Consider the following 50,731-nt stretch of genomic DNA (forward strand, 5'->3'; position numbering starts at 1 on the left):
TTTCTCCTAACAAGTCTGTATGTAGGTCAAAAAGCAGCAGTTAGACACGGAACAACTGAAAGATTTAAAATTGGGAAAGGAGCATGACAAGGTATTCATTGCTACTCTGGTTATTTAACTTATATGTAGGATACATCATTCTATATGCTGGTTTGGATAAATTCCAAGCTGGAATCAAGATTGCTGGGAGAAATATCAACATCCACAGATATGAAAATGACACTACCCTAATAGCAGAAGGCAAAGAAGAACTAAAGAGCCTCTCAATGAGGAGAGGAGCTGAAAAAACTAGCTTAAACTCAACGTTCAAAAAACTATTCATAAAAAAGATGCTCAACATTCATGGCATCCAGTCCCACCACTTCATGGCCCATAGGTGAGGGAAAAGTGGAAACAGTGGCAGATTTTATTTTCTTGGGCTACAAAATCACTATGGACCTTGATTGCAGCCACAAAAGTAAAAGACTCTTGCTCTTTGGAAGGAAGAAATGCTATGACAAACCTGGACAGTGTATTAAACACCAGAGATTCACTTTGCTACAGAGGTCTGTAGTGTCAAAGCTATGGTTTTTCCAGTGATCATGTACAGATGTGCAATCTGGACCATAAGAAATGGTGAACGCCAAAGAATTGAACTATGGTGCTTGAGAAGATTCTTGAGAGTCCCTAATACAACAAGGAGATCAAACCAGTCAACCTGAAAAGAAATCAACCTCTGACCTCTGCTGTCTCAGCTGAGGCATCTACTGAGGGCCTCCTGGTGGAAAGAACTCCACTGCAAAAATGCCTAACCACGGCAGCTCCAAGCAAACAGTTTGTAGCCCCACCCATGGAGAAGCTCAGAAAGGCTGATGGCTTTGTGTACCCTGGGTCTCCTGATACATGCGTTGCATTCTCCCCAGCAGCGTTGGAAGCCAATGAAGGGGCATTCTGGGCCCTGGAGGAGGTGGATGGCTCAGCGATCCACTGGGGCCATCACTTACCAAGTAAGACCGGAAAGGACAGAGCAGGCATATGTGGCAGAGACCTGGTGACTGGGTGTGGGACAAAAGGGAACCAGCTCTCCATAAAGTACCTGACTCAAACTCCCTTGGAGGAGAAGCCCAGTGATAAGTTCATCTGAGATGGGGTGAAGAGAGTCTATTTCATTACCCCTTATAATTCCTCCGAGTGAGGAGGTGGTGGAGTTGGTGGGTCATCATAAACTCTTCCATGGCCTAGACTATCTCCCAGTGGCTTTCTTCGGGGCTGCCTCTGCCCAGCTTCAGCCATCTAGTTCTGGAAGAAATTGACAATCATGTGTGCTGCTGGGTCAGGGTCAATGACCACGTAAAGCCAATCATAGGACCCCATGGCCCTGCCAGGATGGCTGATCTAGGACTGTATATGCAATCTGAGGTGGGTCATTCAGAGAACACCCTTGAACTCTGATGTCTTCAGTATTTTTTCTTTCCTTTTTTAAGATGCATTTGGGATTTAAAACCCTAGAGCAGGTAGCTTGGACTCCCTCACTAGGTGTAGAAGCGTTAAGGAAGAAAGTTTTCAGGGTAAGACCATCAAAGAAGGAATGAAAGAGTGAGGGTGTGAAATAGAGAACTGATGACTTGATTTCTTGGGTCCAGTCACTGAGATCTTTGTATTTGCTCTGAGTCTTGTGTCCTGGATTTCCAGAATCATTTCAGCGAGTCTCCCCTTTCCTTGAAGCCAGTGGGAGGCGGGCTCCTCTCAACTGTGATTCAGACTTTGATCTAGATCCTTCCCGATCATTGAACACCTCCCAGACACAAACAGAGGCACCTGTTTGTTTCAGCACCATTACGAGTGAAACCCTTTATTTTTTAATGAGAAAAGGGTGTGCAGACCACCAAATACAGTTCACCAGCATCCTGGGCAGGAGAACCCTAAGTGTGATTTAGTGTTTGCTAAGAGCGGCCTTACTGATTTCTGAACCACTCCAAGAAATTATACTGCCTGTGCCAGGCCAGTCCTGTCATTTCCTCAATCAAAGATCGAGAAATACTGACTCAGAAAGATGTCACCCAGAATCCAGTTCTCTCTAGATGTCCTCACTGTGTTCTCTTCAAAAGTGGTAGAGCAGTGGCCTCCAGAATCCAGGGGGAGTCAGAGACACACACCAATTAGCCTTAGCCCTTAATTCGACTCCAGCAAATATCAACACCCAGCACAGTTCTTGGTTTTATTTCCCTCTTTTGGTAAGTATCAAGGAATTTTCTCATTAGCAGTATATATGAGAGTTCATCCACAACCAAAAGGGCCAAACATGATGTAGGCATGAGGAAGGGTATGGGGGATGGGAGGACTGGGAGTTGGGGATACAGAGGAATGATAAACAAACTCCTAGTGTAGAGCATAAGGAAATATATTAAATATCCAGTCATAAACCATATGAAAAAGAATATATATTTCTGTATGTGTATAACTGAGTCACATTGCTCTGTAGTAGAACATAATGCAACACTGAAGATCAGCTATACTTCAATAAAATTTTAAGAAATAAAAAAAGTGTCCACAGTTCTCCTCTCACCCTATCTCTTTCCTTCTGTCTCCTGCTCTTTGTTTTCTCTGAAGAGAATGCTGGTTCTCATCCCGCATCCCCGCAATCCGTACTTTATTTAAGAATAAAACTGTATTTTGTATGAGAGTATAGCTGATTAACAATATTCTGAGTTTCAGGTGGACAGTAAAGGGACTCAACCATATGTATTTATGTATCCTGGTCCCAGAAATACCCCTCCCATCCAGCTGGTCATATAAGTAACTGAAGTTCCCCATGCTACACAATAATTCGTTGTTGGTTATCCATCTTTAATAGAGCAGTGCCCACAACACGTTCTTGAAGATTTAACTTAGGAACTCTGGGAAGCCTCCTTCAGCCCACACCCACCATCTTTGGCCACTTGAGGCTTGGTTGGGTAACGTATTCTGGTTCCCCATCCCCACCGGTCAATCTGTAGCCCTCATCACCCCAAGTAAGTCCCCAGTGCCCCAGTGCAGAGCACCTTGGGATGCCATTTGCATGGAATCCAGTGCAGTTTTGCCTAGAACCAAGCCACCTTCCATATGGCTCCATGCGTTTACAGTTTTAGAATTCCTGAAATTCCCTCCCTTCCTCAAACTCTTCTTTGAGCCCATCAGCCAGCTCTAAACTCCCCTAGGGAGCTGACATGAAGCATATACCCTGTGTCAGGGCTGAGCAGTCACTGTGCGCCCTTTATTTACATTAGCATCCAGCCTCCCCACAGAGGGGTCGGGTAGCCTGACTCAAAAGGGGGCACCCGGCCAGAGTTAGGGGAAGATGCATCCGAGAACTTGGGTGAGCATGTAATTTATCATCCAAACCAGGAAAACTGCGAAAACTGAAGGAAGACTGTTAATCCTTACGGTGGGACAGCACACTGGGACTGTCCCCAGCTATTCTCCTTGTCACATGACTTATTTCAAGGACTGCTAGAGCTGACTTTCCATGTTCATCCATCTGAGGGTTCAGATTGAACTACAGCTCTTTGAACACTGAGGACCCGAGTGTTCCTCTCTCCTTGCGGCTCCCACCATGCCAGAATGGCGTGGTGTCTCCACATTTATTTCAGGATGATCAGTGTCCCAGATGGCCCTTTACTCTCACGTGGTTCATCTTGTGGGAGGCTCTGGCCAGCCCCAGGCCTCAGCAGCATGTGCAATAGTGTGAGTTGGCCTGCAGAGGGCGTCCTCCTCCCAGCCACAGCCCAAGGGTTCCTGCAAGTTACTATTTGAGAACCACCCTTCAGGCTTCTCTCCTCAACTTGAGAATGTAGGCTTGAGCTGGGACTGGGTAGTTGACACCATTGATGGTGAACATAATAGAGGACAGTGTATTGACTGCAAAACAAGAAATGCAGTGCTATTAGAGAGAGAAGGAGAGAGGTTGGCCCTGGAGATCCTTGTCGTGTGTGGAGACTGAGAGTGACCCTGGTGCATGACCCTTCACCTTGGAACTCTGTGGCGTGGAACCGATGAGCTTCTGGATGTTATTGACCAGTCTTCTTGGGCCAAGGATCAGTGATGTCCTGGTATCCACAAGGGCCTCACAACCGCCGAACAAGCAATAACCTTTCTTTTCATGTAGATGCTGAGAGACAATGTGACAAAGCAAGCATCAAGGTCACTCTGAGTCTCCCCAGAGCTGCCCCATTCCTGACTGTCTTCTAAACAGCCCTTTGTCTCCTGCCCTCTTTTCCTTTGCTCCTGACAGGGCATCATCCTTGACATTCTTGAATACAGTACTTGAATACACCAGGCTGTTTTTCACCTTGACACAAGCTGGTCTTCCTTTCTAGAGGAGCCCCCTCCCCTTTGACTAGCAAATTTCTTCTCATCTTCCAGATTCCAGCTTAATTGTCATGGTTTCAGGGAAGTCTTTCCCCCAGTGTTTATCAGTCTCCTTTGACAGTCTCTGTAGACACTTCCTCATGTCTAGCATGTACCAAAATCATAATTCACCATGTGTGTGTCTCATTTCCTGTGCATCTGCCTTCTTAGATGTGACAGCAAGTTTTATTCTCCCTGCCTCCCGAAAGTGCCTGGCACACAGTGGATGCCCAAGGCTTGTCTGTTTAGTGAGTGAAAGAAGACTGTGAAAATCAGTTCAGTTCATTCGCTCAGTCGTGTCTGACTCTTTGCGACCCCATGATTCTCAGCACGCCAGGCCTCCCTGTTCATCACCATCTCCTGGAGTTCACTCAGACTCATGTCCATCGAATCCGTGATGCCATCCAGCCATCTCATCCTCGGTCATCCCTTTCTCCTACTTCCCCAAATCCCTCCCCACCATCAGAGTCTTTTCCAATGAGTCAACTCTTCACATGAGGTGGCCAAAGTACTGGAGTTTCAGCTTTAGCATCATTCCCTCCAAAGAAATCCCAGGGTTGATCTCCTTCAGATTGGACTGGTTGGATCTCCTTGCAGTCCAGGGGACTCTCAAGAGTCTTCTCCAATACCACAGTTCAAAAGCATCAATTCTTTGGCGCTCAGCCTTCTTCACAGTCCAAATCTCACATCCATACATGACCACAGGAAAAACCATAGCCTTGACTAGACGGAACTTAGTCGGCAAAGTAATGTCTCTGCTTTTGAACATGCTATCTAGGTTGGTCATAACTTTTCTTCCAAGGGGTAAGTGTCTTTTAATTTCATGCTGCAGTCACCATCTGCAGTGATTTTGGAGCCCCCCCCCCCCCAAAATAAAGTCTGACACTGTTTCCACTGTTTCCCCATCATTTCCCATGAAGTGATGGGACCAGATGCCATGATCTTCGTTTTCTGAATGTTGAGCTTTAGGCCAACTTTTCACTCTCCTCTTTCACTTTCATTAAGAGGCTTTTTAGCTCCTCTTCACTTTCTGACATAAAGGTGGTGTCATCTGCATATCTGAGATTATTGATATTTCTCCCGGCAATCTTGATTCCAGCTTGTGTTTCTTCCAGTCCAGCGTTTCTCATGATGTACAATGCATATAAGTTAAATAAGCAGGATGATAATATACTGCCTTGACTTACACCTTTTCCTATTTGGAACCAGTCTGTTGTTCCATGTCCAGTTCTAATTGTGCTTCCTGACCTGCACACAGGTTTCTCAAGAGGCAGGTCAGGTGGTCTGATATTCCCATCTCTCTCAGAATTTTCCACAGTTTATTGTGATCCACACAGTCAAAGGCTTTGGCATAGTCAATAAAGCAGAAATATATGTTTTTCTGGAACTCTCTTGCTTTTTCCATGATCCATCGGATGTTGGCAATTTGATCTCTGGTTCCTCTGCCTTTTCTAAAACTAGCTTGAACATCAGGGAGTTCACGGTTCACGTATTGCTGAAGTCTGGCTTGGAGAACTTTGAGCATTACTTTACTAGCATGTGAGATGACTGCAATTGTGCGGTAGTTTGAGCATTCTTTGGCATTGCCTTTCTTTGGGATTGGAATGAAAACTGACCTTTTCCAGTCTTGTGGCCACTGCTGAGTTTTCCAAATTTGCTGGCATATTCAGTACAGCACTTTCACAGCATCATCTTTCAGGATTTGAAATAGCTTTACTGGAAGTCCATCACCTCCACTACCTTTGTTCGTAGTGATGCTTTCTAAGGCCCACTTGACTTCACATTCCAGGATGTCTGGCTCTAGATTAGTGATCACATCATCATGATTATCTGGGTCGTGAAGATCTTTTTTGTACAGTTCTTCCGTGTATTCTTGCCACCTCTTTTTAATATCTTCTGCTTCTGTTAGGTCCATACCATTTCTGTCCTTTATTGAGCCCATCTTTGCATAAAATGTTCCCTTGCTATCTCCAATTTTCTTGAAGAGATCTCCAGTCTTTTCCATTCTGTTCTTTTCCTTGATTTCTTTGCATTGATCACTGAAGAAGGCTTTCTTATCTCTTCTTGCTATTCTTTGGAACTCTGCATTCAGATGCTTATATCTTTCCTTTTCTCCTTTGCTTTTTGCCTCTCTCCTTTTCACAGCTATTTGTAAGGCCTCCCCAGACAGCCATTTTGCTTTTCTGCATTTCTTTTCCATGGGGATATTCTTGATCCCTGTCTCCTGTACAATGTCACGAACCTCTATCCATAGTTTATCAGGCACTCTATCTATCAGATCTAGACCCTTAAATATATTTCTCACTTCCACTGTATAACCATAAGGGATTTGATTTAGGTCATACCTGAATGGCCTAGCAGTTTTCCCTACTTTCTTCAATTTCAATCTGAATTTGGCAATAAGGAGTTCATGATCTAAGCCACAGCCAGCTCCTGGTCTTCTTTTTGTTGACTGTATAAAGCTTCTCCATCTTTGGCTGCAAAGAATATAATCAATCTGATTTCGGTGTTGATCATCTGGTGAGGTCCATGTGTAGAGTCTTCTCTTGTGTTGTTGGAAGAGGGTGTTTGCTATGACCAGTGCATTTTCTTGGCAAAACTCTATTAGTCTTTGCCCTGCTTCATTCTGCATTCCAAGGCCAAATTTGCCTGTTACTCCAGGTGTTTCTTGACTTCCTGCTTTTGCATTCCAGTCCCCTATAATGAAAAAGACATCTGTTTTGGGTGTTAGTTCTAAAAGGTCTTGTAGGTCTTCATAAAACCGTTCAACTTCAGCTTCTTCAGCATTCCTGGTTGGGGCATAGATTTGGATAACTGTGATATTGAATGGTTCTCCTTGGAGACGAACAGAGATCATTCTGTCATTTTTGAGATTGCATCCAAGTACTGCATTTTGGACTCTTTTGTTGACCATGATGGCTACTCCATTTCTTCTGAGGGATTCCTGCCCACAGTAGTAGATGTAATGGTCATCTGAGTTAAATTCACCCATTCCAGTCCATTTTAGTTCGCTGATTCCTAGAATGTCGACGTTCACTCTTGCCATCTCTTGTTTGACCACTTCCAATTTGCCTTGATTCATGGACCTGACATTCCAGGTTCCTAGGCAATATTGCTCTTTACAGCATCGGATCTTGCTTCTGTCACCAGTCACATGCACAACTGGGTATTTTTATGCTTTGGCTCCATCCCTTCATTCTTTCTGGAGTTATTTCTCCACTGATCTCCAGTAGCATATTGGGCACCTAATGACCTGGGTAGTTCCTCTTTTGGTATCCTATCATTTTGCCTTTTCCTACTGTTCATGGGGTTCTCAAGGCAAGAATACTGAAGTGGCTTGCCATTCTCTTCTCCAGTGTACCACAGTCTGTCATGCCTCTCCACCATGACCCACCTGTCTTGGGTTGCCCCACAGGCATGGCTTGGTTTCATTGAGTTAGACAAGGTTGTGGTCCTAGTGTGATTAGATTGACTAGTTTTCTGTGAGTATGGTTTCAGTGTGTCTGCCCTCTGATGCCCTCTTGCAACACTTACCATCGTACTTGGGTTTCCCTTACCTTGGTGTGGGGTATCTCTTCACGGCTGCTCCAGCAAAGCACAGCCACTGTTCCTTACCTTGGATGAGGGGTATCTCCTTACCACCCCCGTTCCTGACCTTCAACGTGGGATAGCTCCTCTAGGCCCTCCTGTGCAGGCACAGCCACCACTCCTCTGGTTGCTCCTCCCGGCCACCTACGACCTGGCTCACTAAGCACAGGAGGCTGTGAGCCAGCTCACTAAGTGCAGGAGCCAGCCAAGAGTAGCTACCCCACGTCCGAGGTCAGGGGCAGTCGCCTAGAGTGCTGGGCTGCGACAGTGCAGGGATGGCCGAGAGAAGCTCCCCTGCATCCAAGGTCAGTGGCAGTGGCTGGGAGGAGCTACCCCGCATCTGAGGTCAGGGGCGGCAGCCTGGAGGAGACACCCCACGTCCAAGGTCAGGGGTGGTGGCCGAGAGGAGCTACCCCACGTCCGAGGTCAGGGTTGGTGGCTGAGAGGAGCTACCCTGTGTCTGAGGCCAGTGGCGGCCGGGAGGAGACACCCCGCGTCCGAGATCAGGGGCGGCCAGGAGAAGCCACCTCGTGCCCGAGGCCAGGGGCTGTGACGTTGAGGAGCCACCCCGAGCCCGAGGCCAGGGCCAGCGACGGCGGGAGGAACATTATCTCTCAAAATTCTTCTTTATCAAGTGTTCTATAATTTTCTAAAACTGAAAGCATCTTAAGCTAATTTGGAGAAAGGGATTGTCCATCTCAGACTTACTTGCTCAAGTAGAAGGCAAAAACAGGCTCAGAAATGGCACCTTGATTCTTCAGCTTGTCAAAGATGGGGATGGCTCCAGAGAAGGATTCGTTGGGGTAGTTCAAGCCCAAGATGCCATCATAAGCTCTGCCCTCAAACCCGTATTCCACCACGCTTAAACCCAATAATTGGTCAGTACTTACAAGGTCCCCAGTCTGTGGGAGAGAAGAGTGTTCCCACTTACAGATATGTGAAGTGGGGCTAGGACTGGACTGGGGTGTATTGCCATTAGGTCCTCAAAGAGGAATTGAGGCTGGGCTGTGTCTTTGATGGACCTCAGATGGTTAGACTCAACTGGAAGGGGAATTTGGGTTCCATTTGTGAGAGGCTGTGAATTTTAAAACATCTGCCCCTCTGAAAAACACCACCTGAGTGAGTCAAATTGGCCTTGTGTCTTCTGTACAGGTGGGGCAACCAAGTCAGGTCAGGACCCATTGCTGCCCCTTTTTGGACAAAATAAGTCGAGAGCAAGGTATCCTTCGCTGGCATCACTGTGACCTAATGACAGGAATGGACTGCATTCTCTGTAAAGTACTGTGGATTCTGCATCTGTCCAGGAAGACAGAAGCCAAAAACAGTCTTGCTTGCAGGGATCTATGAAACTACTGCCTGAGTAATTCACTTTTTGGGATATGTGTGTATTTGTGTGAGTGTGTATGAGAGAGAAAGAGAGAGAGGGGAACTACTCAGGTACTTTGGAGAGGCAGGTCATAGGTTTTATTAGACTCTCAAAGTTCCCCTAGAGTGAGAACTCATTTATCAGGCCCCTTGACATCTCTGGCCTCCAGTGTCCCACTATGGGTACCTGAAGCCCTTGACTGCCCCCAGGGTCCCCAGATCAGATTTCTCCTGTCGCTAGACACCTTACAGCAACTTCAGTCCTGAAAAGCCAACCCAGCTCCACCGTTTACCACATGTGTGACCTCAGCAACGCCCTTGCTGTCTGCACCTCTGTTTCCTCATATGTCTCATGAGCTAACCAGACCACCTGCTGTGTGGGGTTGTTGCAGGATTAAACCAATTATTACCTGAAAGTGCCTGGAACAGTCTGTGAATATAAAAGTGGTTTCTTTTTCCCCCTCTTCTCACTCCCAGCAAAATGAGCCTTGAACTGCTCATGGGCAGAGGAACTGTAAGTCCACATCTTAAGCCACCCTCTCGGTTAGCTAATCTGTTTGCTCATGTGTCACTATGGGCACTGCCTCCCCAGGGACAGGATCCTGTGTGTAAGATGGCCAATATCTATGGGAATTAGGCTTGGAAGGGTCCTGACAGATGGCCCTGCATCTGTTTTGCAAGCAAGGGTCACTCCATAACCAGTCCTGACTCAGCTTCTCTTTAAAAGTTACCTGCACGGTGTCATAAGCAAGAAATCCCTTTATGCTTCCAGATCCATAGGCGATGCTGCAGGTCTTTTGGGTAGGCCAGATGGTGGGAGACTTGTAATGTCTGAAGCTAACTTGTGTAGCTGCAGACAAAAGAGATGAGTGTCATCAGGGGCCAAGGGTGGAAACAGGGTGGCAGGGCAAGTGAAGGATGGTCCAGGTATGGGGTCTATGCTCACAACAGACTGGACTGGGGCAAAAGAGGGAGGGCACCCACAAGTCAGATGAGCCTGTGTCAAAGATAACCTGGAATTCCTGACTGGGTGCTCCAATGGTGACTTTACCGATGTAGAGAATCTACACGGAGAAGGAGGGAGTGGATTAGTGCAGAACTGGCTATCCTCTGTTCCCACACTGCTGCCTCCCATTGGGTGTCACATATTTCTTGGGATCACTTTCTAACCACTGTGCAGCTCACAGCCTTTGAACACAGAGGTGCTTGCATTTGATATTTTTTTTTCCTGTGCAACACTGTATGCAGGATATCGATTCTATGACCAGGCGTTGAAGTGGTACAACCTGCATTCAAAGCACAGAGGCATAACCACTGTAACTCTAGCCCTGTTGGACACCCAGGGAAGTCCTGGGTCATTTATTTGAGAAACTCTGTAGTCTCTTCAAACCCAGCCTTAGCACCGCCTTTTCCAGGAGGTCCTTCTTGATCAACCCCAGCCACTACCTCTAAACTCAGACCACACCCAATGAACACCACACAAGTGACCCTTTCATTTTACATGTATTTACTCTTTCCCTATCTCTCAGCTTGGCATGGGCGTTCTTGAAGACAAAATAAGTCCTTTTCTAATCTAAAAATGTAAGCACTGTGTTAGATTCTGATGACCTTACATGGAATATGGATTCAGTAACTTTTTACTGCTATGGTTCTTGCATCTGTGGAAACTGAATTCGTCTGCCTGGTTATTCACAATTGCGTTGCAGTTGGTTCTACCTTCTGATCAGAGATGGTTCACTCTTCATCTGTAACTAGTTGACTGCCTTATTCAGAAGGAAATGCTGCTGTTGCTGCAGCTGCTGCTGCTAAGTCGCTTCAGTGGTGTCCCATTCTGTGTAACCCCATAGACAACAGCCCACCAGACTCCACCATCCCTGGGATTATCCAGGCAAGAACACTGGATTGGGTTGCAATTTCCTTCTCCAATTCAGGAAAGTAAAAAGTGAAAATGAAGTAGCTCAGTTGTGTCAACTCTTAGCGATCCCATGGACTGCAGCCTACCAGGCCTCTCCGACCTTGGGTTTTTCCAGGCAAGAGGACTGAAGTGGGTTGCCATTGCCTTCTGCTCAGAAGGAACAATCTCCCTCAAACTAATGACACATCTTTGGCAAAGAAATGGATGTTTACCTGCCACCTGGTAATTTCTGGGCCCAGTCACCAAGACAAGATTTGAGGCTGATAGTGTCTTCTCCTCTGCGCGGGGCCCCTTTGGCCCAGTGTTTCTGCCTCCTGCAGGAGCCCCAGCTCCAACATCCCACGTGGCATCTCCAGATGAGCCCCAGTGCTAGGCTAGAGCACCAGGGGACGCTGTGGAGCACCATCCTCCCAAAACATTCACATCCATGATGTTCTTCAGGGGGTGAATAGTTATATTTGAGCCACAAGAAGAAATCTGAGACAGTCTGTAAGCGTGTTCCTTGAGGAAATTGTACAGCATTTTTTTTTTCACTGAAGGAATTTCTCATGGTCTTCACTGTCCTTAGAAGTATTCTTTTACCAAACATTTGACAAAGAAAACAAAGAAAATACTACATTTAGCTGTCAATGTAAAGATATAACTGTCATTGTAATGGCACTGTGTTTTTTCTAATCATTTTTATGAGTCACCTTATTATAAGAATTTTATGCATATTCCATGGCAAAGAAATAGGTTTGAATAAAGACTCTATTCTGTAATGTTGGGTAAGCCATATAAGCATGTGGGGTTTCAGTCTCCCCTTCAGTAAAATGGTGGAATGTAATGATGCAAACCCTCCAAATAGAATATCTTGGGGATAAGTGAAGTGATGGATATGAGGTACCTGATAAATAGGAAGTCTCAACAATGACAGTCATTAGCATTGCTGTTGCCATGCCACTGTATCCTTTTCATAGAAGCTCAGGGAAAGAGGTAGAAGGGGAATTCCTATCCTCTTTTACAAAGGAGGAATTTGAAATGCAACAGGTTTGTGAATTGGCTGTGGTCACACTGCTCGTCAGATATAAAACAGTGAATAAATAGCTCTCCCAATTTTTCTCCTAGTTAAAAGAGAAGAGAGAGTTGAAAGAAGAATCCAGGAGATAGGGAACAAGTTCAGGAAATGTAGAAAATGAAAAGAAAAGTTAAAAGAAAACACCACAGAGAGAAATCCATTCACAGAGACTTCCAAAGGGATGGAGAGATAAATGATAGTGATACAGAGATGCAGACATAGACATATACACACTGAAGTAGAGAGGGAACAAAGAGGACATGCTAAATAAAAGGTAGAAAAGTGCTATTCCACAGGACCACACCTACATCTGCATTGACTGTGCACTGAACAATTGCAAGGAGTTCCAATTTCAATAGGTCATGACATGACTGGCCCCCAGAGTTGTGCAACTATGCAAATCTACACCAAGACCCTTGGGACCCACAGTTCCTATATCAAGATACTTATCAAGAAGTAAGGGTTGAACTTTAAAATTGTCAGGGAAATATTCCATTCTGTTCTAAACCTGATGAGTAGAAGAATAATCAGATGAAAAGAAAAATCACAGAAAGGAAGATGATGTGGCTTACAGTCTCCATAATTAAATGATTCTGCAATCTGAGAAGCCCACCAGCCCGAGGAGCACAAGCCACTTCATGTTTCTTTCCTGGCTCAACTACTCAGGAAAGTTCAGGTTCTTAGCATGTATTGGTGACCAGGATCTTAGTTATACATGCTCTGGCTTGCCCTAGTTTAGCTCTTTAGGCCAATAATAGGTCTGAAAAAAACATGAAGATCTCGATAAAATCTTTATCGTCATCGGTGTCTGTGGCAAGTGGACTTTGAAGCTTCTCAGAATACAGAGAATTGAACTGTAACCTCTTTCTTGAAGCTTGGCTGGAAAATCAAGCTGATCTGCATGGACACCTAAGAAGATGGAGAACCTTGCCTACTTGGAGGGGAGGAAAAAAAAAAACAAAAAAACTACTACTAAGTACATCATAAAAATAGATACTAAGGGCCATGCTTGACATTCGTCATTTCATGTCATCTTCCTAGCCACTTCATGGGATATGCATTGCTGTCTTCACTGGATAGGAGATAATAGGAGGATAAGTTGTCAAATGGCAAAGTGAAGACTTCAGGGACAGCCCAGGGACATACAACTGGCTTTAGGTAGTGGGTTTAATGGCAGACATCAGGGACACCTATGATGCAAGCCTGTATCAAAGATTAGGGCAGAGCAGTACTTCAACTGCATGGTTTCAGTATTGGAAGAAATGCCATATGTATCCACAAGATATTTTATACCATCCAACAAACATACAAGGAAGAACTGTGTGCTAGGTAGGTTCTGGGTTAAAGGCTTCAAAGTCAAAGTTGATGAAGACAAAAGTAGTCTTTATCTTAAGAGAGCTAGCAGGTTAGTTCTCACAAAGGCATGGCCCCTGGAGGCAAGAGATATGATACTAGGACGAGGTGGCCATGTTGAACCCTGGGCCTTACCACTGGGAGCAGCCTGTCCTCCACTTCACCCATGCTGGAAAGCAGGCCAATTGGCCATGCTTTCAAGAGAATAGGAAGTCTGGATATTTATGTTCAATCTATTGATTTCAGTGTTAGCAACTCCCCCCCCCCCCCGCCCCCACCAGGAAAACATGGGAACAAAATCTCCACAGCAATATGCTGGAATCAGCCTTCAGTCTCTGCAGGTTTTTATTTCTCGCCTAGAGTTGGGAGTGTAGTGGGGACAGGGAGGAATTTAATTCATGTCGGTTGCTTTAAAAAGAGAATTCACACTGAAAATGTGTGTTTCCTTTCTATTTATAAAGAAAGGTCATCAGGGACATACAAACCAACAAAATTTAACTGCTGAAGATAAATGGATATATTTCTGATATAATTTCCCCATAGGGTCTATGTCATGAAAAATTTTTTCTGCAAACCAAACATTAAAAAAAAAAAAAAAGTTTGAAATGTCTTCCCAGTCAAAGAAGACAAAAATACTGTGGCAGCCAAATTAAACACAATCATGTTTAATGACTCATCCAGTACTCCCAGGGCCTATTTCTGCATGAGATCTATCCATGCCTGTCTCTTGAATACAATAGGAGCCTCTCCTGTTGCCAGGTGTGTTTAGATGGGGCACTGTGACTTAATCCTCATTTTTGCATGTTGTTTAAATTCAATTATGGTGGTTATATCTCAACAGGGGGAACATGACATCACTGACAAGTGGCACACATATATGCCCTTTAAACTATGGTGTTGAAAAAGACTGTTAAGAGTCCCTTTGACTGCGATGAGATCAAACCAGTCCATCCTAAATAAAATCAGTCTTGAATATTCACTGGCAGGATTGATGTTGAAGCTGAAGCTCCAATTATTTGCCCACCTGATGGGAAGAACTGACACATTGGAAAACACCCTGATGTTAGGAAAGAAGGAAGGCAGAAAGAGAAGGGGAAGACAGGATGAGATGGTTGGGTGGCATTACCAAATCGATGGTATGAGCTTCAGTAAGCTCTGGGAGTTGGTGATGGATAGGGAAGCCTGGCATGCTGGAGTCCATGGCGTTGCAAAGAGACCGACATTACTGAAGGACTGAACTGAACTGAACAAATTGAGAACAAAGAGACTGATAAACCTAATTGCATCAAGTTGGTGACTAGCTGTCCATAACAACACATTACTTAAGAGGCTTTAAAATTTAGAATTATGACTACATTCAGAGTGGAATATCTACTAACAAAAAACAAAAATACTGCCCATCTAAAACAAAACAAAGAAAAACAGAAAAGAAATCTGAAACCATATTCAACAACTTATTGTTCCTCATAACTTCTGTTATTGTGACACAGAATCATATGCATGTTAACAGGCAAAAGCAAGACAATAATTAAAACTAATGTTCTGAAGTAAGCCTTTCAGTGGCTAGAAGAAGACGTTCACACATAACATAAAGAAGTTTAATTCAAATCATGCTGTCTTAAATCTTCAACTTAAAGCATAAGTTTGTACCAACTAATTATGTTCATTTTTATTTTGTTTTTAAGGAAAATATTTACTTCCCCCTTTAACAACTGTAAAGCCTAGAAGGAGTGACAACTTAATAACAGTGACTATTCGTAGCTTCTAAATACATTTTCCATCAGACAATGCATGGATTCTTAAAGAGATGGCTGACTTCAGGACTGGGTAAAGAAATGCACAAAGTAATCTTGAGAATCATGATCGACCAGAAACCTAAGGCATTTTGAAGCCCAGTGGGGACTGAACAGAAAGTTTAGGAATCCAAATGAAAAGGCCAAACATCTACCGGTTTGTTGGGCAGAATGATGTTTCTGCTTCTCAACACACATTACTATTTTTCTCATAGCTTTCCTGCCAAGAAGAAAACATCCTCTGATTTCGTGGCTGTAGGCAGCATCCACAGTGGTTTTAGAGGCTAAGATGAAGAAATCTGTCACTGCTTCCACCTTTTCTCCTGTTTGCCATGAAGGATGGGGCTGGATCCCATGATCTTAGTTTTTTTTAAATATTTAATTTTAAGCTGGCTTAATGTGTCCGAATGTTAATAGGCAACATCTAATTTTCACTGTGATAGATTATTAAGGCACCAACTAACCATTCTGAGCACTGAGAAAGGAAAATAATCATCAATATTTATGCTATTTTTAAAAAAGTTTACCTGTTTATTAGATCACATCATCCATGTTTTTTTTAATATAAATTTATTTATTTTAATTCAAGGTTAATTACTTTAAATATTGTATTGGTGTTGCCATACATCAACATGAATCTGCCACAGGTAAACAACATTCCCAATCCTGAATCTCCCTCCCTCCCCCCTCCCCGTATCATCCCTCTGGGTGGTCCCAGTGCACCAGCCCCAAGCATCCAGTATCATTCATCAAACCTGGATTAATGATTCATTTCATATATGATATTACACATGTTTCAATTCCATTCTCCCAAGTCATCCCACCCACTCCCTCTCCCACCGAGTCCAAAAGACTGTTCTATACATCTGTGTCTCTTTTGCTGTCTCACATACAGCGTTAGCGTTACAATCTTTCTAAATTCCATATATATGCGTTAGTATACTGTATTGTTGTTTTTCTTTCTGGCTTACTTCACTCTTTATAATAGGCTCCAGTTTCATCAACCTCATTAGAACTGATTCAAATGTATTCTTTTTAATGGCTGAATAATACTTCATTGTGTATATGTACCACAGCTTTCTTATCCATTTGTCTGCTGATGGACATCTAGGTTGCTTCCATGTCCTGGCTATTATAAACAGTGCTGCGATGGACATTGTGGTACACGTGACTTTTTCAGTTCTGGTTTCCTTGCTGTGTATGCCCAGCAGTGGGATTGCTGGGTCATAAGGCAGTTCTAGTTCCAGGTTTTTAAGGAATCTCCACACTGTTCTCCACAGTGGCTGTACTAGATTGCATTGCCACCAACAGTGTAAGAGGGTTCCCTTTTCTCTACACACTCTCCAGCATTTATTGCTTGTAGACATTTGGATCACAGCCATTCTGACTGGTGTGAAATGGTACCTCATTGTGTTTTTGATTTGCATTTCTCTGATAAGGAGTGATGTTGAGCATCTTTTCATGTGTTTGTTAGCCATCTGTATGTCTTCTTTGGAGAAATGTCTATTTAGTTCTTTGGCCCATTTTTGATTGGGTCGTTTATTTTTCTGGAATTGAGCTACAGGATTTGCTTGCATATTTTTGAGATTAGTTGTTTGTCAGTTGCTTCATTTGCTATTATTTTCTCCCAAACTGAAGGCTGTCTTTTCACCTTGCTTATAATTTCCTTTGTTGTGCAGAAGCTTTTAAGTTTAATTAGGTCCCATTTGTTTATTTTTGTTTTATTTCCAATATTCTGGGGGGTTGTGTTTTAGAGGATCTTGCTGTGATGTATGTCGAAGAGTGTTTTGCCTGTTCTCCTCTAGGAGTTTAATACTTTCTGGTCTTATGTTTAGATCTTTAATTAGTTTTGAGTTTATTTTTGTATGTGGTGTTATACAGAGTTCTAGTTTCATTCTTTTACAAGTGGTTGACCACTTTTCCCAGCACCACTTGTTAAAGAGACTGTCTTTAATCCGTTGTATATTCTTGCTTCCTTTGTCCAAGATAAGGTGTCCATAGGTGTGTGGATTTATCTCTGTGCCTTCTATTTTGTTCCATTAATCTATATTTCTGTCTTTGTGCCAGTACCATACTGTCTTGATGACTGTGGCTTCGTAGCAGAGCCTGAAGTCAGGCAGGTTGATTCCTCCAGTTCCATTCTTCTTTCTCAAGATTGCTTTGGCTATTTGAGGTTTTCTGAATTTGAGAAATGAGAAAGGAAATAATCATCAATATTTATGCTATTTTTGTTTCTATTATCATATGTTATGTAACTACAAACAGTTCCAGGAGAACAAGCTAGAATGTCCCTTCTTGGGGTGATGAGAGAGTGTAGGGGAGCAGCTATAATACAGATGAAGCCTCACTCACTGGCCTGCAGCTCATCTCCTGCTGTAGAGGTCTGGTTCTAATAGACGAAGGACTGGTACTGGTCCTGACCCACTGTGCTGGTATCGTGGACACCTGCTCTAAACCCAATAGTGGGACATCTGTAAGACAAGCCGCCCTGCTTCCACCCTGTTTCTGAACAAATAAATGGCATTAAAATTTAGAAAGGAACAGCTATTTAGTTTTAAAGGAGGACAACCAAGTGCAACATATGACTACATTATTTCAATAAAATCTGAAAACTGCTTTTTGAGAATCAGGGAAATTTTTACATGGACTGGATATTAGATGTTAATTTTATTGGGAACAAATGAGCTTTTTTTTTTTTTTTTCACATCCTATCATTTTAACCCATATACTCATTATGTATATTTTGTGAAATGTTCATCTTGTCCCTAAAACACTTCAGGAAAAATGAATAAGGAGTAAAAGAGACAATGAAATAAGGGTCTGTCTTCATTTAAAAACAGAATGCATAGCTGCTATGGATTGAATTGTGTCCACCCTTGATTCCCAATGTGATGGTATTAGGAAGTAGGGCCTTTGAAATGTTCGCAAGTTGACATGGGGTTTTGATGGTGGTCCCTGGTGACAGGAGTATCCTCTCCCTCTTTTTCTCTCTTATTCTCCCTTTTCCTCCTTCCCTTCCCACACTACAAATGAGAACATAGCAAGAAGAGAAAGACCTGATGCAAGTCAAGAATGTCTTCAGTGGGAACTCAATTTTCCACCACCTTGATATTGCAGAGTTGCTGGTCTATGACAACCTGTGGGACTAAGAGATTAGTTTTGTAGTTATTGATGCTTAATGACGAAATATAGGGTTCATGACACTTTTCTTTTTTATATTTGTAATGTTTGAAATAGTTCTGTAGTAAAAAGTTTATAGAATGAAGTTTCTGTTTTAGCGATACCCCGAGGGGCCCAAGATAGCAGAATCAGGCAGGTCCCCGATGAGTGAGTGTTTGGAGGACCACATGCTCCTTACTCCAACTCTTCCCTTGTCATCTGAAAACCATCCCCCTCCATACCTGAAAACCTTGCCTCCAACCCTATCTGCATCTCCACACCCCTGCTAAGCTACTGAGTCATCTAGTTGGAGAGCTAGATGATTCAGGACAGGGTCTGGAAGGAGAAGGAATGCAGGCATCTTTAGAAAGAAGGATCTGGGCAGAACCCCCCTTGGTTTTACCTTCTTTATTGCCATCTGCAGGTGAGGGATAGGGCCTGGGTAGAGAGGAAGCCACAAGTGAGACTGCATGGATGTTTGCAAGAGAAAAGAGGAGGAATTCACAACCCAATAACCAGGAGGTGGACATCTTGCACAGGACCCAGGAGGGAAGGAAGAAGCACTGGGAAAAGAATAGTGCCTACCTGAGGATCAGACCTCCCTGAGTCTTCCTGTTAAACTTGGAGGTTGTGTCCTTCCTACTTTAATTTCTTCTCCAGATGTGGAGGGGCTAGAGCTGTACTCACTGATAATGAGTCACAGGGAGAGGGACAGCCTCCCACAGGAGACCATGGATTCCACTCTAACTGTGGGCATCATCCCAAGCCAGAGAGCAAATGGAAGGTCATCCAAAAGATGACCAACTTTAAATAGTATTTAAAATACTGGAGAATTTTTCTAAGAGTCCTGGCATATCTTGTTCCCAGTGTTTTTTAGGAGAGATGATTCGTTAGCCTAATTTGGGTTCTACTGAGGATTCTACAAGCTTCCACATTGGTAACTTCTGACTTATAACTACCTGATCTCATCCCACAGAACCCAAATGATTTTAAGTTCCAGTGGGCAATGCCTCTAAGGTCCTCTGTGTCACAGCAGCTGTGTGCCAAGTGGTCTACCACTCTCAGTCCTAAGCCAAGAACCCATGAATATTACCAAACAGTTACAGCCCCCTGTCCACCAGAAGCAGCCTCAGCATCCTCACTGACACCCACCTCTGAGCCTCTTGTCCACTGATTGGCACTGAGCTTCAGTGTGGAACAAGTATTCTTGAGCAAGTCCAGTCTCTCTCATCCAAGAGATGGGAAACTGAACCCTGTGGTGTATGATTCACCTTAAGGCTGCAGGTACATTAGTGAAGACTTGGGATCCAGGAACTCTGGTTCCCAGGCTAGGACCCTTCCAGGAAGGGAAAGATGAGAGAAAGCTCAATTACATCCACTGCTGGGTAGCTCTCAGATGTCTACAAGCACCAGAGTGGAAATTTCTTTCCAGTTGCCCCTGAAGTCTTGTTCCCATTTTATCAGCAGACCTGCCTCCATGTAGCAGCAGGAAAGCAATATTCAGGGCTGTTTCTTTTGGGTTCCAGGCACAGTGGGGGAGCCCCAGCTGTGGTGACCCCCAGGAGGCAGTCCTGCAGGTGGTGACTGACTCGTTCCCAACTCAGAATCCAAAGAGCTCCCATTCCTCATTCACACAACATAGACCTTGGGTGACTGGATAACATGAACCTGCATTCAAGTGAGAAGCATTCCTTTCTCAGGCTTCTGGTAACATAGATAAGTGTCTTATGTTTCCTCAGGGAATCCCTGGCTGGGCGAGGCTGTGGTCTGAGACTAGCCTGGATAAAACGGATATGTTCCTGCTTTGATGCTCAAAATAAACCTTGGAGAGTCAAAGTCTTTAAGAGGGTTGCAATCACACTTATGTTTTTTCAGGACTTTGCTTTATGAATCTGGTTGGAGAAAAAGGACAGAAACTCAGGAGAAGGCTGGACATCTCTGGGTCCCAGCTGATTGTGAGTTGAGTTCCAGCCACCAGGCTTCAAAGTCAGGTGCTGATGTAATTCACAAGCCACCTTTGAGGAAGCAAAAGACGAAAGAGTTTTGGAGAAGAGACCAGTGTGGTCAAAGGGCCATGGGAATCACACGGGACAAGATGAAATGAGTCATTACTTGTTTCTTAGCTCTGTCAGTTCCTTGGCCTTTCTTCTCTTAAGAACAAGTACATGGAAATAGAGTCATTGGTGGTGCTCCTGGTACCTGATGCTCTTGGTGATAACCAGTTTTTGGACACTTCCCTGAGTCCAGAGCATATTCAGCCTCGTGATAGCCCCAGGTTCTCTCTTCTTGGGAAGGCTGATACGCCTCATTGCTGCTAACTCACAACTGAAGCATAGGATGAGGTCATGGTGGTTACCTGTAAGCCAAGTTCCAAGCATGGAAGGAAGGTTGGCAGTGGAAAGGTAGCCATTTATTAAGCTTGGTTAATCTTGGTCCTTAGCAGGGTCTACTTCCCACATCTAGAATGTTTTTCTCCCAGCTTTTTCATGGTCAGGTCCTTCTCAACATTTAGCATCATCTCAAATGAGTCTCTCTCAGGCTTGCTTTCCCTGGCCACTCCACTCTCACAAGCAGAGACCATGATCGAAAAAGTGCCTATAGACACTTCCCTCCATGAAAAAATAATTATAGTTACCAAAGTGGAAATGTGGGAGAGAGATAAATTGAGAGTTTGAGATTAATATATGAATACTATTTTATTTAATAGATAATCAACAAACAACTACTGTAAAATGCAGGAATTATGCCCAATTGTCTTTAATAACCTATATGGGAAAGTAATCTAAGAAAGAATGGATACATGTGTCTGTATAAGGGAATTAATTTGTCATACAACTAATATGAATACAATACTGTAAATTAACTCTACTCCTATATAAATTAAATGCTGAATTTTGAAAAATGCTTATGTCTAGAAACTCATGGAGTTCTTTAAACTCACAGGATTCCAGATATGATGCTGGAGATAGCAGAGAGGGTGCATAAATCGAGACATTGTCTGAGGTTGCATTTTCCTGAGCTTTGGTGTCATTTTGCTTCTAGTGTCGCCTTTGATTTGTCTTTGGAGGATCTAATACAAAGGCTCTGAGACAAAAGTTCAGTGTTAGTTAAAGGATGAGAGGGAGGTGCTAGTGGGAGAGTGAAATCCCAGCTCCCTAGTCTTGGTTTGGGGTACGTTTGAGGCACATCTTATGTCCCAAGTTCCCTATGAAAACAGGCTGTAGCGTCCCTCTCCACGACTTGCATGATATCAGACCCAGACTGGTTCATCCTTTTTCATGTCCTGCTTCCCCTGAGACCTAACCGATTCCCTATGAGAACATTTTTAAATATAAATTGATTTAATTTAATTGGAGGCTACTTTACAATATGTTAGTGTTATTGCCTTCAATTCAGTTCAGTTCAGTCGCTCAGTCATGTCCGACTCTTTGCGACCCCATGAATTGCAGCAAGCCAGGCCTCCCTGTCCATCACCAACTCCCAGAGTTCACTCAGACCCACGTCCATCGAGTCCGTGATGCCATCCAGCTACCTCATCCTGGGTCGTCCCCTTCTCCTCCTGCCCCTAATCCCTCCCAGCATCAGCGTCTTTTCCAATGAGTCAACTCTTCGCATGAGGTGGCCAAAGCACTGGAGTTTCAGCTTTAGCATCATTCCTTCCAAAGAAATCCCAGGGCTAATCTCCTTCGGAATGGGCTGATTGGATCTCCATGCAGTCCAAGGGACTCTCAAGAGTCTTCTCCAACACCACAGTTCAAAAACATTAATTTTTCAGTGCTCAGCCTTCTTCACAGTCCAACTCTCACATCCATACATGACCACTAGAAAAACCGTAGCCTTGACTAGACGGACCTTTGTTGGCAAAGAAATACATTGACATGAATCTGCCACAAGGATACATGTGTTCTCCATCTTTAAACCCCCTCCCACCCCTCTTCCCATTACATCTCTCTGGGTCATCCCAGTACACCATCCCCAAGCACCCTGTCTCATTCAGCAAACCTGGACTGGCGATTCATTTCACATATGATAATACACACGTTTCAGTGCTATTCTGTGAAATCATCACACCCTCGCCCTCTCCAACAGAGTCCAAAAGACTGTTCTATACATCTGTGTCTCTTTTGCTATCTTGCATATAGGGTTATCGTTACCATCTTTCTAAATTCCATATATATGTGTTAATATACTCTATTGGTATATCTGGCTTACTTCACTCTGTGTAATAGGCTGCATTTCACCCACCTCATTAGAACTGATTCAAATGTATTATTTTCAATGGCTGTGTAATATTCCATTGTGTATATGTACCACAGCTTTCTTATCCATTCTTCTGCTGATGGACATGTAGGTTGCTTCCATGACCTGGCTATTATAAACAGTGATGTGATGAACACTGGGGTATACGTGTCTCTTTCAATTGTGGTTTCCTCAATGTGTATGCCCAGCAGTGGGATTGCTGGGTCTTATGGCAGTTCTAGTTCCAGTTTTTTTAAGGAATCTCCACACTGTTCTCCACAGTGGCTGTACTAGTGTGCATTCCCACCAACAGTGTAAGAGAGTTCCTTTTTCTCCACACCCTCTCCAGCATTTACTGCTTTTAGACTTTTGGATCACAACCATTCTGACTGGCATGAAATGGTATCTCATTGTGGTTCTGATTTGCATTTCTCTCTTAATGAGCAATGTTGAGCAACTTTTCATGTGTTTGTTAGCCATCTGTATGTCTTCTTTGGAGAAATGTCTGTTTAGTTCTTTGGCCCATTTTTTCATTGGGTTCTTTATTTTTCAGGAATTGAGCTGCAGGAGTTGCTTGCAAATTTTTTAGATTAATTTTTTGTCCATTGCTTCATTTGCTATTATTTTCTCCCAAACTGAAGGCTCTCTTTTCACCTTAATTATAGATTCCTTCATTGTGCAAAGGCTTTTAAGTTTAATTAGGTCCCATTTGTTTCTTTTTGCTTTTATGTCCAATACTCAGGGAGTGGGGTTATAGAGGATCCTGCTGTGATTTGTATTGGAGACTGTTTTGCCTATGTTTTCCTCTAGGAATTTTACAGTTTCTCATCTTATGTTTAGATATTTAATCCATTTTGAGTTTATTTTCGTGTATGGTGTTAGAAAGTGTTCTAGTCTCATTCTTTTACAAATGGTTGACCAGTTTTCCCAGAAACACTTGTTAAAGAGATTGTCTTTTCTCCATTGGGTATTTTTGCCTCCTTTTTCAAAGATAAGGTGTCCATAAGTGCGTGGACTTATCTCTGGGCTTTCTATTTTGTTTCACTCATGTATATTTCTGTTTTTGTGCCAGTACCATACTGTCTTGATGACTGTGCCTTTGTAGTAGAGACTGAAGTCAGGCAGATTGATTCTTCCAGTTCCATTCTTCTTTCTCAAGATTGCCTTGGCTATTTCAGGTTTTTTGGATTTCCATACAAATTGTGAAATTATTTTTCTAGTTCTGTGAAAAATATTGTTGGTAGCTTGCTAGGGATTGCATTGAATCTATAGATTGCTTTGTGTTGTACACTCATTTTCACTATATTGATTCTTCTGATCCATGAACAAGGCATATTTCTCCATCTATTAGTGTCCTCTTTGATTTCTTTCACCAGTGTTTTATAGTTTTCTATATATAAGTCTTTTGTTTCTTTTGGTAAATATATTCCTATGTATTTTATTCTTTTCATTGTAATGGTGAATGGAATTGTTTCCTTAAATTCTTTTCTATTTTCTCATTATTACTGTATAGGAATGAAAGGGATTTCTGTGTGTTGATTTATATGCTGCAACATTACTAGATGCATTGATTAGCTCTACTAATTTTCTGGTGCAAACTTTAGGGTTTTCTATGTAGAGGATCATGTCATCTGCACACAGTGAGAGTGTTACTTCTTCTTTTCGAGCCTGGATTCCTATTATTTATTTTTCTGCTCTGATTGCTGTGGCCAAAACTTCCAAATCTATGTTGAATAGTAATGATGAGAATCGGGACCCTTGTCTTGTTCCTGACTTTAGGAGAAATGCTTTCAAATTTTCACCATTGAGGATAATGTTTGCTGTGGGATTGTCATATATAGCTTTTATTATGTTGAGGTATGTTTCTTCTATTCCTGCTTTCTGGAGGGTTTATCATAAATAGATGTTGAATTTTTTTAAAAGGCTTTCTCTGCATTTATTGAGATAATCATACAGTTCTTATCTTTCAATTTTTTCATGTGGTGTATTATGTTGACTAATTTGGGGATATTGAAGAATCCTTGCATCCCTCAGAGAAAGTCCACTTGGTCATGATGTGTGACCTTTTTAATATGTTGTTGGATTCTGATTGCTAGAATTTTGTTAAGGATTTTTGCATCTAAGTGAAAGGTTGTTGTTGAATCACAATGCCAGGATTCTTGGCCCCCGGAGGAGAAGAATTCAATCTGGGGCCAGAGACGAGGCTTGATCACTCAGAGCTTTTGTGTAATAAAGTTTTATTAAAGTATAAAGGAGATAGAGAAAGCTTTTGACATAGGCATCAGAAGGGGGCAGAAAGAGTACCCCCCTGCTAGTCTTTAGCTGGAGGTTATATAGTCACCAGAAGTCTGTTAATGAAAGAAAGGAATGTCTCAAAACTTAGAATGGAACCAGGCCCCCCACCCATAAGATGTATTTTGGGATAATCTTGGCACCAAATGGTTTATCTTGGGCCATAAAATGATTAACTTCAATCTTGAAGAAGGGCAGATCACCATGCAAATAATTTCATTTACATAGATTAGAGGAACAATATCAGAGTATAACATACTGGTGTATCAAGTAGATTCTGAGCCCAAAAGGCAGAACGGACTTGAAGACAGAGTTTGGGGTAAATGCATAGTACATTAGCATAGCTTAAGATAAACATTTTCAAAAGAAAAAGGCATTGGTTAACTTCAGGTGATACCAGCTATCATTATGGCAACACAGAATTTTAAGAGAAACATCCTTTTAAATTTGTATATAGAAGGAAAAAAAAAATATCGCTAGTTTGTTTCCTCCTGCCACTTAAGAGAGATAAAAATGTCTGACACTTGCAGGCTACTTCCTCCATTTGGAGACCCCTGGCCTTCTTGCCTGTTATCCTTTCATTCCCCCATCTTCTTTTAGGAGAATTATGTTGCCTAGGGAAAAGGGTCGTCGTTTTCGTTCCATAACTGCTGCTGAGCTGAGAAGGGGCATTGTCCCTAAATTGGTGAGGGACCATATTCTCCTAATCCTCATGTTGAGGATATCTGATCCAGAGGCCCCAAACAGTAGTTGGAGGCAGCTGCAGCAGTAGCAGGAGTTTGAGCAACCATTTGTAACTTGAAAGCTTTCATGCTGCTAGAAACAAATCCAGTTATACAGTTACAGATGCAGGGAGCAAACAGTAGAAACAAAACAGTTAGAATTATTGTAATTAAGATAGTTGTCTACCATGGGGAACTAGTTAACGTCTCCCAAAGTGAGGCAATTGAGGCTTCAGGACTATCCATGGCCCCAATCATCTTGTTTATGTGTTTAGTAAAATGAGTAACATTCGTGCTTATATCAGGTATCTATGTACAGCATTGGGTATGAATAATAGCACACTTTCCTCCTTGCACAGCTGTCAGAATATCTAAAGCCAATCTGTTTTGTAAAACCACCTTTCTAATTTGTGCTTGTTCAGCATTAAGAGCTGAAATAGCCTTTGGAGAATCTTATGCCTATTGAGTAAAATTAGTCAAAGCATCCACTCATAGCATAACATCTGTAGTTCCCAAAGAGGGAACAAAGACTGCAGCCAAATAATCATACCAGTGAAATACAGACCTTGCCCACCGAGTTTTAAGGTGGGGTAAATGAGCAGGCTTTTCCGGGAGCTCTGAAAATAAAAAGCCGTGAGTAAAGGCTAGACCCAGGGTGCATCTCCCTATCCAACAAGGGGGAAGCCATGCCCATATGTAAGAGCCACATATCCACTAAGTCCCATTTGTAACAAGCCAGCGTAACTGATATATCCAGTCCCAATTAGTACCTGGCCACACAAAGGGAGGACCTGAACTGGGGTTGGAAAACAGGGGAATGATTATGTTGCATATTCCCTGAGGCAAAAATCCCAATTGTTTTCAATCATTGTAATTAAGTTGTTAGCTAACTTTTGGGGATGGCTCTGTTCCCAGCACATAGGGGAAGTAGATATTAAACGTCTTTTTTCAGGAGTTAGCCATATAACCTCATCTCATATTTGATAAACGTCAGGTAAAAAACCACTAGATCTAGACCTATTTGCCTTATGTGTAGCAAAATAGTCATTGAACCAAGACAATGTATAATCAAAATTAAAAGTCACATTATGTCCATAGTAAAAGTGCAAAGTGTTGCACCAGTCTATTTTAGGGTTGGTAGATGTCATCAGATGAAGAAGAGGCATCGCATGTAACTGTTGTTGAAGGTATTCACACACTTGGAGAAAGTCTTTTCCTTGAAGTGGAGATGTCCACCGTGGGAAGCCTTCCACTGATGAAGAGGGGCATGCTCCACTGACCCCACAGTTAGAGCCATTGTGGAATGAAGCGTAGGAGTGAGCCCAAGACAGGAAGGCATTGTCTTGAGGATCAAACGGCAGACTAGGATATTTGGAGTCAGTAGAAGTAAGCTCACATAGGTTATCAGGCCCGTCTGAAAAGTACAAAGTCAGAGCATAGAAAATAAAGACATAAAAAGATGTCACTTAGCTTTGGTCAGGGTGCCACCTCTTAACTCGAGTGTGATATACCCATGAATCAATTCCTGGCACTTTGACAGCTGTGGGAGAAGAAAGAATAACTTGGTAAGGGCCTTCCCAGAGGGGCTCGACAACTACAGGAATAGCATTTTGTGCTCTACCCAGATGTTCCATCAGCCCATACTCTAGGATTTACATTTTGTTCAACTAGAGGGAGAGAAAACATAAAACAGAGGCATGGACCTTGCTCAGTATATCCCTCCCCAAAAGGGGCGAGGGAGATTCTGGCACGATCAGAAACTCTTGTGAAAATAACACATAATCCAAGTTGCAAGAAAAAGAATAACTGAAAGAATACGTTTTGGATCGTCCAGACAATCCCATTATGGAAGCGGATTGGGAAGAAAGTGGGCCAGGCGCTTCAGTAAGCACAGAGTAAGTTGCCCCAGTATCTAAAAGGAAATTGATGGATTGGCCCCCCCACAATTATTAATACCCGGGGTTTCTCAGATGTAATTAGGACAGAAACTTGTATGGGGATCCCCAGGCACCTTCAGTCCTGATTGTCTTGAGAGTCTGACCCCGGAGACCTACACGTCTGAGGGCAGTCTCTCTTGCAGTGTCGCCCCTTGCAGACCGGACATGGAACCAGGGGTGGCTTAGATGCCTGAGGGCAATCCCACTTGAGGTGGCCCTCCTTTCCACAGTAATAGCAAGCCCATCCCTTTTCCCCTGGGTCCCTCTGGGCATTTTTCTTCAGCTGTTTAAGAAAGTTTTTCATAGCCATTACGAAGGCTTCTCCCTTTTCCTTTGTCTTTCTTTGCCTTTCTTTCTTTTTCTCATATTCTCTACCATAATAGACCGTCTGAACCAGTTGTAACAGAGTATCTAAAGACTGATTTGGTCCATACGCCCGTTTTTGTAGCTTATGGCGGATATCTGGAGCCGACTGAGTGAGAAATCTATCTTTTAAGATCACTTTTCCTTCTTCACTTTTGGGATCAATCTCAGTGAATCTGCGAAGAGCTTCTCTTAGTCTGTCTAGGAATTTACCAGGAGCTTCCTTCTCCTCCTGTTCTATTTCAGCCAATTTGCTATAGTTTAAAGGCTTAGAATGTTCCTGCCTGAGTCCTTCAAAAATATATCTGACAAAATGACTCTGATCCCATCTTCCTTTAGCTGTGTTGTAGTCCCAGTCTGCTTCTATAGTTGGGACCACTTGATTCCCAGTGGGGAGGGCCGCTATCTCGTCCTCCGTCTTCACTGCTGATTCATTACCAAGCCACTCATCTCCATAAGCAACCACTTTTCCCAAAACTCGAGTCTTTGAGTCAGGAGTCAGCGTTTGTCCCAAGATATACATCACATCCTTCCAAGTAAGGTCATAAAGCAGGGTAACACCTTTAAAACTTTAATATATTTTTTCTGGGTCCTCTAGTCTCCCAGATCCTCCTTGATTTTTTGTATTTTTTTGATAAGAAAAAGGCGTATTAACTCTCATAGACTGATTATTTCTTCTGGTGGGTGTGTTTCATAAAGAGTCAACAGCTTGTGTGGCTGTTCCTTAGTCTCTCTGACTGCTCTACACATATGATCCCAGGAATGGACTGGAGAAACCTGTTATTCTTTTTCTCTTTGTCTCCTGTCATCCATCTCATCTCTTACTTCGATGGTCTGAGTTTCTACTGAAACCAGAGTAGTCTGAGGTCATATGGAGACAGGAGTTGTTTGGACCTCCACGTCGGCAGTTTGAATCTCAGTTTGGATTTCCACTGAGACCACAGCAGTTTGAATCTCAGTTTGGGTTTCCACTGAGACCAAGGCAGCCATTCTGAGGGGGGTTCTCTGGCTTTCAGTTTGTTCAGGTTGAAGCCCTGGGTATGGGGGCAAAGTAGGAGGACAGCAGGGAGCTCAAGGTTTCACGCCCAAATCTATACCCTTAGGACATAAGTCTGGCATATTTTGCAGAGAGAAAAAGGGCAACACATATGTTACTTCTACCCATTTCCCTTATTCCTTACAGAACTGGTCTAATTGTAAAACAGTATTATAGTTAAGAGACCCTTCAACTAACCACCATTTGCCGTCCTCCAGTGGAAACTGTGGTCATGCAGTATTGCATAGGAAGACCAGGTGTGTCTTCTTTAAGCCCTGGGGATCAAATCTATCCCAGTTTTTCAAGATACAGTTCAAAGGAGTGAGGCTGGAATTGTTAGCTTCCATCTGTAAGAGAGAAATAAAGCGACCAGTGCCATTTTTCTACCAAAGGCATCCCTCCCTGCTCTAGATGGGAGTGTAGACAGACTTTACACCAAAAGCTTTTCCTTCCTGGTCAGACTTAGTCTGTCCCTTACTGACGCTGGCGCTGTCCTCGACCCTCCCAGTTCTACCACCGAGATGGTGTGGGGATGTACCAGGGGTAGACCTGATAGCATCTCTACCTGATATCCAGCTCTTCACCTTTAAGCTTGTCTGTCTGATTCCACCTGGGTGCAATCAGAGTAACCTTTCGATTGCCTCCCAAGCTAAGACCGCTGGGGGAAACATTCATCACCTGAGTGCCTGTGCACGACCCTGAGTATATTTCTGACCACAATAAGACCAATACGAACATAAAGTTGGGATATTCTTTTCAAGCATTACCACATCAGTATAAGAGCCTCCTCTGGCCCACTATGAGCCTGTGTTACCAAAGGAAAAAATACCCACTGCAGTCCCAATCTGAGTAACCTTTAACCTCAGAGATGTCCTTGGTGCTAGAGCTCCATCTAGCTTCTGAGCTTTTGATTCCTAGTGAGGCTAGGCACTTTCTTGACTACCAATCCAAGTTTGGGACCTAAGCCACAGTACACAGTAACAGTATAGATCATAAGTCCCTTGAAAGTCTATGATCCAATAGATTAGGTTAGTACTTCTAATTCCCAAGGAGTTATGAAATGGTCAGAGAGACCAAAAAGTTTGACCAAGAAAGGAGAGTTTGGTCCACACGCTTTGCCCATTTCTGGTCAGTTCCCAAAGGAGACATTGGGTGCCTCTTGGCATTGGCAGGTCGGTATAAACCCTTGACATGTTTCTGCCATAAGCCGTGTGAGATTACCATGGAAGCGCAGAGCAGGTTTCTTCACTTGCTTCGCACAGGGCATGTCATTCATTCACACGAGCACACCGTAGAGTTAGTAAAGCACAGCAGAAAATGTGTTCGCTAAGAGAACAAAGAACTAGAGCTCCAAGTATCCTTACCTTGTCCTGAAGAATCCCAGACGAGCCCCCAAGATGAAAGGTTGTTGGATCACGATGCTGGGAATCTTGGCCCCCGGAGGAAAGGAATTCAATCCGGGGCCAGAGACGAGGCTTGATCGCTCAGAGCTTTTCTGTAATAAAGTTTTATTAAAATATAAAAGAGATAGAGAAAGCTTCTGACATAGGGATCAGAAGGGGGCAGAAAGAGTACCCCCCTGCTAGGCTTCAGCTGGGTGTTATATAGTCACCAGCAGCCTGTTAATGAAAGAAAGGAATGTCTCAAAACTTAGAATGGAACCAGGCCCCCCACCCATAAGATGTATTTTGGGATAATCTTGGCACCAAATGGTTTATCTTGGGCTATAAAATGATTAACTTGAATCTTGAAGAAGGGCAGATCACCATGCAAATAGTTTCATTTACATAGATTAGAGGAACAATATCAGAGTATAACATACTGGTGTATCAAGTAGATTCTGAGCCCAAAAGGCAGAACGGACTTGAAGACAGAGTTTGGGGTAAATGCATAGTACGTTAGCATAGCTTAAGATAAATATTTTCATAAGAAAAAGGCATTGGTGAACTTCAGGTGATACCAGGTATCATTATGGCAACACAGAATTTTAAGAGAAACATCCTTTTAAATTTGTATAGAGAAGGAAAAAATATTGCTAGTTTGTTTCCTCCTGCCACTTAAGAGAGATAAAAATGTCTGACACTTGCAGGCTATTTCCTCTGTTTGGAGACCCCTGGCCTTTCTGCCTGTTACCCTCTCATATGTTCATCAGTGATATTGGCCTATATGGTGGCATCTTTGTTTGTTTCTGGTATTAGGGTGATGGCGGCCTCATAGAATGAGTTTGCCAGTTTGTCTTCATCTGCAATTTTCTGGAAGAGTTTGAGGAGGATAGTTGTTAGCTCTTCTCTAAATTTTTGGTAGAATTCAACTGTGAAGCCATCTGATCCTGAGCTTTAGTTTGCTGGAAGATTTCTGATTACAGTTTCAGTTTTTGTGCTTCTGATGGGTCTGTTAATATTTTCTATTTCTTCCTGGTTCAGTTTTGCAAAGTTTATTTTTCTTAGAATTTGTTCATTTCTTCCGAGTTGTCCATTTTATTGGCATACAGTTGCTGAGAGTAGTCTCTTATGTTCCTTTGTATTTCTGTGTTGTCTGTTGTGATCTCTCCATTTTCATTTCTAAGTTTGTTGATTTGATTCTTCTCCCTTTGTTTCTTGATGAGTCTGGGTAATGGTTTGTCAATTTTATTTATCCTCTCAAAGAACCAGGTTTTGACTTTGTTGATTTTCCTCATGGTCTCCTTTGTTTCTTTTGCATTTATTTATGCCCTAATTTTTAAGTTTTCTTTCCTTCTCCTAACCCTGGGGTTCTTCATTTATTCCTTTTCTAGTTGTTTTAGTGTAGTGTTAGGTTATTTATTTGACTTTTTTCTTGTTTCTTGAGGTAAGCCTGTATCGCTATGAACCTTCCCCTTAACACTGATTTTACAGAGTCCCATAGTTTTGGGGTTGTTGTGTTTTCATTTTTATCCATTTCTATGCATATTTTGATTTCCTTTTTTTATTTTTCTGTGGATTGTTCGTTATTCAGCAGCGTGTTGTTCAGCCTCTATATGTTGGAATTTTTAATAGTTTTTCTCGTGTAATTGACATCTAATCTTACTGCATTGTGGCCAGAGAAGATGCTTGGAATTATTTCATTTATTTTGAATTTACCAAGGCCAGATTTATGCCCTAGGATGTGTTCTATCCTGGAGAATTTTCCACGTGCACCTGCAAAAAAGTTGAAATTCATTGTTTTGGGGTGAAATGTCCTATAGATATCAATTAGGTCTAACAGGTCTATTGTATCATTTAAAGTTTGTGTTTCCTTGTTATTTCCCTGTTTAGTTGATCTATCCAGAGTTGTGAGTGGCTTATTAAAGTCTCCCACAATTCTTGTGTTATTGTTAATTTCCATATATATATATATAATTTTTGGCTGAACTAGGTCTTCATTGCTGCTCAGGGCTTCTCTATTTGCAGCGTGCTGGGACTACTCTGTAATTGCAGTATACTAGCTTTTCAAACCTGTGTTTCTCTTGATGCAGATCATAGGCTCTCAGGCACTCAGGCTCAGTAGTTGTGACCCGCTGGTTTTGTTGCCCCGGGGCATTTGAAATCTTCCCAAGCCAGGTCTCAAACGTGTATCTTAAGCACTGGATCAAAAGGGAAAACACTCCAGAAGGAATTTGAAATACATCACTTTTACATGAAACTGGCACCATGGCCTATTTTTAAGGAGACCAATAAAGGATTGTCTGCTACTTCAAGTATCCTCCTGAGACCAGGACTGATTTAGGTTCCCCTTCCAAGTGTTCCTACAGCATCTTGAAGCTGTCCCCACCATGTCACTTTGTTCTTGCTTGAGTTTCTGAAACTCACACTAGAGCACAGCTTCCAGAGGGCAGGGCTGTCACTTGACTCACTTGTAAGTATATGTCAGTAGATATTGTCTCATTATACCAGACTCTAATGTCAAGACAAGGCTAAAGCAAAGATCAGTTATTCTATTATGAGTGTTAGGCTACAGGTTCAACTACAGTAATTGAAACTTAAATAACATTGTCTTAAATACAATACAATTTCAATTCTCTTTTATATAATATTGGTGCAGGTCTCTCCACAGAAATGGGGACCCACTTCTTTCTTGTCACATCTTCCACCTGTGCTACTTACTTATGATCTAACATGGCTGCTCCAGCTCCTGTCATTACATCTGCATTCCAGCTAGTGGAACAGTAAATAATACTTCCATTTGGAAGTGACATATCACCTCTACTCAAATTCCACTGGCTAAAGTATCTCCCATGGTCATGGCAAACCTGTGGGTGGTGGGTTCACAGAAGGGCAGGGGAATGTGATCCTACTACAGAACATTCATGCTGAGTAACAAGGGCCACCACCCTTCATTCATGTCCCTCTAATTCATTCTTCTTTGGTTCTCCCCACACAGCTTTCAGCCTGTTTTGGTCTACAGATATAGATATGGATGAGGCTATAAGAGAGGACATGCCAAGGCTGAACAAATATGGAGAAAACAAGAAAGGAAAGAAGATAAGAAAGTATAAAAATGCAAAATCTATAGGAAAGTATGCATATAATCATAATTTTGCAGTTATAAAATTTAGACATAACTGTGGTTGATTAATCAATTTATAAAATAAAAATAAGAGAAATCTAAAATATAAATATATTCATTAAACCCAACAAAATAATAAGGCGAAATCATATTAAACACATAGTATTGCCAGGATTAGTTTGGATGCACATTGCAAAAAACTAAAGCAACCATTTCTTTAGCAAGATAAACTTGATTTTTCTCTCCTACTTAAACAAAGCTGGTGGTGGGCCAGTGAGAGCTTGAGTAGTATCCATCTCCAACATTACATGATTGTCCAATACAACTGCAGGAGTTCTAGCCATCACAACTAAAATCCAGACAACAGTTTAGAAGAAAGTAGGGAAGGGAAGAGTCCCATCTCTCAGCTAAATCAGCTCCTTGAAAGCAGTCTTCCAAGAAATCCCTCTTACAGGTCTTCATGCATCTCAGTCACCAGTTCTGACCAAGAGTATGGGTGCGTAGGAAATGCAGTCCTGTAACTACTGGGCTCATAGCTATATAACAAACTATTTTCAGTTTTGAAAGAGAAGCAGAGAATAGATCATTTTGTAGGCAGCCAGCAGTGTCTACCTTAAAGAACAAACCTTTTCTGAATATATTAGACTGAACAGCTGGGCACAGTGTGGGAGCCAGGAGGAAGGAGCAGCAGTGAGAGACAGCTGGATGGATCTGAACTGCTCCAGGAAAAAAAAAAGAGAGAGACAGACTGGTCAGGAGAGATCTTCTAAGGACTAAAATGAGGATTATATATACCACATGACCCAATTTATTTTGAAAACTGATTTTCCAACTCAGGTCCCAAATCTCTCTCAATTCTTCAGCTTCTAAATACCTTGACTTTGTTACATCACATTCTGACCTACCTGCCTCACCTTCCTTATTTCTGTTCACATCACTTCACCATCTAGTCCACCAGCATTGCAAGATCCAGTACTGAGGAGTCAGTAACACTTTCTAGAAGTGTGTAGAAACACAATGACTATTTCTATTTTAATATTAGTTTCTCCTGATCAAGATCTTTTGAAGGACTGATATGGCTAGAATTATAGAGATCTCACATTTGAGACCTTTTAAAAAACATTTCTTGTTATATTGGTCTGTTGGTGGTGATGCAGTCTTATTGTTGTACATCTGAGAAAGTATTTTATCTTGTTTTTGATATGTATTCTTCTTGGGTATATAATTCTGAGTCAATTATATTCCTATCAGCATTTTAAGAAGTGGTGCAAGTGTCCTCTGGCTAATATTGTTTCATATGCCTAATCTGCTGTCTTTCCCATTTTTGGTTCTACTGTGTCTGTTTTTCCTTCTGGTTACATTTCTTTGGTTGATTGTTTTAAACAATGAATTATCATGTGCCTTTGAATAGTTGTCCCATTTCCTGTCCTTGAATTAATTGAACTTCTGTGTTAATGAGTTTAAAGCTTTCATCATATCTGGAAAATTTTCAGCCAGTAATTATGGAATTCTTTTCTCTATTCTCCTTCTTTCACTTCTTGTGGGATTCCATTCTCATATATTTCAGTGTTATTAAAATTGTTTCAAATCTCTGTGATGCACAATTAATTTTTTCCCACAGTCTTTTCATTCCTATTTTCCATGTCTCTATTTAACAAAATCAATATTCATCAGCTTCATGACTATAAAGATTATTATTCTAGGAAGGATTTTAATGTCTTTCCCAGCTAATTATGTAGTGTTTACCAATGTTTTTACTAATTGATTTTTCCCTCATTATGGATATTTTCTTGCTTCTTTACACACTGGAAATTTTTTTTCTTTTTAAATTTATGTAATTATCTTAACTAGACTATAATTATTTACAATATTTTGATTGACCTAGGACAAATGTTTTCACAATTCATATGGAAATTTTAAATTGGATATTGGATTAGAAAGATGGTAATGATAACCTTGTATGTGAGATAGCAAAGGAGACGTCGATGTATGGATATGGCAATATTTACCCTTTGGATGCTGGATATTCTTAATGTTTATAAATTATTCCTACAATGTTTGCAAATACTATTAATTTCTTGGAAACAATTGTATTTTTTGAAGGCTTGCTGTTCAGGTTTTTTAGCTAATATAAGACCAGACTTTACACCAGGTTTGCTATTCCCCACTAGTAAGGCAATATTGTCTTCAGGGCCATAGTGATCTCATGGGAATTATGAGTAATTTCCATGCTGGTGAGTGGGGACACCAATAGACTTGGCTCAATTTGAGACTCGTGGATTGTTCCCTATAATTCTGACCAGTACTATCAACTCTCTGCTGAAAACTGGAAGGGTATCACCTGTACACTTGCACAGTTCTCTGTGTGTAGCTCTCTCCTGTGAACCCTAACTATCTAGTCTCAAATCTTTCTTTTTGAGGAGACTGCTTGTCTCTGCCTAGATAGCCCTTCCATATATGTGTTGGAGACTATTTCTAGAGTTGGGGCAATTGTAGAACTCACCTTGCTTGCTCCCCGCCTCAGGAATCCATTCTCTGTTGCCTGACATTTGATGTAAAAAACTGCTCTTTCATTGATCTCATCTACTTTCAAGTTGTTTGAGACAGGAGGATAAATGTGTCCTTTGCTCCTCTATGTTGACCAAAATGGAGGTTCCCCTGCAATCAGAACTCACTGAATGCCTGAGTGAGTGAATTCTAGGCAGTGACTTCTGTGCATGGGTGCAGACTAACTACGGATATGTGTTTGGACTTTGGGGAGCCCGTCTGGCTGGAGAAACATGACAATTACAACTAGCATTTGCAATGGGGTATGTGCAGTTCAGTTCAGTCGTTCAGTCATGTCCAACTCTTTGCAATCCCATGGACTGCAGCATGCCAGGCTTCTCTGTTCTTAACCAACTCCTGGATTTCGCTCAAACTCATGTCATCAAGTCGATGATGCCCTCCAATCATCTCATCCTCTGTCATCCTCTTCTCCTCCTGCCTTCAATCTTTCCCAGTAATAAGGTCTTTTCTAATAAGTCAGTTCTTCACATCAGTTGGCCAAAGTATTGGAATTTCAGCTTCAGCATTGGTCCTTCTGATGAATATTCAGGATTGATTTCCTTTAGAATGGACTTGTTGGATCTCCTTGTAGTCCAAGGGATTCTCAAGAGTCTTGTCCAACACCACAGTTCAAAACCTTCAATTCTTCATTACTCACCATTCTTTAGGTTCCAACTGTCTCATCCATACATGACAACTGGAAAATCATAGCTTTGATTATACTGAACTTTTTCAGCAAAGGAATGTCTCTGCTTTTAAAAATGCTGCTAGACTTGTCATAGCTTTTCTTTCTTTCTTTTTTTTTTTTTTTATTGTCCTCGTCTTTATTTTTTTTTAATTTTTATTTTTTTACTTTACAATACTGTATTGGTTTTGCCATACATCAACATGAATCCGCCACGAGTGTACATAAGTTTCCACTCGTGAACCACCCTCCCACCTCCCTCCCCATACCATCCCTCTGGGTTATCCCAGTGCACCAGCTCCAAGCATCCTGTATCCTGCATCGAACCTAGACTGGCGATTCATTTCTTATATTATATTATACATGTTTCAATGCGATTCTCCCAAATCATCCCACCCTCTCCCTCTCCCACAGAGTCAAAAAGTCTGTTCTGTACATCTGCGTCTCTTTTGCTTTTTCGCATACAGGGTTATCGTTACCATCTCTTCAAACAAGCAAGCATTTTTAAAAATTTCATGGATGCGGTAATCATCTCCAGTGATTTTGGAGCCCCCCAAAATAAAGTCTCTCACTGTTTCCATTGTTTCCCCATCTATTTGCCATGAAGTGATGGGACCAAATGCCATGATCTTCATTTTCTGAATGTGGAGTTTAAGCCAGATATTTCACTCTCCTCTTTCACTTTCATCAAGAGGCTCTTTAGTTTCTCTTCATGTTCTGCCATGAGAGTGGTGACTTCTGCATATCTGAGGTTATTGATATTTCTACCAGCAAATGTGATTTCAGCTTGTGCTTCATCCAGTTGGGCATTTCACATGATGTACTCAGCATATAGTTTAAACAAGCAGGGTGACAATATACAGCCTTTACGTACTCCTTTCCTGATTCGGAACCAGTCTGCTATTCAAAGTTCAGTTCTAACTGTTGCTTCTTGACCTGCATACAGATTTCTCAGAAGGCAGGTAAGATGGTCTGGTATTCCAATCTCAGTAAGTTTTCCACAGTTTGTTGTGATCCACACAGTCAAAGGCTTTTGCATGGTCAATAAAGCAGAAGTAAGTGTATTTCTGGAATTCTCTTTCTTTTTCTATGATCCAACAGACAATGTCAGTTTGATCTCTGCTTCCTCTGCCTTTCCTAAATCCAGCTTGAACATATAGACATTCACAGTTCATGTACTGTTGAAGACTTGATTGGAGAAATTACTTCAGTAACATGTGAGATGAGTGCAACTGTGTGGTAGTTGAACATTCTTTGAAATCGCCTTTCTTTGGAATTGCAATGAAAACGACCTTTCCAGTCCTATGGCCACTGCTGAGTTTTCCAAATTTCCTAGAGTATTAATAAGTGCAGCACTTTGACAGCATCATTTTTCAGGATTTGAAATAGCTCAACTGCAATTCCATCACCTCCACTAGCTTTACTCGTAGTGATGCTTCTTAAGGCCCTCTTGACTTCACATTTCAGGATGTCCAGCTCTAAGTGAATGATCACACCATCGCGGTTATCTTGGTCATTAATATCCTTTTTGTATAGTTCTTCTATATATTCCTTCAACCACTTCTTAATATATTCTGCTTCTCTTAGGTCCATGCCATTTCTGTCTTTTATTTGGCCCATCTTTGCATAAAGTAATCCTTCCCTATGTCTAATTTTATTTTGCAGATCTCTGGTCTTTCCCATTCTATTGTGTTCCTCTATATTTTTGCACGGATCACTTAGGAAGGCTTTTTAAAAATCTCTTCTTGCTCTCTTTGGAACTCTGCATTCAGATTGGTATGTGTTTCTTTTCTCTTTTGCCTTTTGTGTCTCTTCTTTTCTAAGTTAGTTCTAAGGCATCCTCAGACAACCATTGCACATTTTTTCATTTCATTTTCTTGGGGATGGTCTTGATGAGGTACGTACAGATCAAAAAACAAAGATCACTGCATCCAGTTCCATTATTTCATGGCAAATACATGGAGAAACAATGAAAGCAGTGGCAGACTTTAGTTCCCTGAGCTCCAAAATCACTGCAGATAGTGACTGCAACTGTGAAAAAAAAAAAAAAAAGACACTCGGTTTTTGAAAGAAAAGCTATGAAAAACCTTGACAGCATACTAAAAAGCAGAGGCATTACTTTACCAGCCAAGGTCTATATAGTTAAAGCTATGGTTTTTCCAGAAGTCGTGAGCAGATGTGAGAGTTGACCATAAAGTAAGCTGAGTACCAAAGAATTTATGCTTTTAAATTGTGATGTTGGACAAGACTCCTGAGAGTCACTTGGAATGCAAGGATATCCAACCAGTCCATCCTAAAGGAAATCAGTCCTGAATATTCATTGGAAGGACTGATGCTGAAGCTGAACCTCCATTACTTTGGCCAGTTGATGGGTAGAAATGACTCATTATAAAAGACCCTGATGCTGGGAAAGATTAAAGGCAGGAGGCAAAGGGGAAGACAGAAGATGAAATTGCTGGGTGGCATCATCAACTTGATGAACATGAGTTTGAGCAAGCTCTGGGATCCTGGCTTGCTGCATCCCATGATATAGCAAAGAGTTGGACATGACTGAGAGATTGAACTGAATTGATGTACAGAAGACAATCAGGGAGCAGGAAGAAGTCTTTAAGGGAGGAGGAAAGAACAATTCCTGGATAGCTGACAATTTTGGGTCAGCAGGCCATTTCAAGCTGGAGAGGCTCTAGGGAAGCAATTCTATGCCAGGTGGAGAGAATGGTAAAAGAAAAGCAGGGTGGCAGTGCTGGGATTTCCCAGATGACTAGATCACACTTCTATTAAACTTTATCACCCGTGGCAGATTCATGTCAATGTATGGCAAAACCAATACAGTATTGTAAAGTAAAATAAAGTAAAAATAAAATTAAAAGAGAAAACAAACTTTATCAGTGGTGAATATTTTTAGGTGATTGGAAACATGAGTTTTGTTTTTAAGTGGTAGAGAAATGTACAATGGAATGACTGATGATGAAAATGAAGTGCCAACACTTAGGCCAATGGTGTCAAGACCCAGCTCTTTGGAATAGACCTTGATGCTGGGGAAGATTTTGGACAGAAGGAGAGGGAATAAAAGGATGAGATTGTGAGATGGCATCACCTACTCAAAGGACATGAACTTGAGGAAACTACACAAAATAGTGAGAGACAGGGAAGCCTGTTTTGTTGCCGAACATATAGTCACAAAGAGTCAGACATGACTTAGCAACTGAACGATACCAGTGAGGACACAGGGTCCAGTGAAGGCACTGGTCCTGGTTGGAGTGGAGAAAGACTTAGCTGGAAGAGGAGACTCCCATCCTCTGGTGCAGGTCCTTGAATCCAAGGCAAGGAGCACAAGATTTTGAATGTGTTACCAAGTATTGTTTTCTGAAAAACAAAATTTCTTTTCTGCAGGAGAGAGAGCTTTGACTGAGTTTGTTCTCTAGATTTTACTGAGGGATGTGGAAGGGATCTGGAATGGGATGAGTCTGCAAAAACCAGGTGACCAGGTGCTGCGGGTTGAGGCTAGTGGTAGACATTCTACACTAGGTGGCAAATGATTCCAGAAAAAGTGTCCCTTCTGACGTGAACATGCCAATGTATCACATTGTTTCAGCAGATCACTTCAATGTTATTTTGGGGCAAGCATGAAATGGATGGGTGGTTTGCTTTTGTCAATTCCTGTGGGTAGTCAGATGACTAAAGGTTTGGTTACTTCATTTCATGGTTGGACTCATGCTTGGGAAAGAAAATTAAATCAAGTCCACACATATTTGGTCATTAAACAGCAAGCATAGGAAGGTTTCTAAGGCAACTGTAGGTAATTTAAACATGAGGGGCCAAATGGTGACAGTTTCATTTAACATGGTGAGATTGGACTGTACAGGTTGCCATAGCTGTTGCTATGACAAGTAGCCATAACAGCTACTTCTTGCTACGCTGGAGGTGTGGCAAACTGAAAAGAGACGAAAAGCCTTACAACTCTCCTTGCAGTGTGCTTTAAGGCTAGAAGTAGTTGACAAGGAAAGGCTGACTGGTAAGGATGGGAAGGGAGCAATCTGAGCCTGTAATCATTAGCTCTTGTTGGGGCCATGGAAACAGAAGCATCGGCTCAGTCAGAGTTCTGGATCAGGGTTCAGAGATAGATGTCATTTGGCTTGAATCAATATTTAGCCTTTGGGATGGCAGCCATAACTTCTAAACAGAAGATTTCCTTCTCCCCAGATGGCAGAATAATTCGTATTTGTTCCAGACTCAGGAACCCAGTAAACCCTCTCAGGGCTACCTGTTCTTAGCGGGCACACATGCATCTAGAGGTGGAATTATCATCATGGTGCCCATTGACCAGATGAGAATACTGAGGTTAAGGTACTTGATCAAGGTCACAGAGCTAAGCACGTGTGAAGCCACAAACCCAAGGTAACCCTCCTCAAATTGTGTGTTTTTGCTCCACACCCACTGGGAGTGGTGGGTGGTGATCTGGCAACATTGCTTAGGCAGAAGCAAGCAGTATTCAGGCTTAAATTGAAGTAAGTAAGGAAAATCAGTAGAACATTCAGCTATGACCTAAATCAAATCCCTTATGATTTGATAGTGGAGATGAAAAATAGATTAAGGGATTCGGTCTGGAAGTCTGAAGAACTATGGATGGAGGTTTGTAACATTGTAGGAGAGGTGGTCACCAAAACCATCCCCAAGAAAAACAAATGTGAGAAGGAAAGGGGTTGCCTGAGGAGGCCTTAAAAACAGCTGAGAAAATAAAAGAAGTGAAAGGCAAAGGAGAAAGGGAAAGATATACCATTGTAATGCGGACTTCAAGAGAATAGCAAGGGGATATAAGAAAATCTTCATAAGCGAACACTGCAAGAATTAGAGGAAAAAAATAGAATTGTAAAGAGTATAGATCGTTTCAGGAAAATTGGGGCTACCAGAGGAATACTTCATGCAAGGATGGGCACAATAAAGGACAGAAAATTCAAAGACCTAACAGAAGCAGATGAGATTAAGAAGATGTGTCAAGAATGTGCAGAAGAACTGTACAAAAGCGGTCATGAAGACTGGGATAGTGATGATACTTGGGTCATTCATGTAAAGCTCGATATACTGGAGTATGAAGTTAAGTGGGCCTTAGGAAGCATCACTACAAACATTGATAGGAGAGGTGATGGAATTCCAGTTGAGCTATTTAAAAATCCTAAAGAATGAGGCTGTAAAAGTGTTGCATTCAATATGTCATCAAATTTGGAAAACTCATCAGTGGCCACAGTGCTGGCAAAGGTCAGTTTTAATTCCAATCCAAAAGAAAGGCAATTCCAAAGAATGTTCAACCTATCATGCACTTGTGCTCATCTCACTTGCTAGCAATGTAATGCTCAAAATCCTTGCTAAGCTTCAACAAACTGTGGAAAATTCTTAAGGAAATGGGAGTACCAGATCACCTTACCTGTCTCCTGAAAAGTCTGTATGTAGCTCAAAAAGTGGCACTTAGAATCAGACAGAAAACAACTGAAAGATTTAAAAGGGGGAAAGAAGTGTGACAAGGTGTACAACCTCACTCTGGTTATTTACTTTCTATATATGTATCCTATATTTCTATATAGGATACATCATTTGATATGCTGGTATTCATAAATCCCAAGCTGGAATAAAGATTGCTGGGAGAAATATCAACATCCACAGATATGAAGATGACATTGCCCTAATAGCAGAAAGCAAAGAATAACTTAAAGAGACTATTGGTGAAGAGAGGAGCTGCAAAAACTGGCTTAAAACTCAATATTCCAACTATTCACAAAAAGATACTCAACATTCATGGCATCCAGTCCCAACTTCATGGTATATAGATGAGGGAAAAGTGGAAACAGTGGCAGATTTTATTTTCTTGGCCTCCAAAACCACTATGGACCTTGACTGCAGCCACAAAATTAAAAGACACTTGCTCCTTGGAAGGAAAAAAGGCTATGAAAAACCTGCACACTGTATTAAAAAGCAGAGACTTACTTTGCTACAGAGGTCTCTAGCGTCAAAACTATGATTTTTTCAGTAATCATGAACAAATATGCTAGCGGGACCATAATAAAGGGTGAATACGAAAGAATTGAGCTTTTGAACTGCGATGCTTGAGAAGATTCTTGAGAGTCCCTTATACAACGAGGAGATCAAGCCAGTCAACCTGAAAGAAATCAACCTGTGACCCCTGCTGATTCAGCTGAGGCATCTACTGAGGGATTCCAGATGGAATCAACACTACATGAACTGAAGGAATGGATGAACTGAAAGAATGGAAAGAATGGATGCTTCCACTTCAAAAGTGCCTAAACATGGCAGCTTCAAGCAAATAGTTTGTAGCTCCACTCCTGGAGGAAGCTCAGTAAGGCTGAAGGCTCTGTGTAACCTGGGTCCCCTGATACATGTGTCACATTCTCCCCAGTAGCATTGGAGGCAAGGAAGGGCATTCTGGACCCTGGAGGAGGGGGATGGCTCAGGGATCTACTGTGGCCACCACTTACAAATTGAGACTGTAAAGGACAGAGCAGGCATATTTGTCAGAGAGCTGGTGACTGGGGTGTAGGAACAAGAGGGAATCAGCTGTGCATGAAGTACCTCACTCAAAATCCCCTGGAGGAGAAGCCCAGGGGTAAGATCATCTGAAATGCGACAAAGAGAGTTTATTTCATTATCCCTTATAATTCCTCTGAATGAGGAGGTGGTGGAGTAGTGGGTTATCAGAAACTCTTCCATGGCCTAGACCATCTGCCAGTCGCTCTCCTTGGGGCTGCCTCTCCCCAGCTTCAGTCATATAGTTCTGGAGGAAACTGACAATCGTGTGTTGCTGAGTCAGGGCCAGAGACCATGTAAAGCCAATCAAAGGACCCCATGTCCCTGCCAGGATGGCTGATCTGGGGCTGTACATGTGAACTGAGGTGGGTCATTCAGAGAACACCCTTGAACTCTGATGTCTGTAATCTTTCCTTACTAGGTGATGCTTTTGGTATTTAAAACCCTAGGGCAGGTAGCTTGAACTCCCTCAAAAGGTGTAGAAGGCTTAAGGAAGAATGCTGTCACGCTAAGACCATCAAAGTAGACTGAAGGGAAAGAGCTAAGGTGAGAGAGAATTGATGACTTCTGATTTCTTGTGTCTAGTCACTGAGATCTTTGTATTTGCTCTGATTCTTGTATCCTGGATTGTCAGAATCATTTCAGTGAGTCTCCTGTTTCCTTGAAGCCAGTTGGACTAGGGCTCCTCTCTATTTTGATTCAGACTTGGTTTTAGATCCTTCACTCCAGACACAAGCAGAGGCAACCATTTGTGTCCACACCACTAAGAGTGAAACCCTTTATTCTTTATTGAGAATAGGGTGTACAGACCACCAAATACAGTTCACCAGCATCCTGGGCAGGAGTGCCCAAAGTGTGAGTGAGTGTGTGTTAGAAGCGGCTTTACTGATTCCTAAAACAATCCAAGCATTTACACTGCCCGTGCCAGACCAATTCTGTCATTCCCTCGATCAAAGACCGAGAAATACAGCCTCAGGAAGACGTCACCCAGGATCCAGATCTCTGTAGATGAACTCAGTCTATGCACTTTAAAGGCGGCAAAGCAGTGACCTCTATCATCCTGGGGAAGTCAGAGACACACACCAGTCAGCATGAGCCCCTACTGGTGACTTCCCCCAAAATTCAGACCCAGTGCAATTCTTTGCTTTATTTCCCTGTTTTGGTAAGTATCAAGGGGTTTTCTCACTAGCAGGGGTTGTGAGAGTACATCCAAAAGCAAAGAGGGCCAAGACATGAGGTTGTCATGAGGATAAGTGTGGTGAGTGGAGGACTGGGAGTTGGGGAAACAGAGGAATGAGAAACAATAAAGTCCTACTGTAGAGTGTAAGGAACTATATTCAATATTCAGTGATAGACCACATGAAAAAGAATAAAAGGATATATATCTTTTATGTGTATACTGAGTCACATTGTTGTGTGGCAGAACTTAACACAACCCTGAAGATTAACCACACTTCAATATAATTTTTTTAGAAAATAAAAATTGTGTCCAAAGTTCCCCTCACTCCCTGTTTCTTTTCTTCTGACTCCTGCTCCTTGTTTTCTCTGCAGAGAATGCTGGTTCTCCTCCTGCGTCCCAACAATCCATACTTTATTTAAAAATGTTTTTTGTATTGGAGTATAGCTGATTAATAATATTCTGAATTTCAGGTGGACAGTAAAGGAACTCAACAATATGTATCCAGGTATCCTGGTCCCAAGGACACCCCTCCTATCCAGGCTGTCATATAACTGAGCGGAGTTCCCTGTGCTACAAAGTAACTTGATGTTGGTTACCCGTCTTAAATAGATAGTGCCCATAACACGTTCTTGAAGACTTAACTCAGGAACTCTGAGAAGCCTCCTTCATCCCACACTCACCCTCTTTGGCCACTCCAGGCTTGATTGGGTAACGTATTCTGGTTCCCCATCCCCACTGGTCAGTCTGTAGCCCTCATCACCCCTCGTAAGTCCCCAGTACCCCAGCACAGACCACCTTGAGATGCCATTTGCATGGAATCCAGTGCAGTTTTGCCTAGAACCAAGCAACCCTCCATATGGTTCAGTGAGTTTGTGGTTTTAGAATTCCTTGAATTTCCTCTCTTCCTCAAAGCCTTCTCTGAGCCCATCAGCCAGCTCTGAACTCTCACAAGGAGCTGACATGAAGCCTCCAGCCTGTGCCGGGGCTGAGCAGTCACTGTGCACCCTTTATTCACCTTAGTATCCAACCTCCCCACAGAGAGGTCTGATACTTCAGCTAACAAACGAGGCACCTGGCCAGAGCAATGAGAAGATGCAGCCGAGCACTAGACTGACCATATAATTTATCATCCAAACCAGGAAAAGTTCGAGAAGGGAACAGAGACTGTTAACTTATTCTGGGACATCACACTGGGACTGTCCCCAGCCATTCTCCTTGTAACATGGCCTATTTCAGGGACTGCTAGAGCTGAATTTCATGTTCTTACACCTACGGGTTCAGATTGAATTGAAGCTCTTTGAGGACTGACGACCTTAGTGTTCCTCTCTCCTTGTGACTCCCACCATGCCATAAGGTGTGCCATCTCCACATTTATTTCAGGAAGATCAGTGTCCCACATAGCCCTTACTTCTCAAGTGAAAGTGAAGTCGCTCAGTTGTGTCCGACTCTTTGTGACCCCATGGACTGTAGCCTATCAGGCTCCTCCGTCCATGGGATTTTCCAGGCAAGAGTGCTGGAGTGGATTGCCATTTCCTGCTCCAGGGGATCTTCCCGACCCAGGAATCGAACCGGGTCTCCCGCATTGCAGGCAGAGGCTTTACCCTATGAGCCACCAGGGAAGCCCCTTACCTCTCAAGTGATTGGTTTTGTGGAAGGCACTGGCCCAACCACAGGGCTCAGCAGCATCTGCAATGGTGTGCCATGGCCTCCAGAGGGCGCCCTCCTCCCAGCAGCAGCGCAAGTGTTCCTGCAAGCTCCAGTTTGAGAACCAACCCTCAGTACTGTCTCCTCACCTTGAGAATGTAGGCTCGACCTGGCACTCGGTAGTTGTTGCTTTTGATGGTGAAGATAATAGAGGGTAGGCTATTGACTGCAGAACATGAAACGTAGTACTGTTAAAGAGAGAGGGAGAGAGGTTGGCCCTGGAGATCCTTGTTGTGTGTGGAGACTGGGTGTGACCCTGGGGCATGACCCTTCACCTCAGAACCCCGTGGCTTGGCACCGATGATCTTCAAGATGTTTTTGACCAGTGTACTTGGGCCTACGATTTCTGATGACCCGGTGTCCACAAGGGCATTGCAGCCGCCAGAACAAGCAATAACCTTTCTTCTCATGGAGATGCTGAGAGACAATGGAAGAAAGCGGGCATCAAGGTCACTCTGAGTCTACCTAGAGTTGCCCCCTTCCCAACTGTCTCATAAACTGCCCTTCATCTGTTGCACTCTTTTTCTTTACTCTCGACACAGCTCCTTTCTTGATATCTTCGAATGCACTACTTGAATACACTGGGATCTTTTGTACCTTGACACAAGCCGGTCTTCCTTCCTAGAGAAGCCCCCTCCCCTTTGACTAGCAAATTTTTTCTCATCTTGCAGATTCCACCTTAATTGTATTGTTTTCAGGAAGGTTTTCCTCCGGTGTTTATCAGTCTCCTATCTTGGTCACTCTCTGTAGACCCTTCCTCATGTCTGCTGCTGCTGCTGCTGCTGCTAATTCACTTTACTTATGTCCAAATCTGTGGGACCTCATAGAATGCAGCCCACCAGGGTCCGCAATCCCTGGGATTTTCAAGGCAAAATACTGGAATGGGTTGCCATTGCCTTCTCCTCCTCATGTCAAGCGTGTTCCAAAGTCACAATTCACTATGTGGGCAAGTCACTTCATGTACATCTGCCTTCTTAGATGTGAGAATGAGTTTTATTCTCCTTGACTCCCTAAAGTGCCTGGCACACAGTGGACTCCCAATGCTTGTCTGTTCAATGAGTGAATGAAGACTGAGAAAATAATAAGAAACATGCAGAGAGCTGTATCTGATGGGGAACCAATACCGGGTCACACACAGAGTGAAGATGGAGATTCACAGGGATGGCAGATCCTCATAGTAGGTGGAGAGAGGGGATCGTCTGGGACAGGTTGTCTCCCAGCACTGCTCCTACAACCAGCTCAGACCTTGAGACCTTGACCAGGAAATATATGACCAGCCCACAGAAACTCCAAAGAATAGGTCAGCCTTTGCTTGAGGGTATCACACAGAATCCTATCAATTATGCCTCTTGTCCTCAGATCACTCCTGGATCCCACCTTCCTGATTCTCCGTTATAGCCCCTGTCCTACTGTGTGCCAAAGAATGTGGGGTGTCCTTTTTATTAGTTGGTTTCACATCTTAAGGCTGCAGCTAGCCTCTCTCCACTGTTGGGTAGTTGCTCCCTAATAAGACCAGTTTTCCCCCATTTTCTCAGGACTGTTCCTGAGAACTTCCTATGTCTTAGGTAGCCCTGGACAGTCAGTCATCTTATCATAACTCTGTTCAGGCTGGAGAAATTCTCCCTGATCCTGTGTTCACTACACTGTAGAGTCCTCTAACTATGCTCCCCACCTCAAAGGGCAGTGAGTGCTGCCCTCTGTCAGAGGCACAGACCTCTCTGGACCCTTTTAGGACACTTGCCAGAGCCTTACTCAGAAGGCCTGGGGATTATGAACCCATGGGTTGTTTGTGTGTTTATGTGCTTGTGTGTTTGTTTGTATGTGTGTTTGTATGTGTCTCTGTGTGTGCTTGTGTGTCTCTGACTAGCTATGCATGTTTATATGTGTCTCTGTGTAGGTTTATACGTGTCTGCTTGTGTGTTTCCATGTGTCTGTGTGTCTGTCTCTGTCGTTGAAGGTGGTGTATATGTCTGTGTGACTGTGTGTCTGAGAATGCATTTGTGTGTGTCTGCCTGTGTCCATGTACAGTAGTGTAAGCATCACTTGGGCTGACCCTCAGAGGGAGAGGCTTACCGGTCCATGTGAACAATCCAGTCATCTGCTTTGATCAGTGGTATCCAATTGAGCTCTCCCTTGTAGTAGCGGTGGTCCACCCCACCAAACATCACCACACTGCCCTCCCGCTCATCTCTGTAGAGAGAAGTGAGGAGGTGATCTTTATAGGACAGTAACAACAGCACTGTCTGAGAGCTGTGTTTGTCTACCCATCAAGGTCCTAATAAGGCCCCCATGTACAGATGCAGAAATAGCGTCTAGGAGAGACTGAGATACAGACTGAGGTCTGTTACTGGCTAGTGAGTGGCACAGAGGAGGTTAGAAACTGAATCACTTGTCTGGGCTCCACCCACTATGTCTTCTGAAGACGCCCTGGACCTCCAGCGACCTGACTGCTCAGCCAACCTGAGGACATGGTGCTGAAATGTTTTGGTTTCCTATTGTCCACCTTGTCATTATTCAGGAAAATCAAGGCCTGGGAGTTCTAAGGGTGTGGGTTCAGTTCACCCAGTGTTGGCTCCACTGGCCTGTGATCTCTACTGTCCATAGGGCCCCACACTGAGAAGGGACCCCACCTCTGCTCTCCTTGTCTTGAAATGCCTAACATTTCTTGAACAAGGGGTTCCACATATTTGTGTCCCACACTTTCATTTCGCACTGGCTCCTACAAATTGGGTAACTGGTCCTGGGCTCCCAGTGGAATATTAACGAGGAAGGAAAGACATCCACCATCCTTCTTCTTCCTTCCTTATCAAATTCATAAGCAAATCTTAATGCCTTTTCCTTCAACTTGTTTTCTGTTGCCTTCTTTTAGTATTCCTTCTAACTCACCACCCTAGACCATGTTACTGGCCTTGAGCCCAAGAGTAGGGTTGTGTTCCAATAAAATATTATTTATAAAAGCCAGGGGTGAAGCCAGTTGGGCCCTGGGGCCATAGTTATCCTGGGTTAGATTATCTCTCAGGGTACTTCTTTATCAAGTGTTCTATAATTTTTGTGCACCTGAAAGAATCTTACATCAAATTTGGAGAAGGGGATTGTCCATTTCAGACTTACTTGCTCAAGTAGAAGGCAAAAACAGGCTCAGAAATGGCACCTTCGTTCTTCAGCTTGTGAAAGATGGGGATGGCTCCAGTGTAGGATATGTTGGCGTAGCTCAAGCCCAAGATGCCATCAAAAATCATGCCCTCAAACCCTGATTCTTCCATGCATAGGCCAAACTGCTGGTCAGTACTGACAAGGTCACCAATCTATGGGAGACAAGAGTGTTCCCACTTACAGATATGTGAAGTGGGGCTAAGACTGGGCTGGGGTACATTGCCATTAGATCCTCAGAGAAGAATTGAGGCTGGGGTCTGTCTTCAGTGGCCCACAGACAGTTAAATCAAGCTGGGAGTGGAATTTGGCTTCCATTTGAGAGAGGCTGTGAATTTTAAAACATCTGCCCCTCTGAAAAACAACACCTAGGTGAGTGAAATTGGCCTCGTGGCTTCTGTCCAGGTGGGGCAACCAAGAGTCAGGCCAGGTGACATAGGTGACACCCTAGGGACAAAACAATCAAAAGCAATTTAGCCTTCTCTTTGGCATCACTGCGATCTGATGACAGGAATGGACTGTATTATCTGTAATGTACTGAGGATTCTGCCACTGTTCAGGAAGGCAGAAGCCAAAAACACAATCTTGCTTGCAGGGTTCTATGAAATTACTGTCTGGGGAATTCACTTATTGGGATATGTGTATATTTCTGTGAGTGTGTATGAGAGAGCAACAGAGAGAAGTGAACAACTCAATATTTTAGGGGAGGCAGGCCATAGGTTTATTAGATTCTCAATGGTCGTCTAGAGTGAGAATTCATTTATCAGGCCCCTTGAATTCTCAGGCCTCCAGGTGCCCACTATGGATACCTGAAGCCCTTGACTACCCCCAAGGCCCACAGATGAGTTTTATTCTGTCCCCAAACACCCCACAGCAACTTTAGTCCTGAAAAGCCAGCTTAACTCCACCACTTACCACATGTGTGCCCTCAGCAAGGCCCTTGCTGTCTGCACCTAAGTTTCCTCATATGTCTCACGAGCTAATCAGAGTAAATTCTGTGTGGGGTTGTTGCAGGATTAAACCAGTTATCACCTGAAAGTGCCTGGAACATTCAGTGAATATAAAAGTGGGTACTTTTATCCCTTCTTCTCGCTCCCAGCAACGTGAACCTTGAACTGCTCATGGGCAGAGGAGCTGCAAGTCCACACCTCAAGCCACTCTCTGGGTTAGCTTATTTGCTTGCTTGTGTATCACCACAGGCACTGCCTCCCCAGAGACATGATCCTATGGATAAGATGGCC

The 50,731-nt window shown here is 42.7% G+C and overlaps 1 protein-coding gene and 1 pseudogene across 1 annotated transcript in view; both read right to left on the minus strand.

Annotated features, from left to right (window-relative positions):
- Nucleotides 1-1,962: 1,962 nt before the first annotated feature.
- LOC128069187 (pregnancy-associated glycoprotein 1-like) lies at nt 1,963-12,930 on the minus strand (annotated as a pseudogene).
- A 31,436-nt stretch (nt 12,931-44,366) lies between these two features.
- Nucleotides 44,367-50,731, minus strand: part of LOC128068985 (pregnancy-associated glycoprotein 1-like) — a 9,038-nt gene continuing 2,673 nt past the window's right edge. The window contains exons 5-9 of the mRNA XM_052662270.1: nt 49,452-49,645; nt 48,414-48,530; nt 46,616-46,757; nt 46,430-46,528; nt 44,367-44,516 (exon numbers count right to left, since the gene is read on the minus strand). Of these exons, the coding sequence (XP_052518230.1) occupies nt 44,367-44,516; nt 46,430-46,528; nt 46,616-46,757; nt 48,414-48,530; nt 49,452-49,645 (702 nt within the window). The remainder of the gene's footprint in view (nt 44,517-46,429; nt 46,529-46,615; nt 46,758-48,413; nt 48,531-49,451; nt 49,646-50,731) is intronic.

The sequence above is a fragment of the Budorcas taxicolor genome, chromosome 25 (assembly GCF_023091745.1).
Source record: "Budorcas taxicolor isolate Tak-1 chromosome 25, Takin1.1, whole genome shotgun sequence".
Lineage (NCBI taxonomy): Eukaryota > Metazoa > Chordata > Mammalia > Artiodactyla > Bovidae > Budorcas > Budorcas taxicolor.